The following is a 67500-nucleotide window of genomic DNA, read 5'->3' as shown; positions in this document are numbered from 1 at the left end:
GGGAGCCCTAAAGCAAATCTTACAAAGTTCTGCTTTCAGTGGTGGTGGAGCTAAGCCATGTAAAGTCTTATAAATTAGACATAGATTTTTAAATTGTATAAAGTTTTCAAAGCCCATCAGATTATACTTTGATGTAATTCTACAATGGTGATAGTTAAGTGTTTTTTTTTTGTCTAGTGTTTTTAGAGCTTTTTTTGTAAAGCCTCTCAGTAGGTTTTAAGCTTGTTACTCCTGTCATCGACCAGATGGTTACGCAATAACCTGTGTGACAAAAGATCACACAGTGCAAAAACATCATAGCAGCTTGATCAGTCATAGATCGCCTTCTCTGATTAAAATTTGCCACGTTGTATTTAATGATTCTCGATACCATTTTAATATGATTTTTAAAGGAGGGAGTAGAATCAATCATGACTCCTAAATATTTGAATTCATTGACTAATTGCAGCTCTTGATCTCCAAAATACACATTAGAACGGACGATGTTGGTGGCTCTTTTGGAAAAAAAACATACAGTTTTTTGTGTTGAACTGAAGACAGGAGCTGGTGAGCCAGCTGCTGATCGTGGTTCAGGCTGATGTTCAGACTTGAGCTGCTTCTCCAGATGTTTTTGCGCTTGTATAGATCACTGCATCATCCGCATATAGTTGTATGTCCACCCCCTTACAGACATCTGGCAGATCATTAATAAAAAGTGAGAACAAAATAGGCCCCAGAATGGAACCCTGTGGGACCCCTAGTGGACAATCCAAATAAGTAGATTTCTTCACATTTACAACTGTAGCCTGTTTTCTATTTGATAAATATGAAGCCATCCATTTTAAAGCAGACTCAGAAAAATTAAACTTTTGTAATTTGACAACAGTAAACTATGATTCACGACATGAAACGCTTTTTTCAAATCTAAGAAAACTGCACCTACATAATTTGTTGTTTCCAAGCTGCCATTGACTTTTTCCATGAGCATTGTGATGGCAGGTTCTGTTGAGTGACATGCGCGAAAACCAAATTGCATTGGATGTAAAGATGTTTCTCCACTGCCAATTAATTGTTTTACAACCCATTTCTCGAGAACCTTAGAGACTACTGACAATATACAAATTGGTCTGTTATTTTTTGCATTTTGTTTGTCACCCCCTTTATAAACTGGGGTTACTGTTGCCTCCTTCCAGGTTTGGGGGACAGTAGAGGTCCTAATAGACAGATTAATGAGATGTTTAATTGGATCGGCCAAAGCCATTTTGTGCATTTTCAGAAATCCAGCATCGAGCCCATGGTGATCTTCAGTTTTGGAGTTTTTCAAAGAATTTATAATGTTTGAATGAATGAATGAATTTATTTGTTTCAAACATGCAAACCATAAATCAAAATTGAAAAGTCATCTAAATAGCAACTTTGTAAAGCAGACATCAATCAAAACAAAATATACCAAACATAGAGAACATAGATGCCGTCCTACATGTCTGAAAAGGAGTGGGAAGAAGCAGAGCTTATTTTATCCCACCCCCTCTCCCAATTGAAACTTATCAGTCAGTTTCCTGTCAGATCAGTAACGTATCATATATTCAAAAGACAAAGAAAACATCTTCAAATTAGTTGATTTCATTAAGATCGTAATTCTTCGGTATCGATTCTTTTATTTTTTTCTTAAATATCCTCATGCTTTTCAGGTCTGGACTTAAGTTGTTCCAAAGTTTTACACCTGAAACGGAGACACAAAAGCTTTTCATTGCTGATGTGTGTTTGGGAATAAGAAATTTGCAACCAATGTCTCTGAGATGATAAACTTTATATGGATGATGAAAGTGCTTTTGAATGTTTACTGGCAAGGAGTTTTGCTGTGCTCTATACATGAGTTGCCAGAGTTGCCAGAGTTGTTGCTAATGGTTATGACCTCTGTTTTAGTTATCCTAAACATTTGAGGGTTTATTTTGGTATCAAGACTAATTTCTGGTGTTTTAAAGCAAGCCGCTATTTCTTCTACAGACTTTATGAAGAATAGGTTTAGTTCTTCTGCCAATAATGTAGGATCATCAATCAGCTGGTTATTAATTTTCAGTTCTAAATCATTCTTACCAGCTTTCTTCTGCTTTACTAAAAGTCTATTGATGTTTTGCCAGATTAATTTTCCATTTCCATTGGCATTTTCTATGATTGTAATAAAGAAGTTTGCCTTTGCTTTTCGTAATTCTGATGTTACTTTATTTCTCATTGATGTTTATCTCTGTCTATCTGTTGTCAATTTAGATTTAATTGCTTTCTTTAGTAGCTGATCTTGAGATTTCATTAATTTTATGCAATTAGATTTTAACCATGGGAGACTATTTGACTTTTTTTGTTTGAGGGACATTTTTTTATTTTATTCGGTCATGAAGCACAACAAAAAAATTAAATAAATAATAAGAAATAAATAAATAATAAGAAATATATAGCAAGCAAGACATGTACGTGTACATATCTATATATACACACACACATACACACATACATACATACATACATGGTCATATATGCATACATATGTACATGTGCATGCGTACATACATACATGGTTAACTTGTTGATGACCGAAGAGGGTGTAGGGCTGAAGCCGAAGCTTATTTTGCCCACCTTTATCTTACCGCTGTATGAGAAGAAAACAAACAAAAAAACAAAAAGAAAAGACATTATACAGAAGTCAAACCGAAGTCAACATGACAACTGTCCAAATAGAAGATAACAAAGGGAGTGATGTATTTTCCATTTGTTCCTGTCCATTATTGCTTTATTGCATTATTTCTTCCTATCCTTTTTATTCTACTCTCGCTTCCATTATTCATTTCCCTATCCTTGTTTTTAACATTGTTTTGGTAAAAGAATTCTTGACTTCCTGGATTTTCTTTATAAATATATCTGTACATGTTTCCATGTCACCACCACAGAGCGCCAGCGGACACGGCGCTGCGCCTCACGCAGTTTCTGGAGGAGAATGAGATGAATCTCCTCTCCCATCCGCCTGATTCTCCAGATGAAGCCTCCAGGGACTTTTTCTTGTTCCCCAGGTTGAAGAAGCAGCTGAAGGGACAGCGGTTTGCAGATGTGGAGGAGGTGACAGACAAATCGCAGCCGGCTCTGAATGGGACAATTACGCACGAGTCTGACGACGCATTGGTGAAGTGGGAGACACGGCTGGAGCGCTGCATTAATGCGGATGGAGATTATTTTGAAGGCGACGGTGATGTTTTATTTTGAAATGTCAGAAATAAAAAGTTACAGTCAAATTCCGGGAACTTTTGGGTACGCCCTCGTAAGTTTTAGTAATCCGCTCAGGTTTCTTTGAAAAGAGCAGGTCCGTTCTTGTTGCTGAATGATTTGTAACTCTAGTTGAGTCTTAATTAACTGAGTAAAATTACATTTGTCAGTTATAGAGTTTACACTTTTTCGATCTGACTTGTCGTTCCAATTTATGTTAAAGTCCCCAAGTAAAATCATTTCCTTTGTATGGTTACAAGAAGAGTTTTAAATTGATCGCAAAATTCTGTTTTAGAATATTTAGGTGGACGATACAGACAAATAACAATCAGTGACATTTCAGCATTACTATTACTACTACTACTACTGGTACTACTGCTACTGCTACTACTGCTACTACTACTACTACTATTACTACTACTGGTGCTACTGCTACTACTGCTACTACTACTACTACTATTACTACTACTGGTGCTACTGCTACTACTGCTACTACTACTACTAGTACTACTGCTACTACTAGTACTACTACTGATACTACTGGTACTACTACTGGATCACCGCTGCTGCCGCTCGGTCTCCGAGTTCACCAGTGAAAACTTCCTCAGCTGTGCAGCTGCGGCACCACGCTGCCGCTGCGGGTTGCGTGTTCGAATCCCACAGTGGACAGGCAGGACCACGTGTCACGAGATGCATGTGGTTTAAAATCTGCCTACAACTAATTAGAGAAATTTCAAGTTGTTTATATTGTTGAAATGGTTTCAGAAGCTCATTTCAGATTTGCAGTTAGAACGGAGTAACCTTGCCGTCAAGCTGAATTCTGGCGGTATTTGTTCACACACCGTGAGATTCCAATCTTGCACCGCTCGGGCCTATGTGCTCAGGATCAGACTTTTTTCGGTCGGACCAATCACGCATCGTTTAGGGCGGGACATGAAGCGTCGACAAAACCAGGAAGCGACGGACGGCTAATAATATTAGCATAGCTAGCGAAACAGTGGACGTCCTGACAGCCAGTAAAGCTGTTTTGCATGAATTCTCTGTTGCGTCTTTGAAAAACGATCAGCAAGAGGTTTTTTCTTTGCAGTGATTTGCTGAAACCAGTCATGGTCAGGCGGCGCACTGTGTCCTTCCGTCCAATGAACGCAAAGAGTTCTACAGCAAGTCCCTCCTTCCCCGAATGGATTCACCGAGTGAAATCCCAGATTGACATGTGAAGCTGTTGCTGCTCATGTCAATCTGGCTTCTGCCAGGTTAAGAAGAGAGAAGAGGTAAAACGAACAGAATAGAATAGAATAGAATAGAATAGAATAAAATAAAAAAGAATAGAATAGAACAGAATAGAATAGAACAAAAAAGAATAGAACAGAATAGAATAGAATAAAAAAGAATAGAACAGAATAGAATAGAATAAAAAAGAATAGAACAGAATAGAATAGAATAAAAAAGAATAGAACAGAATAGAATTAAAAAAGATCAGAATAGAGCAGAATAGAATAGAACACAACAGAATAGAGGTGTAACTTCTTCCCTGTATGAGTCACAAAATATTACAAATGAAGGAACCGGAGAGCGAAATGAGTTCAGCTCACACCTCGCACTCCGACCTGCTGCCCCCCACGGAGCGCCTTCGACTGAAAACTGAAGCAAAAACAAACAACAACAACATGAACAATTTAAAATATCTTTATTTAAATGTTCACTCATATGGACACAATCTGGAGCCAGAACGTTTAATAGTTACAGTTCAAATAGAAGGCCAAGTAGCACACTGATGAACTGATTAAAAAAAAGATAATAATAACAATAATAATAATAACAATAATAATAAATTTAAATTAAAGCCGCAAGCGGCATTGGTCGGGACCGAGCCTCCCTGCCGGCCCACGACTGAGACGTCCTCATACCTTGCTGGCCAAAATCCAGGTCACCGGGAGTTTTGTTACTCTGTTAACTTCCATTTTCTTGATTTTACCTCATTTTCTGTTGTAAAAGGGCTTTTATTTTGAAGGTATTTTGGGCTTTTATTTTGGAAACGTAGTACATGCTGTCATTGACACTGGTTAACCCAAGATTGTTGTCAATGTGTTTCGCTTGAAATGTCATTTTTTACAAAATTTTGAATTTTATTTTGAAGGGGTCTCAGGCTCTTATTTTGACATTCCAGCAACCTTTTAGACCTCAATGAGATGAATGCGTGAGTGTCGGTTTGCTCTTTCTACGACATTCCTGCGGGCCGTGGCAAACATTTTCGTTTTTGTAGGTGGCGCTAGAGAGCAGATGGGGTTAATTTTCCTATTTTATAAAATTTTTCAGCAGTCCGAATGGGCGTGCCAAATTTGGTGAGTTTTCGTGCATGTTTTTTGGGTCAATTTTAGCACTGTTAGCATCTCCCCTCCTTTAAAATTAAGATGTTAGCATCTCATCTATTAGCATGTAGCTGTTAGCATCTTCCATTCATTTCACTGGAAATGTTAGCATTCAATCTACTAGCATGTAGCTGTTAGCATCTGTCATCTCTTAACATGGGTTTTTTAGCACGACTAGCATCTCCCATCCACTAACATGGAGTTGTTAGCATGTCCCATCCACTAACATGGAGCTGTTAGCTTCTCCCATCTGCTTTTGACAGTCACTGAATGAAGGCACTGAGTGTCAGAGTTTGATTGACAGCTGCTGTCAGCTGTGTAACTGCACTGTACGCCCATATATGGTCATGTCTCTTAGAGTGGGAGAGAGGAGAAAATAAAAGTTTCTGTTTGTGAAACAACTGCTCCTTGTTCCGTTCCTGTTTGGCAAAACTGAACAAAAAATATCACGTTTAATAGGAAAATTTGTTGTCTTTCAGTTGGTGAGGCTTTCAGAGCAGTCAGACTTTTAGTTTGGACCGTAGAGGCCTCAGTTTGTGAGAAGCGCGAGATTTTTCCCCATCCGGCTCCATTATAACTGAGAGCAAAAAAAATGCAGAGCGCACACCTTTTCTTACCTGTGAAAACGTACATATGTCATGATATTTTCCCCACTTATGTTACATCATCTTGTTCGGGAGAACCTGGTGAGGCTTTTCGTGTGCTCGGTTTGTTGTTCGAGGTGCTGAAAAAAGGCGAATTTTTCAAATTTTTTCCCATTATAACGGATGAGGGCTGGAGCAAGGCAGGATTTCAGACTTCCACTTTGAATGCTAATAAAATCCACACCGTTAGACTTTTGACAAAGTTGTTCACAACTTTTCTAGAGAAATTTGTCCTCTATCACGTCGCATGACTCTTATGTCTGTACGACAAACGGTCTCGGAGGAGATAATTAGGGACCGAGCCCCGGAGGGCAAGGTCTCTATTGTTTTTCGTTCGTTTGTCGTTCTCGTTCTCCTCCTCTATTATTATACTAACGCCCAAATAAACGCAAATTTGACCCCTTAAACATGCACGAAAACTCACGAAATTTGGCACGCACATCATGACCGGCGAAAAATTTTAGAAAATCCAAAAACGAACACCATCGGCTCTCTAGCGCCACCTATGTCCTAAAAAACGTCTAAAACAGTCGCTACAGCCCGCAGGAATGTCGCAGAGAGATCAAACCAACGTTCACGCGTTCGTCTCATCGAGATCTAAAATTCACGCGCTGACACCCCTGACCTAAATCCAACAGGAAGTCCGCTATTTCCCTTTCAAAGTAAAATTTTGCTCAAAATCACTCCTCACGAAAAAATTATCTCCTCCGAGACCGTTTGTCGTACAGACATAAGAGTCACGAGACGTGAAAGAGGACAACTGTCTCTACAAAACGACTTCACAACTTTGTCAAAAGTCTAACGGTGTGGATTTTATTAGCGTTCAAAGTTGGAAGTCTGAAATCCTGCCTTGCTCCGGCCCTCATCCGTTATAATGGGGAAAAAAGGAAAAAAGTCGCCTTTTTTCAGCACCTCGAACAAGTGGCAACTGCAACTAAACCGTGACTCCTATCAACAAACCGAGCACACGTAAAGTTCCAGCAGGTTCTCCTGAACAAGATGATGTAACATAAGTGGGGAAATATGATGATATATATATGTTTACACAGGTAAGAATTGGGGTGCGCTCTGCATTTTTTTTGCTCTCAGTTATAATGGAGCCGGATGGGGAAAAATCTCGCGCTTCTCACAAACTGAGGCCTCTACGGTCCAAACTAAAAGTCTGACTGCTCTGAAAGCCTCACCAACTGAAAGACAACTAATTTTCCTATCAAACGTGATATTTTTTGTTCAGTTTTGCCAAACAGGAAAGGTAGAAGGAGCAGTTGTTTCGCAGAAGGAAACTGTAATTTTCTCCTCTCTCCACTCTAACTGAAATGACCATATATGGGCATGCAGAGCAGTTACACAGCTGACAGCAGCTGTCAATCAAACTCTGACACTCAGTGGGTGCGTTTACATGCAGTCAATAACCCTTTCTTAACCAGAATATTCGCAATAACCCGGTTGCGCACAGCCATGTAAACACGTGCAAAAACCTGAATATGCTCATATTCCGGTTTTTAAAAACCTGAATATTACCCCTGGGTTACTCCTTTTCTAACCTGAATTTCTGGTCATATAAACGCGCATCGGAATATCCCGGTCGAAAGGGACATGAAATACTGCTCTGCGCATGTTCTACCTGCAAGGAATCTCGGTCATTTGAGTCCAGGAACTACTTGTGACACAGTTTAGCTGCTACTAAGTAAATAAAATGTGCCAAAACGATCATTCAGTTCTTCTCTTTTACTGAAAAAAAAAAAACGGCGCATCGCATCATTAAACATATTACCACGTCTTGCAGGCTTAATCTTTTTCTAACAACATGCAGAGAGAGCCTGCAGCGCCCTTCTTTTTCTGTGGTGTCTGTGTAAAATAAGGTTGAACATGCAAACAGCACACCTAGTGGCATAAAGTGCAAATGCAGTCATGGCGTCGTCTGTGCGCCGTGGTTTGAATGGGGAGATCCCTGATCATGTAAACAGGAGTAACTCTGTCTGTTTAAGCATGTAAACGGGTTATTCCAAATGATTCAGAAACCGGAATATTGACCTTAACCCGAATATTGACTGCATGTAATGAAGTCATTTAACCCGTTTACATGCTTAAACAGACAGAGTTACTCCTGTTTACATGATCAGGGATCTCCCCATTCAAACCACGGCGCACAGACGACGCCATGACTGCATTTGCACTTTATGCCACTAGGTGTGCTGTTTGCATGTTCAACCTTATTTTACACAGACACCACAGAAAAAGAAGGGCGCTGCAGGCTCTCTCTGCATGTTGTTAGAAAAGATTAAGCCTGCAAGACGTGGTAATATGTTTAATGATGCGATGCGCCGTTTTTTTTTTTTCAGTAAAAGAGAAGAACTGAATGATCGTTTTGGCACATTTTATTTACTTAGTAGCAGCTAAACTGTGTCACAAGTAGTTCCTGGACTCAAATGACCGAGATTCCTTGCAGGTAGAACATGCGCAGAGCAGTATTTCATGTCCCTTTCGACCGGGATATTCCGATGCGCGTTTATATGACCAGAAATTCAGGTTAGAAAAGGAGTAACCCAGGGGTAATATTCAGGTTTTTAAAAACCGGAATATGAGCATATTCAGGTTTTTGCACGTGTTTACATGGCTGTGCGCAACCGGGTTATTGCGAATATTCTGGTTAAGAAAGGGTTATTGACTGCATGTAAACGCACCCACTGGAAAGCAGATGGCAAAAGCTAACTACTCCTTGTTAATGGATGGGAGATGCTAACTACTCCATGTTAGTGGATGGAACATGCTAACAACTCCATGTTAGTGGATGACTGATGCTACCAGCTCCATGTTAGTGGATGGGAGAAGCTACCAACTCCATGTTAGTGGATGACAGATGCTAACTACTCCATGTTAGTGGATGGGAGAAGCTACCAACTCCATGTTAGTGGATGACAGATGCTAACTACTCCATGTTAGTGGATGGGAGATGCTAACTACTCCATGTTAGTGGATGGGAGATGCTAACTACTCCATGTTAGTGGATGGGAGATGCTAACAACTCCATGTTAGTGGATGGGAGATGCTAACTACTCCATGTTAGTGGATGGGAGATGCTAACTACTCCATGTTAGTGGATGCAAGATGCTAACTACTCCATGTTAGTGGATGGGAGATGCTAACTATTCCATGTTAGTGGATGCAAGATGCTAACTACTCCATGTTAATTGATGGGAGATGCTAACAGCTTGATGTTAGTGGATGGGAGATGCTAACTACTCCATGTTAGTGGATGGGAGATGCTAACAGCTCCATGTTAGTGGATGGGAGAAGCTACCAACTCCATGTTAGTGGATGACAGATGCTAACTACTCCATGTTAGTGGATGGGAGATGCTAACAACTCCATGTTAGTGGATGGGAGATGCTAACTACTCCATGTTAGTGGATGGGAGATGCTAACTACTCCATGTTAGTGGATAGGGGATGCTAACAACTCTGTGTTAATGGAAGACAGATTCTAAAACCTTCATGTTAGTGGGTGGACGTCTCAGTCGCTGGCCGGCAGGGAGGCTCGGTCCCGACCAATGCCGCTTGCGGCTTTAATTTTTTCGTGATTTTGATCAAAATTTTACTTTGAAAGGGAAATCGCGGACTTCCTGTTGGATTTAGGTCAGAGGTGTGAGTGCGTGAAATGTAGATCTTGATGAGACGAACGCGTGAGTGTTGGTTTGATCTCTCTGCGACATTCCTACGGGCCACGGCGCCTATTTTACTGTTTCTAGGTGGCGCTAGAGAGCAGATGGGGTTAATATTTCCATTTTATAAAATTTTTCGCCGGTCATGCTGTGTGTGCCAAATTTGGTGAGTTTTCGTGCATGTTTAGATGGTCAAATTTGGGGTAAAAGACGCGTGGAGTATAATAATAAACGAACGAAAAACAATAGAGACCTTGCCCTCCGGGCTCGGTCCCTAATAAATACGTCTCTAGAAATTGGCTATGTGCCACAGTCATTTAAATTCGCAGTAATCAAACCACTGCTGAAAAAACCTAATCTCGATCCTGATATTCTAGCCAACTACAGACCGATATCAAATCTGCCTTATATTTCAAAAGTCCTGGAAAAAGTTGTGGTTAAATGGCTTTGCCGCCACCTACAGGACAATAGTTTATTTGAGAAATTTTAGTCAGGATATAGAGCTTATCACAGCACTGAGACTGCGTTAGTTAAAGTCACTAATGACTTGCTATTGGCGGCTGACGCAGGTCTAGTCTCAGTCCTGGTTCTCTTAGACCTCAGTGCAGCTTTTTGATACAATTGACCACAATATTCTCCTGCAGAGGTTAGAATGTGAGGTCGGCATCAGAGGAAAAGCCCTCTGCTGGTTCAAATCCTATTTATCTAATAGGTACCAATTTGTTCACGTTAACCAACAGTCCTCACCGTGCTCCCAGGTCAGTTATGGGGTTCCTCAAGGGTCCGTGCTCGGGCCAATTTTATTTCTGTTATATATGCTTCCTTTAGGGAACATAATTAGAAGTCACAATATCAATTTTCATTGCTCTGCAGATGACACACAACTGTATTTATCTATGAAACCTGATCAAACTAATCAAATAAACAGACTCAGTGACTATATCAGAGAAATTAAAACCTGGATGACTACGAACTATCTCCGTCTGAATCCTGGCAAAACAGAGGTCATTATACTAGGCCCCCATGAACTGAGAGAGTGTCTATCTGAACACATTATCACCTTAGATAACGTCAGTGTATCCTCCTCCTCTACTGTCAGGAACCTCGGGGTCTTATTTGATCAGGATATCTCATTTAAAGCACACATCAACCTGGCTTGTAAAACAGCATATTTCCACTTGCGCAACATAGCTAAAATAAGAAACATTCTACCTAGAAGCGATGCAGAAAAACTCATCCATGCATTTGTTTCCACTAGACTGGACTACTGCAACTCCCTTCTCGCAGCCTGCCCAAAAAGTGCATTAAAAAACTTTCAGTTGGTTCAAAATGCAGCCGCCAGATTATTAACTGGAACTAGAAGACGTGAACACATTACTCCCGTTCTAAAATCTCTTCACTGGCTTCCTGTCGAGTTTAGAGTTAGATTTAAAATCCTTCTCCTCACTTACAAAATCCTAAATGGGATGGCTCCGACCTATCTCCAAGATGCTTTAACGCCTTATCAACCAATCAGAGCACTTCGCTCTCAAAATGCAGGGTTACTGGTGACTCCTAGAGTCTCTAAATAGCCTCCAACTTTTATTTCATTGACAATTTTAACCTTTTCTGGAACCGCCCAGCTTTTTATCATCAGGACGGACTTCACCCGAGCCGCTGGCAGCTCCATTTTAGCAGGTAACATTCAGCACACAGTCCACACATCCCCCGCTGACTGACGACCTGCACGCCCCCCCCATCCACCACACACCACACACACCCCTCACACACCTTCACTGCCCCCGGACACACCACACACACCCCTCACACACCTTCACTGCCCCTGGACACACCACACACACCCCTCACACACCTTCACTGCCCCCGGACACACCACACACACCCCTCACACACCTTCACTGCCCCTGGACACACCACACACACCCCTCACACACCTTCACTGCCCCCAGACACACCACACACTATCCACAGCGTCCCAGTTATCACCTCGTGCAGACACCACGTCCCCCGGACTGTTCTTAAATGAAAAAAGACTCTTTTAACAGTGAAACTTCACCGAGAGCCACATCCAGCCGCCCACTACCATTAATATGGCGCTGCTGAATGCGCGCTCTCTCTTAAACAAATCTTTTATTATTAATGATCTTATTTTAGATAATAACTCAGACAGTCTGCTTCTAACTGAGACATGGCGGCACTGATGCTCCTGTTCTCCTCACTGAGGCTTCCCCACCGAGCTTTAACTTTCTATCTTCAACCAGACAGGGTAAGAGGCTGGAGGGACTGCTTCCATTTTCAAAAACTCATTTAGTGCGTGTGCAGTGGGTTGTTAACAGTTTTACATCCTTCGAGCATCACACCTTTGTTTTTAGCAGTCCCCCGATCCTGTGTTGAACAGAGTCCAGACCCCCTCAGTACTCTAGACCCCCTCAGTACTCTAGACCCCCTCAGTACTCTAGTCTTTTTATCAGTGAATTTTCAGAACTTTTAACAATAATTCATTCTAAATATAGTAGAGTTTTCATAATTGGTGATTTTAACTTACATGTTGACGACATCTCGGACTCAATGTCCAGAAACTTTTTAAACCTTTAAAACTGTTTAGATTTTAAACAGCATGTCACACAACAGAGGACACACCCTGGACCTGGTTCTAACGCCCTGGACCTGGTTCTAACACCCTGGACCTGGTTCTAACACCCTGGAGCTGGTTCTAACACCCTGGACCTGGTTCTAACCCCCTGGACCTGGTTCTAACACCCTGGACCTGGTTCTAACCCCCTGGACCTGGTTCTAACCCCCTGGACCTGGTTCTAACCCCCTGGACCTGGTTCTAACCCCCTGGACCTGGTTCTAACACCCTGGACCTGGTTCTAACCCCCTGGACCTGGTTCTAACACCCTGGACCTGGTTCTAACCCCCTGGACCTGGTTCTAACACCCTGGACCTGGTTCTAACCCCCTGGACCTGGTTCTAACACCCTGGACCTGGTTCTAACCCCCTGGACCTGGTTCTAACCCCCTGGACCTGGTTCTAACGCCCTGGACCTGGTTCTAACCCCCTGGACCTGGTTCTAACCCCCTGGACCTGGTTCTAACACCCTGGACCTGGTTCTAACCCCCTGGACCTGGTTCTAACGCCCTGGACCTGGTTCTAACCCCCTGGACCTGGTTCTAACACCCTGGACCTGGTTCTAACCCCCTGGACCTGGTTCTAACACCCTGGACCTGGTTCTAACCCCCTGGACCTGGTTCTAACACCCTGGACCTGGTTCTAACCCCCTGGACCTGGTTCTAACACCCTGGACCTGGTTCTAACACCCTGGACCTGGTTCTAACCCCCTGGACCTGGTTCTAACACCCTGGACCTGGTTCTAACACCCTGGACCTGGTTCTAACCCCCTGGACCTGGTTCTAACACCCTGGACCTGGTTCTAACCCCCTGGACTTGGTTCTAACACCCTGGACCTGGTTCTAACCCCCTGGACCTGGTTCTAACACCCTGGACCTGGTTCTAACCCCCTGGACCTGGTTCTAACCCCCTGGACCTGGTTCTAACCCCCTGGACCTGGTTCTAACCCCCTGGACCTGGTTCTAACACCCTGGACCTGGTTCTAACCCCCTGGACCTGGTTCTAACCCCCTGGACCTGGTTCTAACACCCTGGACCTGGTTCTAACCCCCTGGACCTGGTTCTAACCCCCTGGACCTGGTTCTAACCCCCTGGACCTGGTTCTAACCCCCTGGACCTGGTTCTAACACCCTGGACCTGGTTCTAACCCCCTGGACCTGGTTCTAACACCCTGGACCTGGTTCTAACCCCCTGGACCTGGTTCTAACACCCTGGACCTGGTTCTAACCCCCTGGACCTGGTTCTAACCCCCTGGACCTGGTTCTAACACCCTGGACCTGGTTCTAACCCCCTGGACCTGGTTCTAACCCCCTGGACCTGGTTCTAACACCCTGGACCTGGTTCTAACCCCCTGGACCTGGTTCTAACACCCTGGACCTGGTTCTAACCCCCTGGACCTGGTTCTAACCCCCTGGACCTGGTTCTAACGCCCTGGACCTGGTTCTAACCCCCTGGACCTGGTTCTAACCCCCTGGACCTGGTTCTAACACCCTGGACCTGGTTCTAACCCCCTGGACCTGGTTCTAACCCCCTGGACCTGGTTCTAACACCCTGGACCTGGTTCTAACGCCCTGGACCTGGTTCTAACCCCCTGGACCTGGTTCTAACCCCCTGGACCTGGTTCTAACACCCTGGACCTGGTTCTAACCCCCTGGACCTGGTTCTAACGCCCTGGACCTGGTTCTAACACCCTGGACCTGGTTCTAACCCCCTGGACCTGGTTCTAACACCCTGGACCTGGTTCTAACCCCCTGGACCTGGTTCTAACACCCTGGACCTGGTTCTAACCCCCTGGACCTGGTTCTAACCCGGTCTGTCCATCAGTGTGTCCTCTGGTGTTGACCTGGCTGTGTCTGACCACTGCTGTGTGTTTTTTAACATCACCAGTTTTAACCAGCAGGGGGCCCCGGTGAGAGCAGTCAGGAGACCTGCCTTATTCCTGAAGTGGCTGCAGAGTTTATACAGATCTTACAGAGCACTGCAGTGATTTTACCTGCACCCTGTGATTTTGTGGTTGACGATTTTAACAGTAAACTGAAGTCCAGTCTGGACTCAGTCGCTCCACTTTTAACTAAAACAATCAAGGGCCATCCCAAACCCCCGTGGAGGAAGGTTGATAAAATCATCACACTGAAAAGAAGCTGCAGGAGAGCTGAAAGGTGGAGGAAATCCAAGTTGACTGTTCATCACCAGATTCTACGTCAACAACTCAAAATCTACAATAATGCAGTGAAACAGGCTGAACTTCCCACTTCTCTCAACTTATTCCAGACAGTAAAGACAACCCCCGCTTCCTCTTCTCCACCTTCTACATTTTAACTGGCACTAATTTTAACAAAGCTTTTAAGGAGCCGACAGACGCTCTCTGTGAAGACTCTGCAGACCACTTCAGAACTAAAATCCTGGACATCAGGTCCAGTCTTTTACCCCAACAGGTTTTATCAGTGAACACAGCTGAACCGTTGTCCATGCCTGAGGACACACTGGACAGTCTGGACCTGGTTGATGAAGGACTCTTGGTCCAGTTTTCTCCCAAGTAAAATCAACAACCTGCCTTCTAGATCCCATCCCCACCACTGTTTAAATCACTTTATGGATTCCTGGAGAAACAGATTTTAAATATCATGAACTGCTCTCTTCAGACGGGTGTCGTCCCCACTGCCTTTAAAACGGCGGTGGTGAAGCCCCTTCTGAAGAAGAGCAGTTTACACCCCAATGTTCTTAATAACTACAGACCAGGATCCAACTGACCGTTTTTAAGTAAAGTTTTAGAAAGACTGGTTTTTAACCAAGTCAATGACTTTTTAATGATCAATAACATTTTAGAAAGACATCAGTCTGGTTTTAGAGTGAGCCACAGTACCAAGACGCCCTTTAAAGATTTTAAATGATATCAGGTGGAACTTAGATAATAAAAAGCTCACAGTGTTGGTTCTGCTGGACCTGAGTGCCGCCTTCGACTCAGTAGACCACCACATTTTAATAAACAGACTGAGTCACCTGGTGGGCCTCTCTGGTACTGTTCTGAACTGGTTCAGGTCTTATCTCACAGATCGATGTTTTTATGTAAGTATGGATACTTGTTCCTCAGGAACCCATGAAATCAGGTGTGGGGTTCCCCAAGGTTCAATTTTAGGTCCCATACTTTTTAATCTCTACATGCTTCCACTTGGGGACGTCATCAGGAGACACGGCATCAGTTTCCATAGTTACGCTGACGACACTCAGCTGTTCATCAGTTTCCATGGTTACGCTGACGACACTCAGCTGTTCATCAGTTTCCATGGTTACGCTGACGACACTCAGCTGTTCATCAGTTTCCATGGTTACGCTGATGACACTCAGCTGTTCATCAGTTTCCATAGTTACGCTGACGACACTCAGCTGTTCATCAGTTTCCATGGTTACGCTGACGACACTCAGCTGTTCATCAGTCTCCATGGTTACGCTGACGACACTCAGCTGTTCATCAGTTTCCATGGTTACGCTGACGACACTCAGCTGTTCATGGCCGTGTCTCCTGGTGACTCAGGGCCAATAGAAACCCTTTTTAACTGTATTTCAGACATCAAGTCATGGATGCAGTGAATTTCCTGCAGCTCCACCAGGACCAGACTGAGGGTTTAGTTTTCGGTCCTGAAGGTCGGAGAGAGAAAATTTTACCAAAATCATCAGATTTTAAACCAGAATAATCAGTGAAGAACCTGGGCCTGCTTTTTGACTCTGAGCTAAATTTTATTCCACACATTAAAAACATAACTAAGATTGGATTTTATCACCTTAAGAATAAAGCCAGAGTCGCCCATTTCTCTCTCAGGCCAGCAGGAGGCGCTAATGCAGCTTTTATCTCCTGTAGGTTAGATTAAATCAAATCAAATCAAATCAGATTTTATTTATATACACTTTTCATATTAATAAAAACAACGCAAAGTGCTGAACATTAAAAACAGTCATAAAAACAAAAAGAATAAAAACCGCGCCATCAAACAGTATGCACCACACACACACACACACACACACTCACACTCACACTCACACTCACACTCACACTCACACTCTACCATTAATTCGCACAGAACAGAGGAGACATGGCATGGCACTGAGCATCTTAGGGAAAACGCCACCAGTGGGCCCCCCACACCAAGGGAAGTCGAGGGTCAATTAAAACTGGGGCTCCAGCACCCGACCCCCGACCCCGACAGACCAAGGGAACTCGCACACCAAAGTGTGGAGCCCCCAGGCCAGCCGGGACCAGAGGACCCGGGCACAGTGACCCCAGCGTTGGACCAGGACCAACTCCCGGTGTGAAGGACCCCCCTGAGGAAACACTGGAATTAAACAGCTAAAACATAATGAAATATGACACGAAATTAAAATAAGATAATAAGTAGGATTATAAAGTAAAAAAAAAGTAAAACAAGTTGAATGTGCATAATAAAATAGAATAAAATTACATAAATAAGAATGGAATAAGAGGACTATAAAAGGTCAGTTAAAAGCCAGATTAAAAAGGTGTGTTTTCAACCTCCCTTTAAAAACATCAACGGTCTCTGCGGTCCTGAGGTTCTCCGGCAGGCTGTTCCACAGGCGGGGCTGTAGTGGCCAAAAGCCGCCTCGCCATGAGTCTTGGTTCTGGCTTTAGGAACACACAATTACTCACTGCCAGAGGACCTCAGGGCCCCGAGGGTCGATAGGGTAAAAACAGGTCAGTAAATAAGAAGGCGCAAGGCCGTTAAGACATTTAAAAACGAATAAGAGAATTTTAAAATCCATCCTGAAGCGGACAGGGAGCCAATGCAGCGACTGTAAAACCGGTGTAATGTGGCTCCGCCCCCTGGTCCTCGTCAGCACGGCGGCTGAGTTTTGTAACAGTTGTAGGTTTGAAATATTCTTTTGTTTCAGACCAGAGAGCAAGGCATTACAGTAATCTTACAGTAATTTTAAAGATTTTAAATGATATCAGGTGGAACTTAGATAATAAAAAGCTCACAGTGTTGGTTCTGCTGGACCTGAGTACCGCCTTCGACACAGTAGACCACCACATTTTAATAAACAGACTGAGTCACCTGGTGGGCCTCTCTGGTACTGTTCTTACCTGGTTCAGTTCTTATCTCACAGATCGATGTTTTTATGTAAGTTTGGATACTTGTTCCTCAGGAATCCTTGAAATTAGGTGTGGGGTTCCCCAAGGTTCAATTTTAGGTCCCATACTTTTTAATCTCTACATGCTTCACTTGGGGACGTCATCAGGAGACACGGCATCAGATTCCATAGCTACGCTGACGACACTCAGCTGTTCATCAGTTTCCATAGCTACGCTGACGACACTCAGCTGTTCATGGCCGTGTCTCCTGGTGACTCCGGGCCAATAGAAACCCTTTTTAACTGTATTTCAGACATCAAGTCATGGATGCAGTGAATTTCCTGCAGCTCAACCAGGACCAGACTGAGGTTTTAGTTATCGGTCCTGAAGGTCAGAGAGAGAAGATTTTACCAAAATCACGGGATTTTAAACCAGAACAATCAGTTAAAAATCTGGGCGTGATGTTTGACTCTGAGCTAAGTTTTATTCCACACATTAAAAACATAACTAAGATTGGATTTTATCATCTTAAGAACATAGCTAGAGTCCGCCCGTTTCTCTCTCAGGCCAGCAGGAGGCGCTAATGCAGCTTTTATCTCCTGTAGGTCAGATTACTGTAATGCCTTGCTCTCTGGTCTTCCCAAAAAGAACATTTCAAACCTACAGTTATTACAAAACTCAGCCGCCGTGCTGACGAGGACCAGGGGGCGGAGCCACATTACACCGGTTTTACAGTCGCTGCATTGGCTCCCTGTCCGCTTCAGGATGGATTTTAAAATTCTCTTATTCGTTTTTAAATGTCTTAACGGCCTTGCGCCTTCTTATTTACTGACCTGTTTTTACCCTATCGACCCTCGGGGCCCTGAGGTCCTCTGGCAGTGAGTAATTGTGTGTTCCTAAAGCCAGAACCAAGACTCATGGCGAGGCGGCTTTTGGCCACTATGGCCCCCGCCTGTGGAACAGCCTGCCGGAGAACCTCAGGACCGCAGAGACCGTTGATGTTTTTAAAGGGAGGTTGAAAACACACCTTTTTAATCAGGCTTTTAACTGACCTTTTATAGTCCTCTTATTCCATTCTTATTTATGTAATTTTATTCTATTTTATTATGCACATTCAACTTGTTTTACTTTTTTTTTACTTTATAATCCTACTTATTATCTTATTTTAATTTCGTGTCATATTTCATTATGTTTTAGCTGTTTAATTCCAGTGTTTCCTCAGGGGGGTCCTTCACACCGGGAGTTGGTCCTGGTCCAACGCTGGGGTCACTGTGCCCGGGTCCTCTGGTCCCGGCTGGCCTGGGGGCTCCACACTTTGGTGTGCGAGTTCCCTTGGTCTGTCGGGGTCGGGGGTCGGGTGCTGGAGCCCCAGTTTTAATTGACCCTCGACTTCTCCTGGTGTGGACGCCCCACTGGTGGAGTTTTCCCAAGATGCTCAGTGCCATGCCATGTCTCCTCTGTTCTGTGCAAATTAATGGGAGTGTGTGTGTGTGTGTGTGTGTGTGTGTGTGTGTGTGTGTGTGTGTGTGTGTGTGTGTGTGTGTGTGTGTGTGTGTGTGTGTGTGTGTGTGTGTGTGTGTGTGTGTACGTTCTCGTATTTCTATCCTTGTTGTGTGTGTGTGTGTGTGTGTGTGTGTGTGTGTGTGCGTGTTTGCGCGTGCATGTGTGGTGCATACTGTTTGATGGCGCGGTTTTTATTCTTTTTGTTTTTATGACTGTTTTTACTGTTCAGCACTTTGCGTTGTTTTTATTAATATGAAAAGTGTATATAAATAAAATCTGATTTGATTTGATTAGGTGGAAGAGCCTTTAGCTATCAGGCACCGTTTTTATGGAACCAGCTTCCAAGTGGTGTCAAAGAGGCAGACACAGTCTCCACATTTAAGGTGAGGCTCAAGACGTTTCTCTTCGATGCAGCCTATGATCAGGTCAGCTAGGGACTCTAAACTAAACTAAACTAAACTAAACTAAACTAAACTAAACTAACTAAATACTAGTTTAAATACTAAACTATCCACAAAGCTGCCCCAGGAGCTAGAATGCTGTGGGAAGTACGGTGCACTGAGCCCTGTCCTCTAATGTCTGAATGTTCTTCCCTTTAGTCCGTTCATTGCTTTTCCCCTGCTGTCCCCCCCTTCGAGGGGGAGTCTTCTCCAGTTTCAGTTGCTGACTCCACTATTACGAGGGCCTACGAACAAGCTCCGGCCGGACCGGGAGGACACTCCTGTCGGTCCTGCCCACAGACTGGCTTCAGTTCTACTGCTGGGATCCGTGGTTCTTGTGCTGGACCGTCCAATGGACTGTCCTCAACATAGTCCTAGGCTTTACTTCTCATTGTCTCATGCTAGCTGTTGCCAAAGCTGTCCGTCCCTGGGAGAGGGATCCCTCCATACTGTGGTTCTCCCCAAGATCTCTTCTTCTCCCACTGGGTTTTTGGAGTTTGTTCTTGCCGGATGTGAGGGTCTAAGGCGGTGGTTGCTTCGTTTTGTCTCCTTACTGTAAATATTGACATATTACCATTATGCTTATTCACTGTTTTTACTTTTACCGACCAATGTAACATCTTGAAGCCTCTGAGGCAGCTGTTGTTGTGATACTGGGCTGTACAAAAATAAGTTGATTGACTGATTGATTGAGTGAGTCCTGATCAGGCCACTGGGGGGCAGCAGTGAGGAATGACGGTCGGGCAGAGAGGAGGAAGCTGTGCTCAAGTAAAACTTTATTTTTCTCCATATTGAATGTTCTAACGCAGGAATACATGTAGAAACAGAATCTCTCTAAAAACACACCGAAGGGAACCTGGACTTGACGAACCTGGAACCAGAACCGGAACCAGAAACCTCTTCCTCCTCAAGTCTGGTTCAGAACCACGGAGAACGAGCACTTGGCGGGTATGGACACATTAAAAATAAAGATACATTCATCACCCTCCTCACCCTGCAGTTCAGTGGCCACCAATGGGGTCGGAAGTCAGGGGTCGTGACCTTCAGGGAGTCATGAGGTTTTCCCGGTTTGGTGAAACCTGCAGATCAGCTTCTCCGGTCCAACCGGCAGCGAGTTCCTGGTCTCAGTCGCCCTCATATCAAATATAAACTCTGAAAGGCGCTCCAGTTCCTCTCAGTGACTGACGCTGCAAAGGTCAAAGGTGACTCCAGACGCTCGGGGAGCTCGACCTCACTCGACCCCGCTCCTCTCGCTCGCTGTCGCCGGACGTTCCGGAAGGCGCCGGCGGGCGGAGGAGTTCCCCTCTGCCTCCAAACGCCACACACACCCGGCCGAGCCGGGGAACCGAGTTCTCCTTACAACGTCTCACAGGAACCGGGTCTGGTCCGAAGACCCCCGAGAGACCCTCCCAGCTGGAGCCTCGGCCCGCCTCCCGACTCTCCCCACGTCGTCCGATTGGTCGACTCACTCCGCCGGCGCCGTCAAACAGAACCTATCAGGAGAGTCAGCAGATGTACCGGTCCTGAAGCCAGAGCCCGGTACGCAGACGTTCCGTCAGTCTGACGGAGAGGATGTGGAACAGATCCGGAACCGCATCAGAGCATCAGCTTATCAGCGGATGTGGGGGCGGGTGATGGAGGACGGGGTGGAGTGGGGGGAGGGGGGCGGGAGGGTTCTGGGGGGTTGTGATACCCTGGGTCTCGGGGTACGTGGCTGGACCTCAGGGGGGCGCTGGTCTGGGGCGGGTCGCCGCCGTGGTTCTCCTGGGTCTGGGCCTGGCCCTCTGCCTGAATGGGGGGTCAGCTCTTGGGCTCTTGGGTCCTGGACCCTCTGCTCTGCCCCCCCTGCGCGTCTGGTGCCTGGGGGGGTCGGCGCCTGCCGGTCTCGGGCCTCAGGGGTCCTGTGTCTGCCGAGGGTCCCGGCCGGGGCCCTCCTCTGCCCCCTTCTGTTCCCTCCGGGGGGATCCGGGTCCCTCCCACCCCTCCCACAGCGTCTCAGTCCGTCAGTAACCGTGGCGATGCCCGGAGCTGCTGACGCAGCGCTGCGTGTCCTGCTGGACCACATGACTCACATCTCCTGGATAAACATGTCAAAGTGTGGAACTGCTTCACACGGTGCAAACCGCCAACATACCCAAAAACACCTGTAAAACAAACAATCTGAACAAACAGCAAAATAGCTAAAGATGAAAAACCGACAACATTTCTCCAAAGCAAAAAGTCAAAAGATGAAGAAGTTGAATCTATGGAATGTTCCGGCTAAACTACTCAACGAGCTAAAGAGAACAGAACTCAGCCACGGAAACATCTGAGGGAAACGGCTAACGTGGCTAAACCTGCTAAAACAACTGTTTTTTATTTTAACTCAGTTGTTTTCAGTTGAATGGTGTCCTTATTTCGAGGTTTCAGGCAAATTATTTAAAGTGTGGAGAGCAAGAGCTGTGAGAGCTAGCTGAGTTAGCCGAGCTAGCTGAGTGAATAAAGCTAGCTGAGCTAGCCGAGCTGGCTGAGTGAACAGAGCTAGCTGAGTTAGCCGTGCTAGCTGAGTGAATAAAGCTAGCTGAGCTAGCCGAGCTGGCTGAGTGAACAGAGCTAGCTGAGTTAGCCGTGCTAGCTGAGTTAGCTGAGCTAGCTGAGTTAGCCGTGCTAGCTGAGTTAGCTGAGCTAGCTCAGTTAACCACCTAGCTGAGTAAACGGAGCTAGCCGAGTTAGCTGAGCTAGCCAAGTTAGTTGAGCCAGTCGAGTTAGTCAAGTTAGTTGAACTATCCAAGTTAGCTGACTTAGCTGAGTTAGCTTAGCTAGCTTAGTTAGCCATGTTAGCAGCGTTAGTTGAGCTAGCAGAGCTAGCTGAGTTAGCCGTTTCCCTGCCAGTTAAAGCAAATGAGAGAGAGGGACGTTTTGAAAGAGCGACCCTGTGAGGAGTGTGGAACCCCGGGAGGTTCTACCGAGAACAGTCCAGAGACCAGAGGACCAGCGGCCGAGAGGGACATGAGGGAGGAGCAGTGAGGGGACACTGTGAGACAGTCTGGACGGGCGGTCTCGGCCCCTGGCGGCGGCGGTGGACCCGTCCTCTCAGCACAGGCCCAGGTTGTCCCACTCCACCAGGTACTGCACTTTCCCGTCCGGCGTCACGCGCCGGGCCAGGATCCTCACCGCCTCGCCTCCGCCCCAGCTCCGGGACGCCGTCCCGTCCGGGCCCGCCCCGTCCCACCCCGCCGCCCCGCCTCCGGCGGCGCCGGGCGGGGGCGGGGCGGCGGGCTCGGGCGGGCGGTGGTGCTGGTGGAGGTGCTGGTGGCTGTGGTGGTGCTGGTGGAGGTGGTGGTGGTGGTGGTGGTGGTGGTGCTGGGGGACACACGCGGCGGGGGACCTGCAGGCGTCCTCCGGGCTGGAAGGAGACGCAGACGGACACGGTTGACAGGACGTCCTCGGTTCACCTCAAACTAACATTGTGATCCAGGAAGCGAGAGACCTGCGGTGGTGACGGAGGCCTCCGCCCGGCGGGCCGGGACACGCAGACACCGTCCTCTTAGGAGGACAGCTGTGGACACACAGGGACAGCATGAGGTCACTCGGTCCACCGGCGGCGGACCCGAGTGACCGGGCCACTGGTAGAGTGGTTCGCTCTGTAGCCTCACGATCAGAAGGTCAAGGTTCGAGCTCAGCTAACGGCCGACCTTTGACCTCAGGCATAGCTCCCAGTTGATCCCAGTGACGTATATAGAGCTAGACCGCTCGCTGCTCGGCGGACAGCGGCGGCGCCATGGCAAACCGGCGCTGACTCCCGGTAGTGGCAGAAGCTGTGAGCGCTGTGGAATCCTGGGTAAATACAGACTTCAGGGCTGCTGGTCGTCACTGACGGGACGACGTGTGTTATGTTATGACTCTGACTGTTAGCAGACAGTAAACCTCTGTCCTAGGCACGTTGTCATGGCGACCACAGCGTTGTTTAGCCCTCAAACAGGAAAAAACAAAGCCTGTCTCTATGGCGATCACACTCATACAATAACAAACAGAATTAAATTGTGGAAATAAATCGTGAGCACGAATTACTAATTGGTTCCCACGAATTAGTTCTATCATTCATCCACTGAACAGTGCAGTCAGCAGCATGTTGACAGATACGGACTTTCGGTCTCAGTAACTCTTTAACAAAACGTCAGTGACACACAGAGGAGCCTCCGTCCCGTCGCTGTGAGCTGGGCGACAGGCTACAAGCTCATTTTTATTAAAAGTATCTGTCTATGAAGCAGCAGAAACAGTACTGATTTCTATAGTCGGTAGTGCTGCGGGGTTAAGGGACCATCTGCAATTTACAGGACGCTGAAACACTGAAGACAAATACCACAAAAAAACAACGTAATCCCACCACTGGGATTCACTGCAGCGTCACCATAATCACCACAACCTTCATTTGTCTCCTGTCAGATTTATTGGACATGGCGTTTGTCTTCACTGCTGCAGTGTCTTGTAAGTTGTAGACGGTCCCTGAAGCCCGCAGCACCAGGCTGCTCGTAGAAATCAGTGCTGTTTCTGTCAGAACAGAACCACTGCCAAATAAGAAAGTTAGTGTTTTAAACAACTTTTCTCCAGTTCAAATGATTCGGCTGGACTTTCACAGCGGCTCAGACCCACAGACCTTGGACTGGCTGCTCTTTTCCTCCCACAAAAATGGCCATAAAAAGTCTCTGGAGGAGCAATTCTTGCAGTCAGAACATTATTGATGTAATACCTTAACATACACAGAGGGTTTCCAGAGTAAAATGTAAAAATAAAGTAAGTAGTGTAATAAAAAATGAAGTCAGTTTAATCAGAAGAGGTTCACTGAATACAACGGACACTCATTTCTAGAATTATTAAAACGGACTGAGTGAAACAGCCAAAGGAAGACAAGAAATGGAGAAAATGAAAGCATGAAACAGTAAAGCAACAAAAAACAGAAAAGTTTATTTACATAAATGAAAAAGTGCAGACTGACATATGGATGCTCTCCTGAGGAGAACCGGCTCAGCTGCAGACCCTGAAGAACCTCCAGTGCTGGTCTGGGTCTCCTGAGGAGAACCGGCTCAGCTGCAGACCCTGAAGAACCTCCAGTGCTGGTCTGGCTCTCCTGAGGAGAACCGGCTCAGCTGCAGACCCTGAAGAACCTCCAGTGCTGGTCTGGCTCTCCTGGCTGCTGTTCTCACCGGATTTCAAGCATTGTGACTTGATTCCAAACAGAAGTCTACTGCACCTCGGTAAACCACCAAACACTCCGTCACACACCGTGCTGGATCCCGCTCTGATCCGCCTCGGCCACGCCCGGGAGTCAGCTCCGGCTGGCCGTCTCTCGGGGGCAGTGAGCGTCTGGTCTACGATACGGCACTGGGTGATCCTTTTACCTCAGGTTCAGCTCCTCCTCCGACTCCCTGGCGTTACAGAGGCTGGCCCCGCCCATGTAGCCATGGCAACATGGCAGCAGCTCAATGGGGTTGGCAGAGACCGGAGGAGGGAGGGGCTGGAGAGAGAGAGAGAGAGAGAGAGAGAGAGAGAGAGAGAGAGAGAGAGAGAGAGAGACAGAGAGAGGGTTTGAGTTTTAAACTCCTCCATTGCTCAGTTTTTCACTACAGTATAAATTCAGCCAAAAAGCCAAAACCAGCAACTCAGAAACTCCTGAAGAGCAAACAGACAACGAATCCCTTAAAGAGGAATGTCCAGCTGTCCGTCCAGCTGTCCATCCAGCTGTCCGTCCAGCTGTCCATCCAGCTGTCCGTCCAGCTGTCCATCCAGCTGTCCGCCCAGCTGTCCGTCCAGCTGTCCGTCCAGCTGTCCGTCCAGCTGTCCATCCAGCTGTCCGTCCAGCTGTCCATCCAGCTGTCCGCCCAGCTGTCCGTCCAGCTGTCCGTCCAGCTGTCCGTCCAGCTGTCCATCCAGCTGTCCATCCAGCTGTCCGTCCAGCTGTCCGTCCAGCTGTCCTTCTAGTCCAGCTGTCCGTCCAGCCGTCCGGATCAGGATCCGGGTCAGGCCTTTCAGAACCGGAGCCAGGTCTGTGCTGCCAGACCCGGGCCTGGTTCTTCAGGCGTCCCACACGGCCAGCCTGGCCGAGGCAGAGAGGAAGTCCAGCAGGCGGAGCGCCGCCTGTTTCCTGCTGAAGATCTGGGGCCGGAACTGAGCGCTGGGAGGTGACCGCCCCCCCCCCACTGGAGGTCTGCTGGACCAGTTTGGTCCGCCAGCTGGACCAAAGAACCCGGCCCACCTGGACCCCCTGACCGCAGACAGTCCGGAGGTTCAGGACCTTCACAGAGGCCGGGACCGGTCTGTCCTGGTGTCTCCTCAGCCTGTCCAGGTCTGTCCCTCTGGAGGACGATAGCAGGTCCTCCTCCGCCATCCGTCCACCGCGGGGGGACCAGACCTCCACCCTCCTGACTCCAGAGCCGGATCCCAGTCCGGTCCCTGAGAAACCCTCCTCTCCCAGACCCTCCCCCCCCCCGAACCCGGATCAGCCTGACGGAGGAGGTGCTGCTCCTCAGGTCTGGATCAGTGGCTCCTGCAGCGCCACATGCCGGAGCCTCACCAGCCCCCCGGGTCTGGTCCCGGGTCTGGTCCCGGGTCTGGTCCCGGGTCTGGTCCCGGGTCTGGTCCCGGGTCTGGTTCAGAGTCTGGTCCAGAGTCTGGTTCAGAGTCTGGTCCAGAGTCTGGTCCAGGGTCTGTTCCCGGGTCTGGTTCAGAGTCTGGTCCAGAGTCTGGTTCAGAGTCTGGTCCAGAGTCTGGTCCCGGGTCTGGTCCCGGGTCTGGTTCAGAGTCTGGTCCAGAGTCTGGTTCAGAGTCTGGTCCAGAGTCTGGTCCAGGGTCTGTTCCCGGGTCTGGTCCCGGGTCTGGTCCCGGGTCTGGTCCCGGGTCTGGTTCAGAGTCTGGTCCAGAGTCTGGTTCAGAGTCTGGTCCAGAGTCTGGTCCAGGGTCTGTTCCCGGGTCTGTTCCCGGGTCTGGTCCCGGGTCTGGTCCAGGGTCTGGTCCCGGGTCTGGTCCCGGGTCTGGTCCAGGGCCTGGTCCTGGTCCTCCAGGCCTGCAGCACGGAGCTGTAGAGAGGCGTGAGGCCAGTCAGGTCCAGGCTCCCCGGGTCCAGCAGGAGCTGCTGGTCCTAGTTCAGCCGTCCGGCTCTCCAGAGCAGCAGATCCAGCTGGACCTGGTCCTGGAGGAGCCTGAGGCGGTCAGGATGTGGACCAGACCCCCCCCCCCAACCAGCCTGTCCCAGAGAGTCCATCGAGCAGAACTGTCCCCCCAGAGGACAACCGGGGCAGCAGCCGTCTCCAGACAGCCTCACACACCTCGTCCTGAACACACACTCCGTCCCAGGTCTTCATGAGGAACCGGTCTGAGCCCAGAAACCCCCAACAGCTTCAGCCCCCCCCCCCCCAACTGACGCCCTCCAGGTAGACCTGCTCCTCCACCCTCCAGGTAGCAGCGTCCCGCTCTGAGCCCAGGTCTCAGGGTGGAGGTGGTCTTTCATGCAGTACGAGTGTTTCCTGTCCGTCCTCGTCCTCCAGGCTCCTGACAGAGACGTTAATGTCCTCTGCAGAGGCAGAGACAGCCGGAGGACGCTGGACGCTGCAGGACCCAGAAGAAACCAGTCCTCTGAGTCCTCTCAGTCTGCATCGGCTGGATGTCCAGGCTGGACAGCTGGGCGGGGACAGCCCTGCCTGGTCCCTGCTGGACGGGGACAGCCCTGCCTGGTCCCTGGACGGGGACAGCCCTGCCTGGTCCCTGCTGGACGGGGACAGCCCTGCCTGGTCCCTGCTGGACGGGGACAGCCCTGCCTGGTCCCTGCTGGACGGGGACAGCCCTGCCTGGTCCCTGCTGGACGGGGACAGCCCTGCCTGGTCCCTGGACGGGGACAGCCCTGCCTGGTCCCTGCTGGACGGGGACAGCCCTGCCTGGTCCCTGGACAGGGACAGCCCTGCCTGGTCCCTGGACAGGGACAGCCCTGCCTGGTCCCTGCTGGACGGGGACAGCCCTGCCTGGTCCCTGCTGGACGGGGACAGCCCTGCCTGGTCCCTGCTGGACGGGGACAGCCCTGCCTGGTCCCTGCTGGACGGGGACAGCCCTGCCTGGTCCCTGGACGGGGACAGCCCTGCCTGGTCCCTGCTGGACGGGGACAGCCCTGCCTGGTCCCTGGACAGGGACAGCCCTGCCTGGTCCCTGGACAGGGACAGCCCTGCCTGGTCCCTGCTGGACGGGGACAGCCCTGCCTGGTCCCTGCTGGACGGGGACAGCCCTGCCTGGTCCCTGCTGGACGGGGACAGCCCTGCCTGGTCCCTGGACGGGGACAGCCCTGCCGATCCATGATACAGAACCCTCACCAGAACCAGAAACCTGACCAGAACCAGAAGCCCGGAGTGCAGAGAACCAATCAGAGTGATGGACCCGATCAAAAGCTTCTCCTGATCCAGAGACACGATGCCACAGTCCAGAGTAAACCATGTGGACACGTCCATCCCGTCTCTGTCCTGATAGTCCTCCCTGGAATGCAGTAGCTCTGATCAGGGTCCACAGTCCTGCCCAGGACGTCCCGTAGCCTGTTGGACAGAGCAGAGACACAGGTCTCCAGGTTTTAGAAGAGTCCAGTGTCCTTTCTGGAGCAGGGACAGTACAGCTGTCCTGCAGGACACTGGGACAGATCCAGACCGCAGACCCTCCAGCAGGACGCCGTGACGGTCCTGTCCCGGGACCCTCCAGGACCTTTTAAAGAAGTCATGGAGAGCCCGTCCATCCCCGGGGCTCGTCCTGAGGACATCTGACCCACAGCTTCATTCAGCTCCTCCAGAGACGTCTCTGGTCCTGACTGAGCCGTGGAGACCCTCCAGAAGCTCCTCCAGACCCTCCAGGTCCTCCAGACCCTCCAGGTCCTCCAGACCCTCCAGAAGCTCCTCTAGACCCTCCAGGTCCTCCAGACCCACCAGAAGCTCCTCCAGACCCTCCAGGTCCTCCCAACCCTCCAGAAGCTCCTCCAGACCCTCCAGGTCCTCCAGACCCTCCAGAAGCTCCTCCAGACCCTCCAGGTCCTCCAGACCCTCCAGAAGCTCCTCCAGACCCTCCAGGTCCTCCAGAAGCTCCTCCAGACCCTCCAGAAGCTCCTCCAGACCCTCCAGAAGCTCCTCCAGTCCCTCCAGCTCCTCCAGACCCTCCAGAAGCTCCTCCAGACCCTCCAGGTCCTCCAGACCCTCCAGGTCCTCCAGACCCTCCAGAAGCTCCTCCAGACCCTCCAGGTCCTCCAGAAGCTCCTCCAGACCCTCCAGAAGCTCCTCCAGACCCTCCAGAAGCTCCTCCAGACCCTCCAGAAGCTCCTCTAGACCCTCCAGGTCCTCCAGACCCTCCAGAAGCTCCTCCAGACCCTCCAGGTCCTCCAGACCCTCCAGAAGCTCCTCCAGACCCTCCAGGTCCTCCAGACCCTCCAGGTCCTCCAGACCCTCCAGAAGCTCCTCCAGACCCTCCAGGTCCTCCAGACCCTCCAGGTCCTCCAGACCCTCCAGAAGCTCCTCCAGACCCTCCAGGTCCTCCAGACCCTCCAGACCCTCCAGAAGCTCCTCCAGACCCTCCAGGTCCTCCAGACCCTCCAGAAGCTCCTCCAGACCCTCCAGGTCCTCCAGACCCTCCAGAAGCTCCTCCAGACCCTCCAGGTCCTCCAGAAGCTCCTCCAGACCCTCCAGAAGCTCCTCCAGACCCTCCAGAAGCTCCTCCAGTCCCTCCAGCTCCTCCAGACCCTCCAGAAGCTCCTCCAGACCCTCCAGGTCCTCCAGACCCTCCAGAAGCTCCTCCAGACCCTCCAGGTCCTCCAGACCCTCCAGAAGCTCCTCCAGACCCTCCAGGTCCTCCAGAAGCTCCTCCAGACCCTCCAGAAGCTCCTCTAGACCCTCCAGGTCCTCCAGACCCTCCAGAAGCTCCTCCAGACCCTCCAGGTCCTCCAGACCCTCCAGGTCCTCCAGACCCTCCAGAAGCTCCTCCAGACCCTCCAGAAGCTCCTCTAGACCCTCCAGGTCCTCCAGACCCTCCAGAAGCTCCTCCAGACCCTCCAGGTCCTCCCAACCCTCCAGAAGCTCCTCCAGACCCTCCAGGTCCTCCAGACCCTCCAGGTCCTCCAGACCCTCCAGAAGCTCCTCCAGACCCTCCAGGTCCTCCAGACCCTCCAGAAGCTCCTCCAGACCCTCCAGGTCCTCCAGACCCTCCAGAAGCTCCTCCAGACCCTCCAGGTCCTCCAGAAGCTCCTCCAGACCCTCCAGAAGCTCCTCCAGACCCTCCAGAAGCTCCTCCAGTCCCTCCAGCTCCTCCAGACCCTCCAGAAGCTCCTCCAGACCCTCCAGGTCCTCCAGACCCTCCAGATCCTCCAGACCCTCCAGAAGCTCCTCCAGACCCTCCAGGTCCTCCAGACCCTCCAGAAGCTCCTCCAGACCCTCCAGGTCCTCCAGAAGCTCCTCCAGACCCTCCAGAAGCTCCTCCAGACCCTCCAGAAGCTCCTCCAGACCCTCCAGAAGCTCCTCCAGTCCCTCCAGCTCCTCCAGACCCTCCAGAAGCTCCTCCAGACCCTCCAGGTCCTCCAGACCCTCCAGAAGCTCCTCCAGACCCTCCAGGTCCTCCAGACCCTCCAGGTCCCAGTCCTCTGCCCCAAACAGCTCTGAATAAAAGTCCATGGCGAGGCTCCTCATCTCAGCTGGATCTGATGTGGTCCTCCCACCTGGAACCTGAAGCAGGACAGAAGAAAGAGCTCGGGGCGTCCATGTCCTCCAGCTGGAGACACCGGGACCTCCCCGGGACCTCCCCGGGACCTCCCCAGGGCTCCTGTCCCCCTCCTGCAGGAAGGAGCTCAGGTCCATCCTCTTCTCCCGCAGCAGGGGGCGCTGGTGGGATCAGCTGAGGCGAGGAGGTGGGGGTCTGTGTAGCCAGCTGGACTGATGGAGCAGTGGACCAGGTGGAGGTGTGGATCCTGTCCCGTCTGGCTGCTCTGACCCTGCTGCTGACCCGGGCCAGCTGGACCGTCTGGACCTGCTGCTTCACCCTGTCAGTGTCCACGAGGTCCAGCCGGGAGAGGACGGAGGTCAGGGCGGGGCTCCACACCGGTCCTGTTGGGTTAAGGCCACACTAAGGAACTTTCAGTTTTCGTTGGTTTTGGCGGCGCCAGTGGACAAAGCGGTCGTGTTTTGCCTGAAGGAATACTACAGTTCCCATGAGGCCGAGCGCGCGGCGTGGTAAAATGCTCCCGGTGGCGTGCTGTCGGACTGAAGTCGCCTACATTTGTTTCCAGCGGGTGTGTGAAGGACGGACAGCGACGAGGTGATGAATCTAATGGAGAAACAATGTTCCATCATGAAGCGAGCACGCCGTGAAGCAGCAGTGTTCAGGGAGCAGGATTCCTCCGCCCTCCTCACAGCTGCTCCGTCCAGGTGGAGCAACGCCGACGCCCTCAGCTGACGGAGGCTCATTCAGCTGCTGGAGGTCAACGAATCGTCACAAAAGATATTAAAATGTTTATTAAGGTTGAAAAGTTCCTTAGTGTTGCTTCAAAGTCCCTCTGATCAGCAGCTGGTCCTGCTGGGGGGTCGCCAGCCGGGCCTCAAAGTGTGGAAAAAAGAAATTCTCCTGCTCCAATGGTTGGAGCGCAGACAGTGTTCATGACTTCTGCCCTGACCACCAGCAGCCTGCCGTGCTCCTCCCCCTCCTCCTCCTCTTCCTCTTCCTCCTCTTCCTCTTCATCCTCTTCTTCCTCCTCCTCCTCCTCTTCTTCCTCCTCCTCCTCCTCCTCTTCCTCCTCTTCCTCCTCTTCCTCTTCCTCCTCTTCCTCCACCTCCTCCCCCTCCTCTTCTTCCTCCTCCTCCTCCTCTTCCTCTTCCTCCACCTCCTCCCCCTCCTCCTCCTCCTCCTCCTCCTCCCCCTCCTCCCCCTCCTCCTCTTCCTCTTCCTCCTCTTCCTCCTCCTCCTCCTCCTCCGCCTCCTCCTCCTCTTCCTCCTCTTCCTCCTCCTCCTCCTCCGCCTCCTCCTCCTCTTCCTCCTCTTCCTCCTCCTCCTCCTCCTCCGCCTCCTCCTCCTCTTCCTCCTCTTCCTCGTCCTCTCCTGCAATGTCCCAGACTCTGGAGATCAGCTGGAGGACTGGGCCAGACGCCAGCTACAGGGTGAAACCTGCTGAAGACCTACAGCTGACCTTTGACATCTGTCAGGCCCGACAAAGGTTAGATTTCAAAACACTTAGTTGAACTTTTCTTCTCAACTTCTTCCTTATTCTCCACAATAATTCACATCAGACTCATCAGGAATCATTCAGAGGATGGCAGTTTAGAACCCGCTGTGATTTAATGCTGTAGCACCAGGACTGCCTCGAAGAAGAGCCCTGGTTAAATAAGGGCTATATAAATAAATAAATAAATAAATAAATAAATAAATAAATAAATAAATAAATAAATAAATAAATAAATAAATGAACAGCAGAGTGATGGGATTCATTCTGTCTCAGTTGCAGCCCTGAAGACTCCAGACTCCGTCCTGGTCTGCATCTAAACACTGTTTTACCCGGTGGATACAGAAACTGCAGACAATGTGTACACCACCACCAACACACACACACACACACACACACACACACACACAGGAAGGGAGGATGGGGGGGTCACTGACCTGTGTCTCTATGAGGGTCCTCTTGGTCCTGCGGGTCTCCGTCCCTCCGACCCTCCTCTGATAGTTCAGCGTCAGCGGACTGTAGTGGACAGACACAACATCACAGAGTCACACTGTCACAACGTCACAATGTCACAACATCACACTGTCACACTGTCAGAACGTCACACTGTCACAACGTCACACTGTCAGAACATCACAATGTCACACTGTCACAACGTCACACTGTCACAATGTCGCACTGTCACAACGTCACACCGTCACAACGTCACACTGTCACAATGTCATGTTACTGTCCCAATGTCACAACATCACAACATCACAACATCACATCACAATGTCACACTGTCACAATGTCACACTCTCACAACGTCACACTGTCACGATGTCACAACGTCACAACGATACAATGTCACATCACACTGTCACAATATCACAATGTCACAACGTCACACTGTAACAATGTCACATCACATTGTCACATTGTCCCAATGTCACAACATCACAACGTCACAATGTCACATTGTCACGTTATGAGGTGCCGTACAGGACAAAACTCATTGTTAACTCCCACACACACCTGTGAAACCATGCATACACCACTATAATCACTTGCACATACACATCAAATCAACTCTCACTTACACACAAAAGCAGCTTCTTGCATATAAACTAGTATAAATTCACACACACATACTACTGAAATCCCACACACACAAACAAGACGTCCTTTACCCATTTAAATGAGTGATAAAATGTTGTATCCGAGAGGCTACACATATACATGTGTGAACTCACAGCAGTTTGAACGAGTGGTTATACATGTGAATGCGTGAGGGCAAGGTAGTATAAATAAGAGGTTACATAAGTGTATGTGTGAACTCAAACTAGTGTGAATGAGAGGCTGAACTTGTCGATGTGTGAGCTGACTAGTATGAATGAAAACTATTCTAACTCTCACCTACACCTCTAAAATCATACATATACTACTGTAATCATTTGCACATATACCCATAAGTAACATCTTGCATATAAACTAGTATAAATTCACACGCACACACATACTACTAAAACCTCGCACACACACAAACAAGACATCTCGTGCACATCTGAATGAGCGATGAAGTGTTGTGTGTGAGAGGTCATACATGTGTATGTGTGAACTCACAGTAGTATGAATGAGAGGTTGAACAAGTCAATGTGTGAGCTGAGCTGACACTGGACTGAATGAGAGCGCACACTATGTGCGTGTGAGAGGTATTTATATTGTCGCGGAAGAGGCGGGGCTAAAACCCTGCAGAAAGCGCATGCGCAGAGCAGGTTGGATGTACGTCCAGCAGGTGGCAGTCTGATCTATGGTGACAGCAATGCGGCAACATTCTTGTCTAATCACACCAGTTGGTGGCAGTAATGCAGTAATCCAGTTTGCCAACCGCCATTCAGCCTGGAAGAAGAAGAAGTAATGCAGCGGGTTGCTTTTCAGACTTCAGAGATGGCTAACAATGTCAATAAAGACAAAGTCAGTCAAGCGGCAGCAATTTTAAACAGCATTTTGACATCCCCGGACGTCAGTAGCGGTGTGGCCTCTGCTTTAACGGAGCAAAATTCTGTCTCTCGCCGCAATGACACAGTGGAGAGTGAGTTAGTCTCACTCTTTCCTGCAGGAGCTGCAAGCCGAGGTTCAGCAGCACCCACAGAAAGGCGCGGTAAGACGTTTTGTAATTGTTTATTTCATTATTTGTGCTCTGGTCTCCGATAGTAAAAGCTAAATTGATGATTTTAGCAGTATGCATCTCTGTCCATTGTCGAGCTGCAGAGATCGGGACAGTTCCAACGATCACATTGCGCTGTGCTAAAAGCTATGCTGTTGTCACGCCACAGCGCCAAGTTCAGGGATTTCTGCTCCACCACGTTTCCAAGCCCGGCACTGTTGTGGATCTTGGAGTGCAAACAAAAGAAGAAGGTGATGTGCTCACTGCTTTACTTACACAAACACATTTTGGCCACCACACCTTTCATGACTGCTGTTGTGCTGTGGAGAATACTTATGAGTCATTCCTTTAAGGGATAGCTCTGGCCAGTACATGATTAACATGTCATGTGAGACCAGAATACATTACACTCTGTAAACTCATGGGCTACATCTTTATTTGGATTTTTGTTATTATTTGTTAGGATGCTGTGTTCTCTGGATGTTCATCAGTGTGATACTGTATATCAGTGTGATTACAACATACCTACAATGACTACTTATTTTTGTTTTAGGCCCAAAGCTCTTCAGTATCACGAAACATTTCATAAAGACGTGATTCTGCTTCCAAATCCAACATGGGAAGAGATTTGCAGACCAGTGTCCAAACAGTTTCTTCATGAAAATGGTCACATACTTAGTGCCTTTGAATTTCATAAATCTTGGGACCAGCACGTTGTCTTGCAGCAAATCAGAGATGGCTTTGGAACAAAGATTCCTCAAGATGGCAGGTAGTCCAACATGATTGTTTATAAGTGTCATTTATTTTCTTACTTAATCCTGTCCACAGTTTGTATGAGTTTTCATAGCAGTAGTTTAGAGTTGTAAACAGCATTAAAATAAATGAATGCAACTGCAAAGTATTTATCTATTTCCCTAATTACCTGTGTCTTTTCCAGTCTGCAGATCCTCATGGGATGTGGAAATAAACTTGTCTTTCCTCAACTACAAGAAGGTCAGCAGTGAAATGGCCAGTTGATCCACAAGGTCTTCAAATCAAAGCTTTGTATGTGAGACCATCACACACTCTTCTTGCAAGTTTTCTTGTAATAATTTAATTTGAAAAATGCTCTGTTGAAATCAAAACTGGTGAATGAATTAAAAAATGTTGCTTTGTTGTACTATAGGTATACCAAAACTTTTTTGTCCGCTTCAAAACAAAAAATCAAATAAGCTTTCACATGTTACTAGAGCCAGCTTTATTGATCATTATGGAAGAACTTTTTAATATTGCCATTCAAACATGTTAATGTAACTAAAATACTCGTCTAGCACCGAAACATTTTGAGGGGATCTGGGGTTGTGTTATTTAAAAACTGCCTGTGAGTAATTATTACACTTTTTGTAGGAGGGCCTCAGCGGAAGTGATGACGTGACAATCTGTCAAGTGTCTCCTTGCACAACAAGGGCCATGGCAAAAATGAAACTGCCCATCACAGCAGAGATTCTCCACGTCTGTGTCAACGACCCAGAAAGTCTCGTTGAAGAGGTGCCTCTTCAAACCCATGACCATTCAACCTTCGACCCGTCTGACACCAGCAGCCATCTTACTGATTCAACCCCCTCAGCTCTGAACACAACGCACTTGTCTACGAATGCAGACCATACTTCGACCACCACCAGTTCTTCAGCGACTGGTTCTAGCTTTGCTACCACCAGTAGCCTGAACAGAAATGATCTTGTGGCTCCTACAAGCTCAAACTACTCAGCTTATTTATCTGTGATGTCAAGTGTGTCAGATCTGTCTTCTGAAGATGAAGAAATGAATCAAGCCATTTTAGCCAGTCTTGAATCTCACATGTAAGTTGATGTTTGACTGATAATTACATATTTTCACATGCCAGTCTGTACAGTGGTGGTTAATACGGTCACCTCACAGCAAGAAGGGTCCTTTAATACTTTTGACTGAGGTTTGGTTCTCTGTGGCTTCCATCCACAGTTCAATAACATACATTGTAGGTTCAATGGTGTGTCGAAATCCACTGTAGGAGTTTATGAGAGCATGCAGGGTTAAATGTAACTTGCCATGTTTTTGCTTGGTAATGATTGTTTCTCTTGTGCCAACAGCTCTGAAACATCTCCCAAGAACTTTCCTGTGAAAGAGATACTTGAAGGATTGGCAGAAAAACTTCACTGGAATGCATTGCAAATTTAATATTTGTCGATCTGCCGTTCTCGATGGAGCCATACGTGGATTTAAGAGGGCATCATACAATCCACATTTCGCAGTGAAAGTTAAGTTTTCAGATGATCTTGGGAAACATGAAGAAGCAGTTGATTTGGGTGGCCCCCGGAGAGAATTTTGCGCCTGCTGATTGAAGCATTGTCCTCTTCCCCGATGTTTGAGGGCCCTGATGAAAGCAAAAATTTGGCAATGAACAGTAAAGGTATACTTTAATGTCTAATATGAATGTTAAACATGACCATGTTTCAAATTCTGCTTTCAAGACTTAAAAAAAAGTTTTCCTTGCAGCACTCAGGTAGGACCAGTATTTTATGGCTGGCCAGGCAATAGCTGTAAGCATTGTCCATGGTGGTCCAGCCCCACGCTTCCTCTCTCAAGTTCTTTTCGATTGCTTGGTTGGTGGTCCCAATGCAGCCTGCCCCACCCTTGAGGACATAACCGATGCTGACCTTCATGAAAAGCTAAAAGCTATAAAAGGTTTGTCCAGTCAGAGATAGGGAAGTTATTTTTAATTGTACAAAGTCAGTCCCAAGTTTTGACTGCTGGACATGGACCTGTGCTTTTGCATAATTTATAAATTGAACACAGAACACTGAGCATTTTTCTAAAATGTTTAGATTATGTAAGTTCTCATGATGAAATATCTGAATCAAGTGTTTTTGTTTGTAGTTTTAGTTTGTCTCACTCTAACTGTATTATTCGGTGTCCCAGAGTTCAACCCTTGAAGAACTCTTGAGCTCCACAAGCCCTCTACTGGACTGCATGGCCAGTGCAGGCTGTGTCAGAGCCTTGACGAGCATCAGTGATGGAGAGTTACTTCTGCGTGACATGCTGATGTTTCATGTTTCACCGTGTCCAAGGCCCTTTTCAAAGGTGTTTTTTTTTTTTTTTTTAGTTATAGATAATATGCCAATTGAATTAATTCAGACCAGTTCTTTTGATGATATAACAAAGTTACTTTAACATTTTGTCTTTTTTGTACAGGTTTCAAGAGGGACTCAAAACACTTGGAGTTTTGGATGCCATTAAACAACATCCAGACAGCTTTCATCCTCTGCTCTGCCGTAAAGCATGCAGACTGACTGCTGACGTGTTGGATGACCTCTTCACTCCTCGACTTTCTCCGAAAGGCAGTAACAAGAGAAGAACAGAGGAGGCAATTGTTCCTTTGTGGAGAGATTATTTGCAAGATGTGGAAGGTATTTAACATGACAACGGTTTTGAATTGTTATTTCAGGTTATTCAAAAAAATGAAAAATTGTTGACCAAGTATGACAGTTCAAGTGCGTTGTCCCTGAACACTTTATCTGTACATTTATGAATTTAAACCTAGAAAAAAACAAACCTTAAAGAGTTTTTTTTCATCCACTAAGAATGTTTTGCTTAAAACAACATAATTCAATTAGTGAAAGAACTGCAATTACACTAGAGTAAAGAAAAGTATTTATTTTCACAGATGAAGAAGGACCATCAAAGCTTCAGACCATCCTTGTGTTTGCAACTGGAGCAAGTGAGACACCACCTATTGGATTTTCTCCAGCACCATCCATTGAGTTTCTCCGTGACGACAGTCATGGATACTCCACAAACATGTTTCCCATTGCAAACACCTGCATAAACTGTTTGAAACTTCCCATCATCACTAGTTACAAAGTGTTTAAAGCAGTACTATGCAAGATTTGCTGTAGCGCTCCCCCTACTGGTCTCCTGTGAAAGCTCACTGTCATAAAACGTCCTCTGCACCCCCCCCCCCCCCCCCCGCCCCCCTCCCCCCCCCCCCCCCCCCCCCCGCCCCCCCCACCCCCGCGTGCACAAAGGCGAATCACCGTGACAAGTCTTTGTTTACCCCCACAGGGATTCTGAAACACATTTATTGAGGTAAAAAACGTTGCAAAGTTCTGCTTTAAGGAAAGGATGGACTTCGCCTTTGGCAACACTCAGGGAGAACATAAAGGCTCTGTCCTGTAATTTGCTTCTCATTTTGCCCTTGTAAAGGGTATACCACAAATGTTAATGTGAAAAACCAAAGATTTGCATGTGTGCAAAACTTAATTTCCTTTGTGTGGTTCTATTTAGTTGAGTTACCGTAATATTGTGGTCCTGTTGAAGTTCACTGTCAGCCATATTGAGTTCAAAGCATGTGAAGAATAGAGGTCAAACATTTGAATCAATAAGACAAATTTACACTGTCATTGTTCATTTCATTTTCATTTGTTTTTACTTCTTATAGGTCAGATTTTGAGTGTTTTTGAATAACCTCGTGATTTCAAGTTTCCTTTCGTTATGCTAATTTTTGTCTACTGAGATGGATATTTTTCTTTTTTTTACATTGGCTCTCATTGAGCATTTGTTTTTCTCATACCATGTTGCTGCATTGTTTGGATTTTAAAATGGTATAAAAATTATGAAAGTGCCTTTGCAAATGGTAAGTTCAATGGAAAATAAACTTTTATTTCCCATGTGCAGTATTAGTCATTTCTGGAAAAATACATATGTAAGTTTTACAACTGGAAATAAATTTAACCTTAATTCAGACAATGAAATATATCACCTGTGGCAACTCTGATCAATGAAAATACAGTAATTCCTTCTTGTGCCTCATCTGTGATTTAATACACCAACAAAACACAAACATTTTAGGAACTACTGCAGATGTTGTTCAACCTTAAAACAGAAGAGAATAAATCAATGTCGTAATTTCCATCATTTTCCACTGGATCAAAATTCTGATGGATTACATTAACTGTTGTGTGATTTATACCTGTATTGATATCTGGAATAACAACATTGTTGCTTGTTTGCAAATCAGGAAAAGGTCCTTCTTGGTCTATTCCAAAATATTCATTAACTTCAAAAATAGCATCCACAGCTGTGTCGCGTTGCTGTGCTGGTGATCACTCCGGTGTGCCACAGCTGAAGTGGAGTCTGCCCCCTCTGGGTGGGAAGGCCGTGGCTGTTCCACTGGTTTTGGAACTCAGTTGTAGCTCTTTCAATTCTTGGCATAAAGACAAAATGAAGGCAATATAGATGAATTTCATTTAACGAATCAAGAATGCCATGGTCCTCCATGAAACTAAAAATGTTGATGAAATGGCGAGAGACCACTCTATTAAGCTCTGCCCATAACCTTTCAATGCGCTGATTATGTGCTGAAAGGCCTGCGATGACGCTACGTCTGTTGAGTCCCCTCCTCTCCAACATGAAACGGGCAACAAGTGTATTTTCCATTCCATGACCACTTCTTACTCTGGAGGGCAAACCACAGTTATTCACACCTGTGACAAAAAGTGACAACACTGTAGAGGCTCTGTTGTTGTTGCAGCATCTTAAGTATATTACACTTCGACTGAAGCCATCCACACAGCCATGAAAAACCATTCGCCATCTCACCAGCTTGTGGTTACTGTCAAAATGCCTGTAAAAGAAAATTGAACACATTAAATATAAAAGGAATGCATTACAATCACTTCAACCTTAAAGGTGCATTAAGGAGTTTTTCAACTTTAAAAATATTTATTTTCCACCATAAATATGTTGCAAATATTCAGTGATGTGTCACTAAGCTGCAGTTACGCCCAAGGCCTGCTGGGGTCGTTGTTTCGCATGAAACGTGCAAACGCCTTAATGCACCTTTAAGTAAAACAAAATCAACTAGAATGTGGCCCTCAGAGAGGCAGACCTCCGCCACCGCTCAAATCAGTCACCAACAACCAGAAGAACACCAGATATAATCACACAACACTGATCGGGGTGTGATCGTAGCCGAGCGCTGCGGCGTGCGGCGCCTCTCTCTCTCGCCCTCTCTCCCTGTGTGTGTGTGTGTGTGTGTTTATCTGAAAAGGAAAACCGAAAAGCAACATAATTTATGTTATTTTACATCATTTTAATTTGAAAATTGACCGTATTCTCTCGTATTTTCCGTTCCCGGCTTCCTGTCTGGTGCGATCTGCTCTGTCCAGCTTTACAGCTGGCGGTGCACGGCGCTCGCGGCTGGCAGAGAAAACAGAGAGGAGCGGGGCGCCGCGGTAAACGGCGCGAGCCGCTACGCACGCGGCGCTGTCCCGCGCCTCTTGTATGAACCGTCAGAGGGGCGCCGATCGGTGCGCGGCGCGGCGCTTCCCATTTCCGCGTCGGAAGCGGCGCGTCCAGTGTGAACCAGGCGTTTGTCGCCCCCTGTGGGCGGGCCTGGCCAACTATATGAAAGACTCCCTATCTGTCAATGATAAAGAATCCTTTAAAAAATTCCTGGATCCAGACAGTGATCCGGATCATCAACAAAATTTAATGGATTCTAAGTGAGCCCAAGACCACCTTTCCACTAAGTTTCACTGCAATCCGTCCTTTACTTTTTCCATAATCTTGCTAACAAACTGACGTGTTCGCATAACCTTCTGGCAGAGGTAATAAAACTGTAGTTAAAGAAAAATGAAAGAATTTTCATTTTTATAATCACCTGTGACAAGTACACCTATGAAACTGTTTTTTAAACACATAACTAGCCACCCTGTCACATTGCAAATCACTCATTAAAGAACATAAATATGATCAAGTTAATATAAAATTCATCAGACTGGAGATAAAAGGCAACTTCTGTGATTGAACCATAAACATCAGCGGGGTTAGCTGGCACTGACTGATTGAAAGCAGAGGAAATGCAGTGAGTTGCTGTTCTCCATGTGTGCTTATCTAGATGTTGCACTGCTTTTTCGTACAGCCATTATCCTTTAACCTCTGCAGTCCATGAGGTCAGAAGAGAAGCAGACAATGGCAGCAGGAGACGGCGCGGTGCAATGTGACTGACTGGTATTTACATGTAAGAACAGTAAATCAGGTTGCACTAGTCAAGTGTTCAGTGTCAGCATAAACACCAATAGCTTCTATTAATGGTGTTCACTAAAATGTCATGACCCACCACAACTGATTTGGCGTTTGAATGTTATAAACCCGCCTGCGTATGGTATGCCTCCTGCGAAATGACCGTCCAACTGGATCAATGTTCTGTTTAAGAAGGGTGAAAACAGAACAATTAATAGGTTCAATAAATACTTTGTCAATTCATACAACCAAAATTATTCCCTGAATAATTAACGTGCATACAGCATGACCTGGATGGTAAAAAAATCACCAGGCGTAATGCAACTGTAACAATGAAAATGTAAATAGTACCAAATTACACAGTATGAAAGTGTATTCCATCACCATGCCCACTGTTTTCCCTTTAATTTTTTTTATAAACATGACAAGTAAATCTTGAAAATGGAATCTGCACATAAATTGGCTTAAATTTTTCATGTATCCATGTGGAATATTATTTTACTCCACATGCCTGTAGACACTGCCTGACACGCCAACGTTGAATTCGCAATCCTCTTGATGCAAGGCTCCCAAGCACGTAGGTTTCACCAGCATTTGGTGTCCGTTGCAGAACGTCAGTTACAATTACATTTAACTCTTGGTCTGAAAGCACTGTGTACTAGGGGTGTAACGGTACACAAAAGCCACGGTACGGTACGTACCTCGGTGTAAGGGTCACGGTTCGGTACGTTTTTCGGTACAGTGGGGAAAAAGTAAAAAAAGCTCACAAATGCACCAGAACATTTTTCCCAAGCTTTCCCATGCGACACATTATTGGCCCAGTTTACATGGTGTTTTTTCAATCCGATTGTAAACAATAGTATTAAACGCGAGTGTATTCATGTACAGCATACAAAACATCCACGATGAATCCTCGTTTACAAGGACCCTGTGACATGCGCACAAAGTCTCACGAGGAACTTGCAGGTCTTCCTCTCTGCAGCAGCAGTCCTCAGCGCCAAGCAGAGAGTTTTTATCTGCTGATATCTGCTTAAATAATGTCCCAAAATCTCCATGATCTGCTGCTGAAGGAGCGGCTGCTCCCCTGACCGCAGCACCGCCGTGCGGAGCAGCACGTCTCGCTGTGAGCTCTGCGCCGCATGCCGATGTTTCGAATTAACTGGTGCCCGTGTTAACTTGTGACCAATAATGACTGAAACATCTAGTCGTTCTAGCGAACCTCGGCTATCGACAGTCACAGTGAGTGTATACGTTTAAAGTCTTTTGTGAGTCTTACTTTAACAACTGCTGTAATCAGCATGTGTTTACACAGACCTCCGCTGTCATTCGTTAACACGGGAACCAGTTCATCCATAACACCAGCCGGCGATCGCTCGTATTCTGCCATGGAGCTCTTTATACAACTCGCTGCTGCGCGATTTGGTTCCATCTCGCCTCTCCAATGTTTTTTATGTCGGGGTTTTGTATTAAAAAAGTGTTTTTCCACCACCGTGGCGTTCTCTGCTGGTTTTTTGACTGTGCTGCTTCCTGTTTACTGGCACGTCACACGTCACTCCGTATGAGGGAACGCACGAGGAACAAATACTCTCCCGTTTAATCCGCTCCGCCACACGCTGCAGCTCTCATTCCGCTTGGACTTTCTTCTTTGTTTGTTCATGTTTGGACCTGCTTGTTCTACTTCTTCTTCTTCTGTGATAACGGTGGTTGCCGGCAGCTTTTAGGCTCATTACCGCCATCTAAGGTTGGATTTTTTTTTTTTTTTAGTCACTGGTGTATTCGTCGTGTGATTGTGTGTGCCGAACCGTGACCCCCGTACCGTGACGGTACGGGACGAATACAAATACCGTTACACTCCTACTGTGTACTGTAATGGCTGGATTCCAAGTCTTTGCCTGTGTCTGTAGAGTCTGTCGGCTTATTCCAAAAGCCATTGCCATCTGCTGCCAGTTCATTCCAATTGAAATGCAGTGAGAAAGTTGCACTGATGTTATACTGAATGAGGGACGACCTTGGAAACCACTTTGTATTGTTGGGGGAAGCAGACGCCTTGTGGCCATTCCGTTAGATCTCTGTGAGGAGCCATATTCATTTACAAGAGACTGAAGGCACCTATACAAATCCTCAACCATTCTTCGAGATATATCATATCTTGGTTCATTAAACTGTTGCACAGCCATGATTGCAGATAAAGTTTGTGTGTGATCAGTAAGTTCTTGGTAAAGCCTGTCCAGGCCACTGCTGTCACCTGCCCTTTCCATTTGAATTAGTTCAACACAGTCAAGTGCATCCCCCAAAAAATTGCTGAATATCTTCTTCACTGATTGCAAGCACAAAATAAGGAAAAGTCAGCTGTAGCTGAAGAAAAACAATAATAAGAAGCAACATGGTGATTCCAACGCAGCAGTCTCTAAAACGGAAGAATGACGCTGAAGAATGATGCTTGCCCTGATGTCTTCAGAATTCTGGCTGCAGCTCTGATTAGTCTTGCTCTGTACAGCAGAAGGAATTTACGGAGCCCTGGACTTGACATGGTAAAAAAAAAATTAAATTGTGGCCACGAATTACTAATTCGTTCCCTCAAAATAATTAAATCATGCGCACGAATTACTAATTCGTTCCCACGAATTAGTTCTGTCATTCATATACTGAACAGTTCAGTAAAGTTGGCAGCATATTGACAGATACGGACTTTCAGTCTCAATAACTCTTTAACAAAATGTCAGTAGCATACAAAGGGCGCTGCATCCCATCGTTGTGAGGTGGACGATATGCTACAAGCTCATTTTTATTAAAAATATCTGTCTATCAAGCAGCAGAAACATGAAGCTCTGTCACGCCCCGTGCCCCTCCAGCCTTGTGGGGGCGCTCTGGACTGGTTTTGGTTTTGTTTTCCCCATTTTTACATGCCCTGTCTCTCCTGCTTGTCTGTTCCTCATGTTCTCCTGCCTGGTCTCCTTCCTCGTTAGCGCCCTAATGTGCCTCACCTGTGTCCACCTTATTTAAAGCCTGTAGCCCTCACTTGTCCTTGCCGGTCCGTTGTGTGTGTTGTCCGCGTGTTCCATGTCCCTGCCTGCACCTCAGCTCTCGTTCCTGTATCTGGAACCCTTCAATAAACCACCTGAACTCTGCCTACTGCCTGCGCCTGGGTCCTTCCACCCCGCACCCGTGACAGAACGGACCGGCCACGTCTGGACCCAGCAGGCAGTAAGTCCTACTCCCCGGATCCTCTGCCTCTGGCCGCCACCAGCGCAGCTCGCGCCCCCGGACCGTCTGCCTCTGGCCGCCGCCGGCGCAGCTCGCGCCCCTGGATTGTCTGCCTCGGGCCGCTGCCAGCGCAGCTCGCGCCCCCGGATTGTCTGCCTGTGGCAGCTGCCAGCAAAGCTGCTTGCCCCCGGACTATGTGCCTATGGCCCCCCGCCGGCGATAGAAGCCCGCGCCCACTGGGCGTGTGCCGGCGAGGCTGCTCGCCCCCGGACCGTGTGCCTATGGCCCCCCCGCTGGCGAAAGAGGCTCGCCCCCCCCATCGTGTGCCGCCATGCAGTCCCGACCCATCCTGTTCCTGTTTGCTGCCGGCGTTTCTGTTCCTGTTTGCTGCCGGCGTTTCTGTTCCTGTTTGCTGCCGGCGTTCCAGTTCCTGTTTTCTGCCGGCGTTCCTGTTTGCTGCCGGCGACCCGTCCTGGCTGAAGAGGTGCAGCCCTGGTTCCTGTCCCGTTCCGCCCTGTCTGCCGAGGTGCAGCCCCGTCCTGTTCCTGTCCGTCCTGTCTGCAGAGGTGCAGCCCCGTCCTGTTCCTGTCCGTCCTGTCTGCAGAGATGCAGCCCCGACCCATCCTGTTCCTGACCGTGCTGGCTGCCGAGGAGCGCAGCACACCCCGTTCCGTGCTGGCTGCCGAGGAGCGCAGCAGTCCCCGTTCCAGTCCGAGTCTTGTCCCCGTTCCAGTCCGAGTCTTGTCCCCGTTCCAGTCCGAGTCTTGTCCCCGTTCCAGTCCGAGTCTTGTCCCCGTTCCAGTCCGAGTCTTGTCCCCGTTCCAGTCCGAGTCTTGTCCCCGTTCCAGTCCGAGTCTTGTCCCCGTTCCAGTCCGAGTCTTGTCCCCGTTCCAGTCCGAGTCTTGTCCCCGTTCCAGTCCGAGTCTTGTCCCCGTTCCAGTCCGAGTCTTGTCCCCGTTCCAGTCCGAGTCTTGTCCCCGTTCCAGTCCGAGTCTTGTCCCCGTTCCAGTCCGAGTCTTGTCCCCGTTCCAGTCCGAGTCTTGTCCCCGTTCCGGGCCTGCCCTCCTCTGCCTTGTGCGCCAGGAGGCGCACATGGAGAGGGGGGTACTGTCACGCCCCGTGCCCCTCCAGCCTTGTGGGGGCGCTCTGGACTGGTTTTGGTTTTGTTTTCCCCATTTTTACATGCCCTGTCTCTCCTGCTTGTCTGTTCCTCATGTTCTCCTGCCTGGTCTCCTTCCTCGTTAGCGCCCTAATGTGCCTCACCTGTGTCCACCTTATTTAAAGCCTGTAGCCCTCACTTGTCCTTGCCGGTCCGTTGTGTGTGTTGTCCGCGTGTTCCATGTCCCTGCCTGCACCTCAGCTCTCGTTCCTGTATCTGGAACCCTTCAATAAACCACCTGAACTCTGCCTACTGCCTGCGCCTGGGTCCTTCCACCCCGCACCCGTGACAAGCTCGACATGAAGTCTCAGTCATCTATTGGTCAGAAGTTAACGCGGGCACCAGTTAATTCGAAACATCGGCATGCAGAGCACAAAGTTTAAGAAAGCACTTTTTGGAGTTAATAACAGAAAAAATATCTTTAAAGATATGATTGTATGTGCTTTGTCTGAATGGAATGAGTTTCCTGGTATGTTGGAAATCTTTTTGTATTTTGTGTTAACTTGTGTTTTAGTTGATAATGGCACACACATTGATGAGAACATTTTAAACTGGCACTCCATGACAAAAAGGTTGCTGACCCCTGCCTTACAGGAATGATTCTCCACAGCACAACAGCAGTCATGAAAGGTGTGGTGGCCAAAATGTGTTTGTGTAAGTAAAGCAGTGAGCACATCACCTTCTTCTTTTGTTTGCACTCCAAGATCCAAAACAGTGCCGGGCTTGGAAACGTGGTGGAGCAGAAATCCCTGAACTTGGCGCTGTGGCGTGACAACAGCATAGCTTTTAGCACAGCGCAATGTGATCGTTGGAACTGTCCCGATCTCTGCAGCTCGACAATGGACAGAGATGCATACTGCTAAAATCATCAATTTAGCTTTTACTGTCGGAGACCAGAGCACAAATAATGAAATAAACAATTACAAAACGTCTTACCGCGCCTTTCTGTGGGTGCTGCTGAACCTCGGCTTGCAGCTCCTGCAGGAAAGAGTGAGACTAACTCACTCTCCACTGTGTCATTGCGGCGAGAGACAGAATTTTGCTCCGTTAAAGCAGAGGCCACACCGCTACTGACGTCCGGGGATGTCAAAATGCTGTTTAAAATTGCTGCCGCTTGACTGACTTTGTCTTTATTGACATTGTTAGCCATCTCTGAAGTCTGAAAAGCAACCCGCTGCATTACTTCTTCTTCTTCCAGGCTGAATGGCGGTTGGCAAACTGGATTACTGCATTACTGCCACCAACTGGTGTGATTAGACAAGAATGTTGCCGCATTGCTGTCACCATAGATCAGACTGCCACCTGCTGGACGTACATCCAACCTGCTCTGCGCATGCGCTTTCTGCAGGGTTTTAGCCCCGCCTCTTCCGCGACAATATAAATACCTCTCACACGCACATAGTGTGCGCTCTCATTCAGTCCAGTGTCAGCTCAGCTCACACATTGACTTGTTCAACCTCTCATTCATACTACTGTGAGTTCACACATACACATGTATGACCTCTCACACACAACACTTCATCGCTCATTCAGATGTGCACGAGATGTCTTGTTTGTGTGTGTGCGAGGTTTTAGTAGTATGTGTGTGCGTGTGAATTTATACTAGTTTATATGCAAGATGTTACTTATGGGTATATGTGCAAATGATTATAGTAGTATATGTATGATTTTAGAGGTGTAGGTGAGAGTTAGAATAGTTTTCATTCATACTAGTCAGCTCACACATCGACAAGTTCAGCCTCTCATTCACACTAGTTTGAGTTCACACGTACACTTATGTAACCTCTTATTTATACTACCTTGCCCTCACGCATTCACATGTATAACCACTCGTTCATACTGCTGTGAGTTCACACATGTATATGTGTAGCCTCTCGGATACAACATTTTATCACTCATTTAAATGGGTAAAGGACGTCTTGTTTGTATGTGTGGGATTTCAGTAGTATGTGTGTGTGAATTTATACTAGTTTATATGCAAGAAGCTGCTTTTGTGTGTAAGTGAGAGTTGATTTGATGTGTATGTGCAAGTGATTATAGTGGTGTATGCATGGTTTCACAGGTGTGTGTGGGAGTTAACAATGAGTTTTGTCCTGTACGGCACCTCATATCACGTCTCAACGTCACACTCTCACAACCTCATACTGTCACAACGTCACAACGTCACAGAACAGAAATCTGACCCCCTCCACCAGGTGACCTCTGACCCCCTCCACCAGGTGACCTCTGACCTTATCCACCAGGTGACCTCTGACCCTCTCCACCAGGTGACCTCTGACCCCTCCACCAGGTGACCTCTGACCTTATCCACCAGGTGACCTCTGACCCTCTCCACCAGGTGACCTCTGACCCCTCCACCAGGTGACCTCTGACCTTATCCACCAGGTGACCTCTGACCCTCTCCACCAGGTGACCTCTGACCCCTCCACCAGGTGACCTCTGACCCCTCCACCAGTTGACCTCTGACCTTATCCACCAGGTGACCCCTGACCCCCTCCACCAGGTGACCTCTGACCCCTCCACCAGGTGACCTCTGACCTTATCCACCAGGTGACCTCTGACCCCCTCCACCAGTTGACCTCTGACCTTATCCACCAGGTGACCTCTGACCCCTCCACCAGTTGACCTCTGACCTTATCCACCAGGTGACCCCTGACCCCCTCCACCAGGTGACCTCTGACCCCTCCACCAGGTGACCTCTGACCTTATCCACCAGGTGACCTCTGACCCCCTCCACCAGTTGACCTCTGACCTTATCCACCAGGTGACCTCTGACCCCCTCCACCAGTTGACCTCTGACCTTATCCACCAGGTGACCCCTGACCCCCTCCACCAGGTGACCTCTGACCCCTCCACCAGGTGACCTCTGACCTTATCCACGAGGTGACCTCTGACCCCCTCCACCAGTTGACCTCTGACCTTATCCACCAGGTGACCTCTGACCCCTCCACCAGGTGACCTCTGACCCCTTCACCAGTTGACCTCTGACCTTATCCACCAGGTGACCCCTGACCCCCTCCACCAGGTGACCTCTGACCCCATCCACCCGGTGACCTCTGACCTTCTCCGGTGAGTGATGCTTGTAGGAGGATCCGTGATGAGCGGCGACGAGTCAGAGGTCAGTGGCGGCGGCGCTCGAACCTGCAACCCGAACAGACACTTCTTCTTCTTGATCTCCTTCCCAGAAACGAACCTGGAAACAAAGAAGACACTGAGAGCTGACGGAGGAGGACGCTGACGGAGGAGGACACTGAAGGAGGAGGACGCTGAAGGAGGAGGACGCTGACGGAGGAGGACGCTGACGGAGGAGGACGCTGAAGGAGGAGGACGCTGACGGAGGAGGACGCTGAAGGAGGAGGACGCTGAAGGAGGAGGACGCTGACGGAGGAGGACGCTGAAGGAGGAGGACGCTGAAGGAGGAGGACGCTGACGGAGGAGGACGCTGAAGGAGGAGGACGCTGACGGAGGAGGACGCTGACGGAGGAGGACGCTGAAGGAGGAGGACGCTGACGGAGGAGGACGCTGAAGGAGGAGGACGCTGAAGGAGGAGGACGCTGAAGGAGGAGGACGCTGAAGGAGGAGGACGCTGACGGAGGAGGACGCTGAAGGAGGAGGACGCTGACGGAGGAGGACGCTGACGGAGGAGGACGCTGAAGGAGGAGGACGCTGACGGAGGAGGACGCTGAAGGAGGAGGACGCTGACGGAGGAGGACGCTGAAGGAGGAGGACGCTGACGGAGGAGGACGCTGAAGGAGGAGGACGCTGACGGAGGAGGACGCTGACGGAGGAGGACGCTGAAGGAGGAGGACGCTGAAGGAGGAGGACGCTGACGGAGGAGGACGCTGAAGGAGGAGGACGCTGACGGAGGAGGACGCTGACGGAGGAGGACGCTGACGGAGGAGGACGCTGACGGAGGAGGACGCTGAAGGAGGAGGACGCTGACGGAGGAGGACGCTGACGGAGGAGGACGCTGAAGGAGGAGGACGCTGACGGAGGAGGACGCTGAAGGAGAAGGACGCTGAAGGAGGAGGACGCTGACGGAGGAGGACGCTGAAGGAGGAGGACGCTGACGGAGGAGGACGCTGAAGGAGAAGGACGCTGAAGGAGGAGGACGCTGACGGAGGAGGACGCTGAAGGAGGAGGACGCTGACGGAGGAGGACGCTGAAGGAGGAGGACGCTGACGGAGGAGGACGCTGACGGAGGAGGACGCTGACGGAGGAGGACGCTGAAGGAGGAGGACGCTGACGGAGGAGGACACTGAAGGAGGAGGACGCTGACGGAGGAGGACGCTGAAGGAGGAGGACGCTGACGGAGGAGGACGCTGACGGAGGAGGACGCTGAAGGAGGAGGACGCTGACGGAGGAGGACGCTGAAGGAGGAGGACGCTGACGGAGGAGGACGCTGAAGGAGGAGGACGCTGACGGAGGAGGACGCTGACGGAGGAGGACGCTGACGGAGGAGGACGCTGAAGGAGGAGGACGCTGAAGGAGGAGGACGCTGACGGAGGAGGACGCTGACGTGACAGAGGAGGACGTGGAGGGTGTTGCTGTCTCTTCGTCCGGTTGTTCAGGGGTCAGGGTGTTGTTGTCTCTTTGTCCGGTTGTTCAGGGGTCAGGGTGTTGCTGTCTCTTCGTCCGGTTGTTCAGGGGTCAGGGTGTTGCTGTCTCTTCGTCCGGTTGTTCAGGGGTCAGGGTGTTGCTGTCTCTTTGTCCGGTTGTTCAGGGGTCAGGGTGTTGCTGTCTCTTTGTCCGGTTGTTCAGGGGTCAGGGTGTTGCTGTCTCTTCGTCCGGTTGTTAAGGGGTCAGGGTGTTGCTGTCTCTTTGTCCGGTTGTTCAGGGGTCAGGGTGTTGCTGTCTCTTTGTCCGGTTGTTCAGGGGTCAGGGTGTTGCTGTCTCTTCGTCCGGTTGTTCAGGGGTCAGGGTGTTGCTGTCTCTTTGTCCGGTTGTTCAGGGGTCAGGGTGTTGCTGTCTCTTTGTCCGGTTTTCCAGGGGTCAGGGTGTTGCTGTCTCTTTGTCCGGTTGTTCAGGGGTCAGGGTGTTGCTGTCTCTTCGTCCGGTTGTTCAGGGGTCAGGGTGTTGCTGTCTCTTTGTCCGGTTTTCCAGGGGTCAGGGTGTTGCTGTCTCTTCGTCCGGTTGTTCAGGGGTCAGGGTGTTGCTGTCTCTTCGTCCGGTTGTTCAGGGGTCAGGGTGTTGCTGTCTCTTCGTCCGGTTGTTCAGGGGTCAGGGTGTTGCTGTCTCTTTGTCCGGTTGTTCAGGGGTCAGGGTGTTGCTGTCTCTTCGTCCGGTTGTTCAGGGGTCAGGGTGTTGCTGTCTCTTCGTCCGGTTGTTCAGGGGTCAGGGTGTTGCTGTCTCTTCGTCCGGTTGTTCAGGGGTCAGGGTGTTGCTGTCTCTTCGTCCGGTTGTTCAGGGGTCAGGGTGTTGCTGTCTCTTCGTCCGGTTGTTCAGGGGTCAGGGTGTTGCTCTCAGGAGGGAAGGATCAGCTGTGAGGCGTTCAGGGCCCGCAGTCACAGTCCGTCCCTTCAGATCAGAGGTCTGGTCAGACATTGGTAACGACTCACAGTCGGAGCTTCTATATGTTTGTTTCTCAGGAAAACGATGGAACATCATGGAACAACATGGAAATGGTTCTAAACTGTCGGCAGTACAGAACTATAAGTATTTATTAGAACGTTCTTTCCACATTTCACACGTAAAGACAGTTTGTTTAACAGGTTGGTGACTGACAACAGCAGCAGGAAGTCCAGGCTGCTGCTGGGAGGGATTTCATAATTCAGCTGATAAATGTTGGTATTTATTTATTTATTCGTTTATTTATTTATTTATTTTTGGCTCTACAGTGAAGCAGGAGACGGTGAAGTTATTAGAAACCGTACAACAAGCCGCTGTTGTACAGCAGGTGTCCTGCGCTCCTGTGGCCAGATGGGGGCGCTCATGCCCTGTGTCACCTGTCAGTCTGTTCATGCTGTCCTGCCTGGTATCCCGGATGTGTTGCACCTGTCCTCCTCTTTCAGCAGGCTTTCCTCCACTGGTCCTGGTCGGTTCCTGGTGGATCTGTCTGGTTCTGTTTGAGTTCTGAGTCCTCGCCTGCATCAGCTGACAGAGCCAGGCTGCTGGTCCCTGGTTCCTCAGGTCCTGGTCCCTGGTTCCTCAGGTCCTGGTCCCTGGTTCCTCAGGTCCTGGTCCTCAGGTCCTCGGCGCTCTGCTGAGCAGCGCTGCTCTGCAGCAGGATGGACCAGAGCAGGTCCTGGAAGATGGAGATCCTCCACTGATCCCCCCAGGGGATCTGATCAGATCCTCCCTCAGAGCATCACGGTTTTTTTCTTTAGTTCAGAATTTGTTCAGAAAATGTGGTTCTAGTCTGGTTCTACAGAAAGTCTCCTCTGAGTCTGGTTCTCCAGGAAGTCTCGGTTCTAGAGACGTTCTGCCCAGCGATGGCAGCTCTCAGCAGTTCTACCTTCTGCCCCTGTTCTGCTGGTTCTGCTGGTTCTGCTGGTTCTGCTGGTTCTGCTGGTGTGCCAGGACTCACCTGTCCTTGTGGGAGTTCAGCGCGTGGAGCAGGTTCTGGCAGCGGTCCGGTCTCGGCGTCTCCGACAGCTGGAGGACAGATAGGAGGACAGACAGGACAGTCAGGAGGACAGACAGGAGGACAGTCAGGAGGACGGTCAGAAGGACAGACAGGAGGACAGTCAGGAGGACAGACAGGAGGACAGTCAGGAGGACAGACAGGAGGACAGACAGGAGGACAGTCTGGAGGACAGTCAGGAGGTCAGTCAGGAGGACAGACAGGAGGACAGTCTGGAGGACAGTCTGGAGGACAGTCAGGAGGTCAGTCAGGAGGACAGTCAGGAGGACAGTCAGGAGGACAGTCAGGAGGACAGTCAGGAGGACAGACAGGAGGACAGACAGGAGGTGTGTAGTAGGGCATTAAGGACTTTCGTTTTGTTCCGGTGGACTAGTCCGTCGGTGAAGTGGCAGTGGAGTGGAGAAGTGGTGACGACGTCGTCACGTTGACAGAACAACACGACACACAGCCGTCCAGCAACGAGCAGCTTCCGTTCAAACTCTCTGCAGCCTCTTCGCTCGGGCGCCGCCCCGCCATTCAGAAACAGAAGAAAAGGATAAACAAACTCTAATGCGAGATGATGATGTGTTGACAGTGTACGAGCTTCAGTTTTTATAACCAGTCTGTCATAAAGGAGCAGGGAGACGGTCTGAAGCCGGAAAAGCTTCTGGAGGATGTGGATCATCGGCCGAGCCCAGACATGGAGGACGGGAGAAACGGCGTGCGGCGGTGGAGCAACGACGCCGACAAGACCCCAGCATCAGCTGTTCTCCTGACATGTAACCCCAACAAAACAGAGGCTGAAGGAGAACTGTGCAAGACTTGCTCTGGCGCTCCCCCTACTGGTCTCCTGTGAAAGGTCACTGTCGTAACCCCCCCCCCCCCCCCGCAGAGAGCGTCCCACTCCCGTTTCCGTTTCTGTCTTGTTGGTTCAGCTCAGGCTGGGGTGCTAACGCTAGCCAGGTTTCATGTTTGTTTTACTTGTCCTCCGTCTGAGCGCCGTAAAGCAGGTTTGTTCTCTCAGATGGAGTCGGTCGCTCCTCTGAAGCTGCAAGCGCTGTTTTCAGGACGGACCCGGCGGGGGGGGCGGCGGCCAATCACCGCCAAGTCTTTGTTTACCCCCACAGGGATTCTGAAACACATTTATCGAGGTAAAAAAGTTGCAGAGTTCTGCTTTAAATTTAACTGCACAACATAAAGTGCATAAAACATGAAAAGCGGCAGCGAGACGCCGCCATGCTGTCCGCATCACGTTTGGAAAAAGAAGAGCTCGTTGTCTTAATGAAATAAAGCGATCAAAACCCAATGCTGTCCAAATTACAATTCAATACTGGTCTTGCTGGCTCGGTTCACAGAACATTACTGAGACAACAGTTTTCAACGTGAAATAAATGGAAATTAAAACCCAGAACCGCAAATAGACACCAATCAGAAACCAACTTCAACTGGCAAAAAAAAAAAGAAAAAAAGAAGTGGCCAGCCTCTAAAGACAAAGGGTAAAACATGAATCCTCACTGCAGTAATACTCTGAGGTTACACTCAGTGTAGTTCTCCTGCTCCGGCTCGTCTTCCTCTCATCCTGGCTTCATGTTTTCCTGGAGAGAGACGAGCCAATCACACGCTGGATGAGGGCTGAGCTGCCGGGCGATCGAGTGAGAGAGAGAGAATAACCTGCGACTCGTCCCTCCAAGTTCACGTCGACATTCCTGTTAATGCTCAGTGTGGACACAGCCGTCCCTCCAGACCAGCAGGGGGCGCTGGAGGCACGGAGCAGGCACGGAGCATTCCCTTCACAACAGCAGTTCAGCTATTCACCTTATCCAGGCCCGCCCACTTCTCTAGGGGCGGGACTTCCGCTTTGTGTTTGCACTTCCAGTTAGCGACAACTGCGGTGTAAACAGACGAGAAAGTAGAGTGGGGAGAAAGTAAAACCTCTCTTAAAAGCTGTAATGGAACAAGTCTTCCTCATCCGAGGCTTTAGCAGAGCGGAGGAGGACATGGAAGTGGTCTCCTGTCCTGTCTGGTCATATTTTAATGACTTTGTGCATCGCTGGATGTGGACGGTTCAGCCTGGAGGAACTACAAGAGCACAGAGCTTACAAATATCTTCACAGTGGGAAAGTCAGCTGTTTTTTTTTTTTAACCATCAGCAGGGCTGTAGGGTTTTACAGCCAGTGTTGCCCCAGTCAGGCCAGGACCTCTTCACATTTAGCAGGATGTTGGTGACAGCTGACAGCGACAGACAGCCTGGAGACCACCATGCTCTTTTATCGCGGGTTGGGACGATCCCGAAAATCTACTGAAGTCAAATCTGGCTCAAAATTCAGAACGAGGTAAGAGCTGAGTACCTTCTTTGTTTTATTTTTATGAATGAAGTCCTCTGTCGTGCACTGTAGCTGTTCGATAGCTTAGCATGTTAGCCTGTGGTGGCTGCGAGCTGCTGTTAACCTAAAACCCTGAGTTTGAAACACGACAGAGACTCTCAGAAGGCAGAGTTCGACTTGTTGAGAAGGACGAGCGCCCTCATCCAGCAGCAGAGCTCCTCTTCTTCAGACGGAGGTGGGTGCAGTCTGAACGCCGCCCGCAGCGCTCACGTCTGGGCTTCTCTGCTCTGAACGGTTTTGAGAAAGCGAAAGCTTCCTCTTCTTAAAGTTGTTGTGGCGTCCATGGACGGAGCAGACGAGGCTGCTCATGTTCAGACTTCATAAAAGTGAGCAACACAGCAGGCGAACTCGCTGTCAACACGGCGCCGAGACAGCAAACCGGGAGTTATGACACATAATGGCCCAGCAGCACTTCCTGAATAAGGTCAATACCTGTGACCCCGGGGTGAGCCCTGGGTGACCCCTGGGTGACCCCGGGGTGACCCGAGAAAGCTGATCAGCACCGGTTTGGTACCTTGTCCAGAGGGACACCAGCTCCCTCTGGTCTCACAGACCCCCAGAGTCCTCCAGGTCCTCCAGAGTCATCCAGGTCCTCCATGTCCTCCAGAGTCCTCCAGGTCCTCCATGTCCTCCAGGTCCTCCAGAGTCCTCCAGAGTCCTCCAGAGTCCTCCAGGTCCTCCAGAGTCCTCCAGCTCCTCCATGTCCTCCAGAGTCCTCCAGGTCCTCCAGAGTCCTCCATTGTCCTCCATTGTCCTCCAGAGTCCTCCAGAGTCCTCCAGGTCCTCCAGAGTCCTCCAGGTCCTCCATGTCCTCCAGGTCCTCCATAGTCCTGCAGAGTCCTCCAGAGTCCTCCAGGTCCTCCATGTCCTCCACAGTCCTCCAGGTCCTCCAGAGTCCTCCATTGTCCTCCATTGTCCTCCAGAGTCCTCCAGGTTCTCCATGTCCTCCAGGTCCTTCAGAGTCCTCCAGAGTCCTCCAGAGTCCTCCAGGTCCTCCACAGTCCTCCAGCTCCTCCATGTCCTCCAGAGTCCTCCAGGTCCTCCAGAGTCCTCCATTGTCCTCCATTGTCCTCCAGAGTCCTCCAGAGTCCTCCAGGTCCTCCAGAGTCCTCCGGGTCCTCCTGGTGCTCAGGTTCTGTGACTCTGAAGGCCCGTCTGGCTGCCGGGAGGCCCAGGCCACAGCGGAGCAGCCGGCTGCAGGAGGACCGGGTCCTGGTCTCTTCTGGACCAACGTGGAAGGAAGGAGTCTGGCAGCAAGTCAGCCCAGCGGAGGGGCGAGGGGGGCAGCAGTCCGGATGTTGTGGCATCAGTCCCAGACCCAGCAGGGTTCTGGTCCAGACGCTGTCGGGGCTGCAGAGGGTTCCGTGGTCTCACCGAGTCCCTCTGGTCCCTCTGGCCCCTCTGGTCCCTCTGGCCCCTCTGGCCCCTCTGGGTCCGGCTGACTGGTCCATCTGGTACTACAGTGACGCTTCTGCGGGATCCGTACCTCCAACCGCCTTGGTGTGTGGAGGTCCTGACGGAGCCTCTGGTCTCTCTGGTCCCTCTGGATTCCGGACACGGTTCACCGTTCGGACCCCGCACTGAGCCGCCCTGCCAGTCCACCAGACCGGGACCCAGACTGGGACCCAGACCCAGACCGCCTCTGGGGCGACGCCTGCGACACCCCCCCCCCCCCCCCCCCCCCCTCCCGCTGGGCGTGGTCCTGGGCTCTGCAGAGGGTCTCACTGGGGCTGGCTCCGGGACTCCTCTGGACTGCCGGTGCCTTTCTTTCAGGGCTTTGGCTCTCTGGACCCGGACCACAGAGCCCGTCACCCAGAACCCGGCCTGTTAGCAGAGCTGCAGGGTCCAGGGTCACCTGGGGGTCCAGGGTCACACGGCGGTCCAGGGTCACCCGGCGGTCCAGGGTCACCTGGGGGTCCAGGGTCACCCGGGGGTCCAGGGTCACCTGGCGGTCCAGGGTCACTCAGGGGTCCAGGGTCACCTGCTGGTTCAGGGTCACCCGGCGGTCCAGGGTCACCCGGGGGTCCAGGGTCAACTGGGGGTCCAGGGTCACCCGCCGGTCCAGGGTCAACTGGGGGTCCAGGGTCACCCGGGGGTTCAGGGTCACCTGCCGGTCCAGGGTCACCCGCCGGTCCAGGGTCAACTGGGGGTCCAGGGTCACTCTGGGGTCCAGGGTCACCCGGCGGTCCAGGGTCACCTGGCGGTCCAGAGTCACCCGCCGGTCCAGGGTCACCCGCTGGTCCAGGGTCACCCGCTGGTCCAGGGTCACCCCCACGGTCCAGGGTCACCCGGGGGTCACCAGTGACCCTTCCTGCTCTCAGCGCCCAGCTGGAGGCCGGACATCTGGACTGGGTAGAATCCAGAACATCCTGGACTCTCATTTCCAGAACCCGACCGGAACCGGTTCTGTCACACTGATCATCCCACTGAGGAACCCTGGACCAGTTGGACCTGGTCCATGAAGGACTCTTGGTCCACTTTCTCCGAAGTTCAACCAACAACCTGCCTGTTTGACCCCGGTCCTGCACCGTGACCATGGGTTCTCTGAGGAACCGTTTGAAAACATGATGAACTGAGCACTGAACTCTGATGCCTTTTCTGGGGTCAGGGTTTCTGCTGGGGTCAGGGTCAGGGTTTTGCTGGGCACGTTGGGAAGTTAAATGTTGAAGGTTATTTTCTTTTTCATTTGGAAGAAGTCCAAATGAAAAAGACCCACGGGGGTGCCGACCTGCTGCTGACGTCACTCCGGTGAGTGTTTTCCGTGTTGCTGAAGCTTGCGAGCGACTGAAGTGCTTGCTGTCTCTCTCTTGCTATTACTGTTAATTCACGAAGCAATCAAAAAATTGGGGTTATTTACGCCCCCGGGGTTACTTTCGCCCCCGATTGACCAGTGATCTCTCGTGAATTACATTTCTTCTCCGCCGTTAGCACCACCAGCGTGCTAACTAGCTTAGTGTGCTAACTAGCTTGGTCCGTCGGGACCACTATGGCGTCCTCTCCTCTGTCTTCTTTTCTTCCCTGCTCAGTGTGCCGTATGTTGAGTCAGAACCCTGCCTCCCTTGACGATAGGGGTATTTGTGTAAAGTGCAGTGTATTGACAGCGCTGGAGGCCAGGGTAACCAAGTTAGAGGAGCGGCTGCGCAGATGTGAGGGGCAGGGCAGCGCTAGCTACAGCCAGGTAGCAGCAGGGCTCGCAGCCCACTCCCGCAGTGAGAGGAGTGTTAGCAAGCCTAGCCCCGCAGCAGGTCCCGAGCAGCCGGGACAAGACCAGGACCGGTTTGTGACGGTCCGGAGGAAGGCTAGTGCTAAGCACCGCCACGTAGCACTCCAAGAACCGCTTCACGTCTGCAATAGGTTCTCTCCCCTCAGCGACGACACACCGGCTGAACTGGACACGCTGGTGATTGGCAGCTCTATAGTTAGAGACGTGAAGCTGCCAGCGGTGAAGGTTAGGTGTTACCCGGGGGCCAGAGTGGGGGACATCGAGGGGAACCTTAGGCTTTTAAAACAGGAAGGTAGGAGATTCCGTCGAGTCGTGATTCACGCAGGCGGTAATGATGCCCGACAATCAGAGGTGCTCAAATTACAAGTAGCCTCGGTGTGTGAATTGGCTAAGTCGATGTCTGATGCCGTAATATTCTCTGGTCCCCTGCCCAATTTGGTCAATGATGAAATGTATAGCCGACTTTCATCATTCAATCGCTGGTTGTCTAGATGGAGTGAGGAAAACGGAGTTATTTTTCTAAACAACTGGTGCACCTTCTGGGGAAAGCCTGGGCTCATCCGCAGGGACAGCATCCACCCAACTTTGGATGGTGCAGCCCTTTTAGCTCACAATATGACTGATCGGCTTAGTACCCTAAATTGACAAACCAGCTATGAGCCCCGGGGGCAGAGCAGTTGTGTAGAACGCTCCTCTGTTGATCTTGTTGATCCCGTCACTAATCCTGCTCCCGGATTCTTACAAGTCAAGCATGGAGGTTTACCTAGGCTAACAGAGACTGTGTCTGTCCAAAGTGCTCAAAGCATTAGAAAAAAGTCAATGGGTAAAAAGCTTAACACCTGTATGAGACAGAATAACTTTTCCAGTAGGAAATACATAAAATGTGGTCTACTAAACATTAGAGCAATCTCCACTAAATCTTTGTTAGTTAATGACCTTATCAGTGACAATAACATTGATCTCCTTGCTCTAAGAGAAACTTGGCTTCAGCAAGATGACTATGTGAGGCTCAATGAATGTACCCCTCCAACCTATGTTAATTTCCAAACAGCTAGATCAACAGGTCGAGGTGGAGGTGTGGCAATGATATCCCACTCCAGTCTTCTTCTTAAACCCAAAACTAATGTTAAATTCAACTCTTTTGAAAGCTTAATACTAACGCTTACTTGTCCAAATTGGAAGAATCAAAAAGCTGTGCTACTAATTATTGTGTATCGACCTCCTGGTCCTTACTCTGACTTTTTAACTGAGTTCTCAGAGTTTTTAAGCAATATAGTATTGGCTCATAACAAGATTCTTATAATAGGTGACTTTAACATCCCTGTGGATGATTCTGGTGACAGTTTGAGTAATGCGTTTATTGCAGTATTAGATAGTATCGGTTTCACTCAAAATGTTGATGAATCCACTCATAGTCAGAAGCACACCCTGGATCTGGTCTTAAAATATGGGATAGAGGTCAGGGACCTAAATGTTCTCCCTCAGAACCCCATACTCTCAGACCATTTTTTGATTACTTTTCAGGTTTTGATTGAAGACTACTCTGCTCAAAAAGATAAAATTCAGCTGATACGGACATTATCTGAAAAATCTGTGGCTCGGTACAAAGAACTGATCCAGCCTGCATTTGCTGCATTATCTTGTGAACTCACAGAAATGAGCTTATTGACCAGTGGTGATAATAGTGATCAGTTTGTTGACAGTGCTATGCACTCACTAAAATCTGCCCTTGACGTAGTGGCTCCGTTGCAGCTGAAAACCAATCGACCCAGGCGCGTTGCTCCATGGTTTAATTCTGAAACCCGTGTTCTCAAACAAAAAACTCAGCAATTAGAAAGACTGTGGCGTAAATCTAAATGGGAACAATCTCTGAAGGCTTGGAAATGTAGCTTGCTAAGCTATAAACAAACTCTTTTTAAAGCCAAGACATTATATTACTCTTGTTTAATAGAAATAAACAAAAATAACCCTCGGTTTCTGTTCAACACTGTAGCCAGACTGACAAACAGTCATACTGTAGTGGAACCAGTAATCCCAGAATCTTTAAACTGCCATGACTTTCTTAAATTCTTTATGATAAAATCATAACCATTAGAGGTAAAATCAGTGAAGCGCTTTCCTCAGATCAATCTCAGGGAATCCAGCCACTGCCTCCACCTGAAATACCTGAAATACTAGATAGTTTCTCACCAGTAAATGGGGCTGAGATTACTTCGATTGTAATGTCTTCTAAAACTTCGACCTGTCTCCTAGATCCAATTCCAACTAAGCTTTTCAAAGATATTCTTCCAGTTATCTTAAATACGATCATAACTATAATAAATACGTCTCTAGAAATTGGCTATGTGCCACAGTCATTTAAATTCGCAGTAATCAAACCACTGCTGAAAAAACCTAATCTCGATCCTGATATTCTAGCCAACTACAGACCGATATCAAATCTGCTTTTTATTTCAAAAGTCCTGGAAAAAGTTGTGGTTAAACGGCTTTGCCACCACCTACAGGACAATAGTTTATTTGAGAAATTTCAGTCAGGATATAGAGCTTATCACAGCACTGAGACTGCGTTAGTTAAAGTCACTAATGACTTGCTATTGGCGGCTGACGCAGGTCTAGCCTCAATCCTGGTTCTCTTAGACCTCAGTGCAGCTTTTTGATACAATCGACCACAATATTCTCCTGCAGAGGTTAGAATGTGAGGTCGGCATCAGAGGAAAAGCCCTCTGCTGGTTCAAATCCTATTTATCTAACAGGTACCAATTTGTTCACGTTAACCAACAGTCCTCACCGTGCTCCCAGGTCAGTTATGGGGTTCCTCAAGGGTCCGTGCTCGGGCCAATTTTATTTCTGTTATATATGCTTCCTTTAGGGAACATAATTAGAAGTCACGATATCAATTTTCATTGCTATGCAGATGACACACAACTGTATTTATCTATGAAACCTGATCAAACTAATCAAATAGACAGACTCAGTGACTGTATCAGAGAAATTAAAACCTGGATGACTACAAACTATCTCCGTCTGAATCCTGGCAAAACAGAGGTCATTATACTAGGCCCCCATAAACTGAGAGAGTGTCTATCTGAACACATTATCACCTTAGATAACGTCAGTGTATCCTCCTCCTCTACTGTCAGGAACCTCGGGGTCTTATTTGATCAGGATATCTCCTTTAAAGCACACATCAACCTGGCTTGTAAAACAGCATATTTCCACTTGTGCAACATAGCTAAAATAAGAAACATTCTACCTAGAAGCGATGCAGAAAAACTCATCCATGCATTTGTTTCTACTAGACTGGACTTCTGCAACTCCCTTCTTGCAGCCTGCCCAAAAAGAGCGTTCAAAAACTTTCAGTTGGTTCAAAATGCAGCCGCCAGATTATTAACTGGAACTAGAAGAGGTGAACACATTACTCCCGTTCTAAAATCTCTTCACTGGCTTCCAGTCGAGTTTAGAGTTAGATTTAAAATCCTTCTCCTCACTTACAAAATCCTAAATGGGATGGCTCCGACCTATCTCCAAGATGCTTTAATGCCTTATCAACCAATCAGAGCACTCCGCTCTCAAAATGCAGGGTTACTGGTGACTCCTAGAGTCTCTAAATGGACACTAGGTGGAAGAGCCTTTAGCTATCAGGCACCGTTTTTATGGAACCAGCTTCCAAGTGGTGTCAAAGAGGCAGACACAGTCTCCACATTTAAGGTTAGGCTCAAGACGTTTCTCTTCGATGCAGCCCAGTGGTGGGCCGCCAGGGCCTGCAAGGCCTTCTCTGCTGGCCTAAAAAGTATCTGAATTACAGACTGATATAAATTATATTTTGTCCATAAATTAATAAATGATTCCAAACGGTATGTTCCAGTTCCTTTCATAGTTTTCCCGTGGTCGCGCTGCTTCCAGACATGTTTTTTTTTCATATTAAATAATTTAACCAATCAGATTTCAGGCATCATCTGTTGCTAGGGTCAAAGAAATCTGCCCGAGGCCTTCACAGTCTGTTCATGATGGCGCAGTAAAGTAAAGTGCAGCGTCAAACAGACAGTTGCTTCAACCAATCAGATTTCGAGTTGGCGACTCAGCGCCTTCTAGCTAGCTACACTAACAACAGCAGATCCAGGCCTTCTGATTTACATTCACCAAGAGATACAGTAGGGGGCGGTATGCACCTAAGTTGTTGGTCGCCTACCTCAATTATTTCAAAGAAGAAGAAGAAGAGCTGAAGAGAATTAAAACTTACAATACCACAGGACAAGCTGGACTTTCAGCCCTGGCTTTATGGGACTTAAACGCACGGATAATCTATATGACAGAACAATTAAACTCATTTTGAGGAAAGAAAGGTGGATGTATTTTGTTTACAAATAATCGGGATTTTGGTGAGTAAAATGTTCCTCTTTTCCTAAATAATATTGCTGTTTTATTAAGTTGTTGATGCTTATTGTATGTGCACAGATGTAGTAGGAGACTTGTGCACTTCAGCAAAGGCATTTATTCTGGCTGCACAAGTATCTATCTGCTGTGCAACCACCCTTCATATGCATATCTGTTTAATAGGAGTTTTTTTATAGACATAAAATAGGTATTGAGAGGTGGATTGGTTCAGGCAGATCTGTTCTGAAGGCCTTAGTGTGAAATGCACGGTCCGCCACTGATGCAGCCTATGATCAGGTCAGCTCGGGACTCTAAACTAAACTACACTAACTAAATACTAGTCTAAATACTAAACTATCCACAAAGCTGCCCTAGGAGCTAGAATGCTGTGGGAAGTACGGTGCACTGAGCCCTGTCCTCTAATGTCTGAATGTTCTTCCCTTTAGTCCGTTCATTGCTTTTCACCTGCTGTCCCCCCCTTCGAGGGGGAGTCTTCTCCAGTTTCAGTTGCTGACTCCACTATCATGAGGGCCTACGAACAAGCTCCATCCGGACCGGGAGGACACTCCTGTCGGTCCTGCCCGCAGACTGGCTTCAGTTCTACTTCTGGGATCCGTGGTTCTTGTGCTGGACCATCCAATGGACTGTACTCAACATAGTCCTAGGCTTTACTTTTTATTGTCTCATGCTAGCTGTTGCCAAAGCTGTCCGTCCCTGGGAGAGGGATCCCTCCATACTGTGGTTCTCCCCAAGATCTCTTCTTTTCCCACTGGGTTTCTGGAGTTTTTTCTTGCCGGATGTGAGGGTCTAAGGCGGTGGTTGCTTCCTTTTTTTCTCGTTACTGTGAATTTGACTTATTAACATTATGCTTATTCACTGTTTTTATTTTTACCGACCAATGTAACATCTTGAAGCCTCTGAGGCAGCTGTTGTTGTGATACTGGGCTGTACAAAAATACATTGATTGATTGATTGATGATGGAATGTCTGGAAGATGAAAAGTTCAATTCAGTTTGTTTGATTTCTTATGATTTCTTGTTAGGAGTCAGTTAAAGCAGCCACAGCCTCAAAATGAAAAAGCATATTGACAAAAGCATTTCATCTGATTTTTGGCCCATACTGGCTTCCATACAGACCGGAGTCTTCCTCACTGCCTTTAAGACGGCGGCGGTGAAGAAGAGCGATCCTGATCCATACCTGAATCCACGTGACCGTTTTTAAGTCAAGTTTTACCAAGACTGGTTTTTAACCAAGTCAGTGACTTTTTAATCACAAATAACATTTTAGAAAGATGTCAGTCTGGTTCTAGAGGGAACCGCAGAACCCAGACGCCCTTTAAAGGTTTTAAATTATATCAGGTGGAATTTAGATAATAAAAAACTGACAGTGTTGGTTCTGCTGGCCCTGAGCACTGCTTTTCACAAAGTAGACCACCACATTTAAATAAATAGATAGACTGAGACCCCTGGTGGGCCTCTCTGGTACTGCTCTGAACTGGTTCCGGTCTTTTCTCACAGATCCATGTTTCTATGTCAGTATGGACACATGTTCCTCAGGAACCCATGAAATTAGCTGTGGGGTTCCCCAAGGTTCAATTTTAGGTCCCATTCGTCTTAACCTCTACATGCTTCCTGTACGGGGGTGTCATCAGGAGACACAGCATCAGTTTCCATAGTTACTCTGATGATACTCAGCTGTTCATCAGTCTCCATAGTTGCTCTGATGATGCTCAGCAGTTCATCAGTCTCCATAGTTACTCTGATGATGCTCAGCTGTTCATCAGTCTCCATAGTTACTCTGATGATGCTCAGCTGTTCATCAGTCTCCATAGTTACTCTGATGATGCTCAGCAGTTCATCAGTCTCCATAGTTACTCTGATGATGCTCAGCAGTTCATCAGTCTCCATAGTTACTCTGATGATGCTCAGCTGTTCATCAGTCTCCATAGTTAGGCTGAATCCCATTTCACCCCTTAGCCCTTCCCCTTGGCCCTACCCCTCGTTTTGCGCGTTCACGTGGAGGGGTAGGAGTGTCCCAATTGTCATTATGACGGAGGGGTAGGGCCAAGAAAGAGGGCCAGTCACCCCTCCAAAAGGAGATTCTCGAGAGGCACACTCCAAACGGAGGGGTATCGGCCGATGGCGAGGGGCGCTTGTTCTTTCAGCCTAGATCATGCCTGGCGGGCGGGGTTAATTCACTTCCGCATTGACTGGAGTGATCGTTTCCACACCCGCGCATTCCAGGCGCATTCCAAACACAACAGATAGACGATTATTTTCAATAAACTGGTTTCTTCAACACGGCCCGCCTGGAATGCGCGGGTGGGAAACGAGCGCCCCCGCCAATGCGGAAGTGAACTAACCCCACGGTCCAGGCGAACAAAAACAAGCGCCCCTCGCCACCATCGCCACTGGATGACAGATTTCTCAGAAAGCCTTCCAAGATCGGCAAGATGGCGGCGTCCGCAACGAAAGACGTTCATAAATGTCAGTATTTGTCAATTAATAAAGTTTTAAAATGTAAGAAAAACATTCTTCTTCGGCAGATAATTGTCGCATCTGCCTACGTCATCGGCAGCGGCGACTACTGATGACGTACGCGATTGTCGGAGGGGTGTCCCAATTCGGAGGGGTTGACTTTCTCCCCTACCCCTTAGCACTCCGTTTCATAGGCGGAGGGCTAAGGGGAAGGGCCAAGGGGAAGGGCTAAGGGGTGAAATGGGATTCAGCCTTACTCTGATGATGCTCAGCTGTTCATCAGTCTCCATAGCTACTCTGATGATGCTCAGCTGTTTGTGGCCGTGTCTCCTGGTGACTCAGGACCAATAGAAACCCTTTTGATCTGGGTCTCAGACATCCAGTCCTGGATGCAGTGGATTTCCTGCAGCTCCACCAGGACAAAGCTGAGGTTCTAGTTTCGGTCCTGAAAGCCAGGGAGAGAAACTTTTACCAAAACCAGCAGATGGTTAAACCAGAGCAACTTGTTCAAATCTGGGCCTGATTTTTGAATCTGAGCTGAAATTTATTTCCTCACATTAAAACAGAACTCAGATCGTTTTTATCGTCTTCAGAATGAAGCCAGAGTCGCTGTTTCTCTCTCAGGCCAGCAGGAGGCGCTAATGCAGCCTTTATCTGCAGTCATGCTGCTCTCTGGGGTGGCAGATGGGGCAGATGGGGTAGAATTTGGCAGAATGGGACATATGGGGCAGTATTTTGCAGCATTTGGCAGTATTTGACATGGTTTCAGCAGGCTCCATTATGCAAGTTGGACCGGAAGGTGGGACATGTCCCCGTCCCTACCGAGCCCAGCAGCAGCCAGTCCCAGTTCTCGTTGGTGAAGGACAGGATCTCATGGTCGAAGTCGAAGTACTTCCTCTTGCAGCACAGCGACAGATGATAGAGGACCAGATGAGCCAGATCCACCCTGAAACCACACAAAGCAGAGAGATGGATGAGCTGATCAGTACGGAGGTGATGTAGGAGGAGGTGGAGGTGATGGAGGAGGAGGTGGAGGCTGTGACTCTGACGTTTGATTTGAACTCCAAAGTTTTTTCTGAAGTCAGTTTTTAAAGTCTGAAGAACCTGGAGAGAACTCTTCCTGTCTGCTGAACGTTGGGATCTTTACAGCGGAACAACAGGACATGACCCAGAACCAGGGACGCGCTCCGGTTCCCTGCCAGACTCACCAGGTCATGGGCAGCCTCTGGATGGTCTCCGGTCCCTTCGTACACACCGAGCACTGGAACTGGTAGAACCTGAGGAACAGCAGAGAGAAAACTGGAAAGGGTTCAGAGTTCCGGCGCCTCGGACTCAGCATCTCGTTGCTTTATTGATCAGATAGAACATTCTGGGCCGGAACAGGAACCCTCCCGGTTTCTACGTGGTCGGCGGCTTCAGCATGTAAACAGTTCAGTGATTCATGGGAACGAAGCAGCAGAACGCCCGGGTTCCTGATCTCCAACTCCAAACACGAGGAGAGAGAGAGGAGAGAGAGAGAGAGAGAGAAGAGAGGGAGAGAGAGAGAGAAGGGGAGAGAGAGAGAGAGAAGAGGAGAGAGAGAGGAGAAGAGAGAGAGGAGGAGAGAGAGAGAGAGAGAGAGAAAAGAATATAGAAATATGAAGCCATACGACCAAAACCAGAGAAACTGAGGATTATCAAGCAGCAGCGCCGCTCACGACTCAGACCACCGTTAACCCGGAGTTCCGCAGGGTTCTGTCTGAAGGTGGAGCAGGTGGAGCAGGTGAGAGCAGGAGGTAAGTAGTTTCTCAGGGGTGGGGCTTCATCATTCTTCAGCTAAAGGCGTGTTCTGTGTTAACTTGCAGTGTTTATAAACAGTGACAGAGCACACACACACACACACACACACACATCATGAGGAGACACACACACACCACACACACCGAGTCACAGAATGTCACCAGGGTTTCCTGAAGCAAGGTGGGGTTGAGTTGAGGGTCTACTCCACAGTCCGCTGCTCAGCAGCTTTCAGGCAGTCTCCCTGCTGCCCCCTGCAGGCCCAGGCGTCCCGGGGCGCTGGGGGGATTCTGATTGGCTGCGCCCGGGTGGGAGGAGCTTAAAGCAGAGAGACAGCCTGGCTTAGAGAGAGTGTTGTGGTTGGTTGGCGAGTGTGAAAAGACGGAGACAGACGCTGGTCTGACTGGAGATCGGGCATTCCGGCGGCGTTCCGGCGGCCTTTCCAGCGGCGTTCTAGCAACGTTCCGGCAGCGTTCTGGTGGTGTTCTGGCGGTGTTGTTTCCGGTGGCGTTCGGTGGCGTTCCCGTGGTATTCTGCTGGAGTTCTGCGTTGTCAGCTGGCGTTCCAGTGGAGTTCTGCTAGAGTTCCGGTGGCGTTCCGGGTGGTGTTCGGTGGTGTTCCGGTGGCGTTCTGCTGGAGTTTGCTGTAGTTCAGGTGGCGTTACGGTGGAGTTCTGCCGGAGTTCCAGTGTTGTTCCGGTGGTGTTCTGCTGGAGTTCTGCTGTTGTTCCGGTGGCATTCCGGTGGAGTTCTGCTGGAGTTCCGTTGGTGTTCCGGTGGAGTTCTGCTGGAGTTCCGGTAGCTTTACGGTGGTTCCAGTGGTGTTCCGGTGGTGTTCCGGAGGAGGTTTTATGCTGGAGTTCGGTGGAGTTCTGCTGGAGCCGGTGGCGTTCCGGGGTGTTCCAGTTGGAGTTCTGAGGAGTTCCGGTGGGTGTTCCGGTGGTGTTCGGTGGCGTTCGGTGGTGTTCCGGTGGTGTTCCGGTGCAGTTCTGCTCGAGTTCGGTGGAGTTTCAGTGGCGTTCCGGTGGATTTCCGGTGGCGTTCCGGTGGTGTTCCGGTGGTGTTCTGCTGGAGTTCTGCTGTAGTTCAGGTGGTGTTCCGGTGGAGTTTGCTGGAGTTCCAGTGGTGTTCCGGTGGCGTTCGGGGTGGTGTTCGGGTGGCATTAGGTGGGGTTCGGTGGAGTTCTGCTCGAGTTCGGTGGAGTTTTCGTGTGGCGTTCCGCTTTACGGTGGCGTTCCGGTGTGGTTCCGGTGGTGTTCTGCTGGGTTCGCTGTAGTTCAGGTGGTGTTCCGGTGGAGTTCTGCTGGAGTTCGTTCCAGTGTGTTCCGGTGTCGTCCGGTGTGTTCGGGTGGCATTCGGTGGGGTTCCGGTGGAGTTCCTGCTCGAGTTCCGGTGGAG

The 67500-nt window shown here is 49.2% G+C and overlaps 1 protein-coding gene across 1 annotated transcript; it reads right to left on the bottom strand.

Annotated features, from left to right (window-relative positions):
• Window positions 1-22633: 22633 nt before the first annotated feature.
• phf1 (PHD finger protein 1) lies at window positions 22634-65666 on the bottom strand. Its single transcript, XM_030103510.1, has 9 exons — window positions 65536-65666; window positions 65150-65273; window positions 51834-51901; window positions 48369-48500; window positions 32195-32273; window positions 24940-25055; window positions 23031-23099; window positions 22913-22946; window positions 22634-22837 (listed from the first exon to the last, which is right to left on the bottom strand). Exons 1-9 carry the CDS (start codon window positions 65664-65666, stop codon window positions 22634-22636), a joined length of 957 nt encoding a protein of 318 aa, XP_029959370.1.
• Window positions 65667-67500: the final 1834 nt, after the last annotated feature.

The sequence above is a fragment of the Salarias fasciatus genome, chromosome 11 (assembly GCF_902148845.1).
Source record: "Salarias fasciatus chromosome 11, fSalaFa1.1, whole genome shotgun sequence".
Lineage (NCBI taxonomy): Eukaryota > Metazoa > Chordata > Actinopteri > Blenniiformes > Blenniidae > Salarias > Salarias fasciatus.
Note: the sequence above shows the minus strand (reverse complement) of the source record. Positions and strands in the feature narration are given on the sequence as shown.

What these genes read in the sequence shown, in the direction of transcription:
- phf1 (XM_030103510.1), bottom strand. Translation starts at nt 65,666, where the DNA reads ATGCTGAGTCCGAGGCGCCGGAACTCTGAACCCTTTCCAGTTTTCTCT. An exon ending in ACTGGCTGCTGCTGGGCTCG is followed by an intron (nt 51,902 to 65,149) that starts GTAGGGACGGGG and finishes TCTGTCCTCCAG; the next exon opens with CTGTCGGAGACGCCGAGACC. An exon ending in CTGAACTCCCACAAGGACAG is followed by an intron (nt 48,501 to 51,833) that starts GTGAGTCCTGGC and finishes CTTTGTTTCCAG; the next exon opens with GTTCGTTTCTGGGAAGGAGA.